Source organism: Neopelma chrysocephalum, unplaced genomic scaffold, assembly GCF_003984885.1.
Source record: "Neopelma chrysocephalum unplaced genomic scaffold, ASM398488v2 Primary Assembly neopelma1_97390, whole genome shotgun sequence".
NCBI classification, from domain to species: Eukaryota; Metazoa; Chordata; class Aves; order Passeriformes; family Pipridae; genus Neopelma; species Neopelma chrysocephalum.
The window spans coordinates 2,926,257-2,998,345 of record NW_020926031.1 but is presented as its reverse complement, the minus strand read 5'-3'; the positions used below and the strand labels follow the sequence as shown (position 1 = coordinate 2,998,345).

Below are 72,089 nucleotides of genomic sequence, written 5' to 3'. Positions count from 1 at the left end.
AGACTGAGCCTGATGGGAAAAATTCTGATGGAAGATTTCCGTCAGACAGTATTAGTTTGTCAGGAAAAACTGGAAATGTGGTAATTGTGTTCACTTTTTTAAATGAAACCAGACAAGTTCCTCATAAAATCCTGGTTAGTTTCCCAACAGCTCACTTGACCTCACTGTCTGCTTAGTAGCCCATGGGCAATTGTAGACCCAGAGACTGTGGGGGAGCCAGGGACTGTGGGTTATCTAGATTCCCAGATAGCAGACTAGTTTGTTTTCCAATCATAAAAGCACAGCCCCCCACTTTTTTGTAAGTCCCCAGTAGTTTTAAGGGGGAGTACTTTTTGCATCCATTTTATCAATGCTCTAGGATAAGAGATTTTGAGGTATAATCTAAAGGCCATTGTAAATACTGAGTAACCATGGAATTGTGCAACAGAATTCACATTTAAATCTTTTAAAGTGGATATATTCCAGCATCTGGAATATGAAATCTGCTTACCTACAGAGGCAAATGTGGGAGGTTTTTCTGCAGTGTTCTGCATCGCTTCTCCCCACACACCCCCAAAATTCTTTAAGGTAGAGAAAAGGTGTTGGTTTTTTTCCCCTCTAATAGACAGGTTTTCATTTTTGACAGTGCAATGTGCTAGCTCAGTTAACATAACAAAATTTTGTAACTACCTCCTTCATGCTGTCCCTGATAATTACAATCATTACCATCAGTTTTGTGAGCTTGTAAATGTGGAGGGATTTGTGCTGTATCTCCTCCCACCAATTGTGTCTAATACTATCTTTAAGAAGGTATTGAACAAAGGATGTGGTAGCAGTCTCACTCTACAGAAATTTGTATTTTATTAAATTACGCTTTAACTAAAATTGAAAAGAGCATTAAGTCTTTCTCTCTTGCTTGCTTCTGTAATGTAGCCTTTTACTAAGCTAATGCTTAGGAAAAAAAATGACATGGGCAACAACTGCTCTCACTTTATAGCTGCAATATTAGTAATAAGAAAAAGAAATTCCTGCACTTTTTAGGTAGTGTCTGTTCGTGACAAATGCATCACCTATTGGTATTGAAGGTTCCATTTCAATAGTAGAATCTGCTGATAAACTACAGAAACTTTTTTTAAGTATGAATATAATTATAAGCAACTATAAGTGGTAGAAAACTGGGGTGGGGCTTTTCAGAATCTAACCTCACAAATCATCAAGTCATAGTTGTAACAAATTTTAAAATGGTGGAAGTCAGTGTATGTAATGTAAACTACCTCCATGTGAAAACAGTGAGCTTGATTTTTTTATTTCCTCTTTTTTTCATCAAAACCATTGTGCCAATGCAGAATATAACACATTATTGATTTAAGTTTCTCTGCTACCCAATCAGCAACAAGCTGTCACTCAGTTTTGCTCCTCAAATACCGAGAGTTTAAACTATTCCAGGTCCAGCATAATAGGTTTGGATTCCTAATACCTTGCACTCCAAAATCTACCCATTTATTGCAATGACCAATTGACCCTTATTACATAAAGGTTTCAGTATCTTGGCTTGACAACGTTTTTCAAACTAACAAACCTATGATCCATACACATATTTGTCTCTATATGTGCATAATTTTTTTTTATGTTTTGCATAATTGCACAGTAATTAATGCCTTCTAAACAAGCTATGGCAGCTGTATTCATTGCAGCAGGGATGACAGAGTTGTGTTGCTGCACTTGGCTTTTTAGCCTAAAGCCATTTAAAAATAGTTAATGGAATTTCATATTTAACCCTGGTATTTAAATATGATAAATTTTTCCATTAAAGATCCCTGACATTCTTGTATGACAGTAGATGAAGCTGAGTGACATAAGCCTCTGCCCTCTTGTGGCAGATCAGGTTGATGAAGTAAGCTAACGATTAGAGATATTTTCTTTACTTCAGCGGTGTCTGTGTAAAACGATAAAAAGTTTTAAGGATTCAGTTCTGCAGCCATGGAAATCTTCACCTAGTCTCATAGTTTCCTAATGGAGTCAGGCCCTTAGGGAGAAAATGACTGGCATTTCTGATTCAGGTCTGCCATTCAGGTCTTCAAAGCAGTTTGATGCTTTGAAGACTGGTATTTTCAAATTAAAAATAAAAAGGAGCCCCTATGCCATGGTGATGGGTAAAGTTCTGCTTGCAAAAGATTGCTCAGATTTTCTGCAGCTTTCCTACTGAGCCTAACCAAACTAGATTGTCGCTGTCAATATCCTGGCATACCTTGTTTGCAGCAGAAAAATCAAATAGGAATAAGCTGTAACAGTTCAATCCTATCTTCTAAAGATACCAGAGAGAGTTAATTGAAGGGATATTTAATCAAAATGTACTTCAATACCGGTGTTAAACAGAGAAAATTAGTGTGTGAATGTCCTCATACTGAAAGAGCCAACAGAGCGTAATTTGAATTTGGGCAAGGAAGAAACTTTTTCCTCCTTTGTTGCCCTAGCAGCAAAGTATTTTTCAATATTTTTCAAGGCACTGATTCAGCAAATCCTCTCTCTTATTTTGAGCTTCTGACATAGTTTGTGAGTGGTTTGCCACGAGAAGAAAAGGTATAATAATAGAAAAAAAGGCAGTGGTACAGTGATGAACAGAAGCAGAGAGTCATGGGAAATTTGTGAAGACAAGCTAAAAAGCTCTGGGTATATCAAAAGCTATAGGATGTTATAATAAATGAGTAATAGTGGTTAAAATTCAGAAATACAGAAAAACGTAGCTAAGGGAGACTGGATGTCAGGTTTTGCTTGTCTGTGCAGAGCTGCTCATCTAATTCACTCTTGGAACCAGATCAAAAGGGTCATCTTAGCTCCAATTCAATATAATAAAAGGCTAAGAGACCTTCTGAAGGAAGATGGATAAGAAATAATCTGTAAAAAAACCCAAATCAAAACAACCCCCCCAACAAACAACAACAAAATCCACAAACACAAACAAACAACAAATCATTCCAGGTTCAGTAAGTAGAAAAATAAGCTCAGGCTAAGTATAATGCTATAGTAACGTATTTACTGTCTTTGAACTTTGTGACATAAATTAACAATAGATCTGAAGAACAGCAATTAATTCTGTTTCAATCTTGTGTTCAGCACTTTAGGATCAGAAATCCCCTCTATTTAATGAGTAAAATGTGAGACTCATCTAGCAGTTGATTGTTTTGATTACAATTGTAATATGTACAGGTGTAAGGGTCTGACTGTTACCTACTTTTGAGCTTCGTAGTGCAGAGATTTCTCCCCCAAGTGCTTTAGTGACCACAAAGTACTATAATGTGCTACATATTTCAATACTAGCAAATGTATCCACCATAAATAAAACCATATGGTATTCAGATATGAGATTGCCAAAAAAAACTGGCTGTAAACAAGGTAGCACAAGAAAACAATTGAAAACCATGCAAATAAAAAGTAAAAGTAGGAAAGTAAGAAATACCAGTTCTTAAAGTTTGTAAAGACAGTTTAACAATGTAATAACATCTGTCTATTTTTTGTAATGCAGTATCTGCTGAATGTCCTAGCCAGTCAATACCAGGGAATATTCCACGAATCAGTCAACAGAATGCTATTGATTTGGGGACATAGGAGGAAAAACAACAACAAAAAGTGAAAGAGGACAATGGAGCTTTTGCCATGTGTTTGGCAGAATCTCAGCTTTAGTATTTCTGCAGTTTGTAACGGATGGCACCCTTAATGCCGTCCTGTCCAACCTTACTGTTCTGTGTTGTAGGAGTTTAAAATGTCGAGGCCAAAATTATTATCAAAGAAAAAAAGAAAGAGAGAAAAAGGGTGTGTGCATAAAGACTGAAAATAGGGAGAGCACTAGCTGATGGAAGAAAACAAGGGCTATGAGTGGATGTCAGGACTGGGAGGGCCCCCCACAGATTTGAGAGGGTGGGTAAGAAAGCTGCAGAGAGAGGTTAATGGGAAAACAGAGAAAAGCTAGGAATTACTGGTGTCTGCAGTGAACTTCCTTACACAAACTATTTGGGTTATTGCTGCCTTACACATTTAATTGAAAATTAAAAAGAAAAAGCACTATGGATTAGCATCCATGTAGCTGTGAGCATATTTATTATTAAATCCCACTTCTTCATGTCGTTTGTGTACTGCTACCATGAGCAGACAGCCTACCATTTTTCAAACATCTGCTTTGAAAGGCTTGTGAATATTTGCTTACAGTAGCATATATTTAACATTTAAGCACTTTCAGCAACTCTTTGAAACAATTAGCTCATAATGAGCAGCTTCCATACTAGCAAACTGTGCTAAAATGCTTATTAAAAACTTTAAAATGTTAAGACTCTGACTTTAACAAGAAAAGGCCACACAATCATCAGCTCACTCTTGGGAGTCTTTCTGAGGTGTTGTTTCTACAAAGCAGAAAATAATTGCTGCAAGGAAGTTCTATTTTACTGTAAGCTTTTGTGCCAGGACACTATCTGAAGGTACATCAAAACCTGCTGAGGTTGAGTGCTTTGTGACAGATTCCTGAAATGTCATATGAACAGAGTTTTCATATGATATATAATCAAAGGTATTTGGGATTTTCTTGGCCTTCTTCATGAACCTTTATCTCACTTCATCATCGTCAGGTCCGAGGTGTCTACCTTGCCAACCTACCTGTAAAAACTAGAGTTTGACAAGATATTCAAGCCAGATAAAAAAAAGGAAGGCAGGGAAAGTGTTTCCTGACACCACCTGTTCCAGAGAAGGGGTTGACAATGAGGTCTTGCCACAAGGTTAGATCATCAAAAAGAGGAACCTGGCTCCTAAGCAGGGCTTTTTTCTGTGTTTCTTGACTACAGAATAGTGTGGCCAGTATTTGAAAACTCTGACGTCTTAAAACTGTCCTTGAAAAATCAGCAATATCTTTGTGGAGATCCCTCCAAGATCTCATGAGTCTTAAGAAACAAGCAAGCAAACAAACAATACAAAACAAAACAAAAAACCCAAACCAAAACAACAATAACAACAACAACAACAAAAAAACCAATCAACAGATAAAACTTCAGCCTTGGAACTTGAATTCTTTATTTAGCTGAACCACAAAAATAGAAATAAATAAATTAAAAAACTCTCCTTCTTTCCCCTGAACTTCAGGACTGTTTATTTTTGCCTTGAGATGTAAACCCTTCTCATCTAAATGCACCTAATCTGTAGACTGCAACTTCTAGACACTTTGCAAAATGAAAAAATACCCAAAAGGGTATTTCAGCTATTCTAGTAGAGCTACTATTTCACATCAAATATGCATAAGAGGGAGTTATTTTAAGTTTCTGACAAATTCAGAAAGCAACAGTACTATGAAAAATATATGGAATGCATATGCATGTGGAAACTCAAGACCATTAATTTATTATTGATAGGCCACTTGGTCCAGAAGTAGCCACGATGCTTCCACGTGTAAGGAACAATTTTCGTCATGACTTCAGTGGCATTTAGCTTAGATGCTTCCAGCATCCTGCATCTTGGTTCCTTTTTCATGTGTATCCTTTGTTCATTGTATGTGAATTGCAGTTCCATGTATCATACACTATGCTATTGAAATATATTGCACTTATGAAGAAGCAATGAAAACTTAGAGATATTCATTTAAAAGAAAGATCTGGGGTCCTTCATGTTCAAACACATTTGAATACTGTTCTAAAATATACTTTGAAAATCACAGTAATAAGATATTCCATCGCATTCTTTAAATAAACAAAGGAGTTCTTCTAAATTATGCAGATTTTAAATACATAAATTAAATAACCAATGTATCTTTAGTATACCTTGTTTTCTGTGATTAGCTACATAATTACCATAATTGCCCCTTGTATTCAATGCATTTTAGTAATAGTCTAATTCCTATTATATTCCTGAACATGTCATGTTTCTAGTCATTGTCAACAGGTGGCACATGTGTTTGGCATCATAAATTATATATCATCTCAAGGAGAAATAATCAGTTTATCTTTTGCTAACTTGGCTAATTTTGGGGTAGAGGGGGAGTCTACTTTTAAAAATTTTCTCTTTTAAATATCTAGTTATTGCTTTAGATCATGATTTTGCATGCATCGTGAAATAAACTTCTGTGAATAAATTGAGCAAAATTACCCAAATTAGAACTTGACCAAAACACCAGCTTCTCCAGCAGTCAGAAAAATGAGATTAACAATAACAATAATAATAATACAACACAATAAGAAAAATAGGCTTTGGTCGTATTCTGCAAAAATTCTGAGGTTAGTTCTTCTTCCACTGTTAGGTATATTAGTATGAGGTTTTAAAGGCAAATGTGATTTTTGCCTGCCCTTTCTCTGAAGCAACATGAGCCAGTTCTCACTAAATATGACCCATCTAAGAGGTATAGAGCTTCAGTAGTACAGCACTAAGCATAGCTTAGTGCCCCATATCACAGCAGTCCATGGCTCCTCTTTTGAAGATGCTTTCCTCTAATCAGCTCAAAACATAGGCAGACTGACATTGCATCTGCTTGTAAAATATGGTGTCGATATATACTCTGGTAACATCATCTGATTTAGTGTGTCATTCAGTAGGCTTGGACTCAATCTTCAGTTAGTTCTAACCAGAAGATTTCTACTTCCCTTGCCAGAGATTTTTCATATAAATTCCTCTGGAGACACAGAACAACATTGCATATCCAAAACTCTCCAAGCATCCAGAGAAAAAAAAGAAAAATAAACAAACAAACAAAAAAGCAACATAAAATTAAAACATTAATACTTACATTTATGGGTTTTAAATCTGTTTAATATAGTTCAAACATCTATATTAACAAATAGTTAGGAAATTACGTACTTGAAAAGCAAACATTGCCATTAGTGGCAGATCTGATGAATAAATGCTACAGTATAGAACACTTCCAGGTTTTTGTTGGTTAACGTTGAAATTATTTCAGAACAGTTACTAAGAATGACATAAACTTTCACTAAAGTTTCAGAGAATGCACCACCAAACTAGGTTTGATACTCAGTGACAAACTTGGATCTCCAATGACAAACTGATTGCACATACATTTTGTAATCTCCAGAATGCTTTCTATGGAAGATTGATCTGACTAAGAGTGTAGGAACTGTTTCTTATAAGCAAACTCAAAAAAAGTTACAAGAACATTCTTAGAAGGTTTTTTTTGTGCTTGTTATATCTTGCTTTTATAATGGCACCAGAAGACCCAGATTAAACTGAATTTATATACTTATATTTATCATATATTTATATTTAGTATAAGAATATTATTTTAAGGAATGAGTACCTACAGTTACCACATCAATATCAGCTGGGTTTTGAAACACAAACCACTCTGAAAAATCAGGTCCCAGTTTTGCACAGGTTGGACATGTCAAAATTGAAGGTATATGTTTAAATCTTGTAATTATCCCTACTAGAGTTAACAAGCAATTAAGTCTGTCTACAAAAAAATCTGAGGCAAACAGACCCATTATTTTCTGTGTTAACCTGCATGGTAGCCTTTGCCTATGGAGCATTATGTCTTAATAGAGGATGGTTTATTTGTTCCTATGCCTTTTGTTTTGTTTTCAGAACATTATGTGGTACCTAAAAACACAGGAATGCAATTATTCTTCTTGGATTTTGGAGGGAGGTCTAATTAAGCAGGTCTCCACTGTCACAGGCACAGCTATGAAAGAATTGACTGTGACATGGGTTATGTATCCCAAACTGAAGGTAAGACTGCTCTATAGAAGATCAGGTTTATTATTCGAGGGTAGAATCAACAACAAAAGATATAATTAACAACAGAAGAATACAGATACCATTATTTTCTTGTGTTAGGTGATCTCTTTTTTTGACAAGTATTGTAAGTTGTTCTTTTAATGTTAACTTGTTCTTTTAAAGAATAAAATCATCATTGAGTAAAATTCTTTGATGGTTTAGAGTCCAAGAAAAGTGGATTATATTTAGTTCAAATATTCCATAGTGCTCTGATGCGTTAAAATGACCCCATTACTGCATATACTTAGCAAGAAAAAAATCTAACTGAAATATCAAAAACTATATAAAAAACTAATGCAAAGAGACCAAATATCAAAACCTAAATGAAATCAAGGGCTATACTTCCTTGTTTTAATTACGGTTATTTCCTCAGTTCCCCCAAGTGTGTATTTCTTTGTTCACCTCCAATGGCCAATGGTTTCAGTTTCCTCTGCTGTGGGTCAATGGCAAAGTCTCAGTTGAATTCTACAAATGTAGGCACAGATGTGAGAGGTCCATTTCATGATACACATGTGAACAACTGAACATTTCCTTAATGAGAAAGCAGGACTTCTAGAGTTGAGAACTCTTAACTTTGAAATCTGCAGTGTATTGAAGGAGCAGATTCAGTCTCTAGGCTACAATAAAATTCAGTTAGCTTATAAAGTAATTTGGGAGCTGAACAAAATAGCTGAACAAACACTCAGAAGTATTAAAATTATTATTTATTCATAATTTTATGTTTAGAACCTTCCACATTTCTTCAGATGCATTTAGCCCCCAATGATTATAGTAACATATGTGAAAATGAAGGCCAAAGGATTTTATACATTATATAATCACCATTTTAGATACATTTCTTTATTTTAACTGTGCGAGTTTCCTTTTAAATGTTCTCTCCCTGGGACTTATTTGCTACCAAACCTTTTTTTTCAGCCAAGGAGTTCAACATTTGAGGCCATGAAGCAAAACCACTGATTTTTTAGAATGTAATAAATAACTGTCAACCCAACCATACCGATAAAGGAACTTTAAGTGACCTGAACTTTACAGACATAGAGAAATAAGCAGGAATAAACACATCAAAGACACAGTGAATAAGACAAAGGTATGATTCTATGATTATTCTTAATGTAATCATCTCTCAGTCTCTGTTTCATATGGCTGATTGGTAAGACTTCACACTGTTCTTGAAAACTGTGGATTTACCCTGTTCTTTGCATTAGTCTCTTCTGTATCTTCTACTGTTATCTTTTAACCATAGTGAGCTTTTTATCCTGATAACAAGATAATTATAAGATATAAATAATAAGATAATATTCCATAATGTTTGGATAAATAAAATCCCCATCTAACATATTCTGTGCACCTACAGGAACGAAGCTAAGTTTAAATTCAACTTTCAGAAAAGCAATCGAACAAAGTCAGTAAGGTATTTCTTATTTCTTAACAGACTACTTTGTTCTCATTTTTCTGTCTGTTTTAAAGAGAAAAAAATCATTTGCCAAGAAAGCCTAATCTGGAATTGTGCCTTTCATCTTTTTACAGTCCTTATAAAACACAAAGTACAGTCCTTCAGCTATGAAGGACTTATCCCATAAGTTCATGGTTTTCCTTTGCTATTTTTTGTGTTCCAAGCCTCTCCACAAGGTACGTACATCTGGAGCTATGACCTTGTTTCCACATCCAGCATGCCATCAGAAAACTTTGCATTGATTCATGGAATTTGACTCCCCGTGGTACCTAGTTGTTTTAGGAGCAGTGAGAAGAATATATCTCCTTTCTTTCAAAGCTTCATGTGAAATGTTGTCACTCAGTGCTTACAAAATGGACTGCTGATATCAAGGCAAAGGTTGTTTAGACTATTTTGATGTGGGTATATTTCTTCATATTTGCTGTAATGCACTTTGTCTGAACAATCTTCTGGAACAACAGTGACAAGGATAGTAACTTTTTAAGCATGCTATCTGAATTCTGTTCAGAACAGATCTAAGAGTAAATTACAGAGTTGTAATAGTCTAATGACTTATCTGTGTAATTATGACTACTATTGGCAAAGAACTGAAACAGAAAAAATTCTATCATAGATGGATTTAATGAGCCAGCTCAGGTTATTCAGTGTTACCACAGCAATCAGACTGACTGTATATAAAATACTTTTCCATTAATACTTTTTCAGCCTGAAGAATAATCAGTTATGCATTGATGTAGATGCATGACTAACCATTCCATATATCTTGCATTATAGACTCAACAGATGGTTTTAAATCCCACCCTTTGAAATCATTATTGCCTCTGGAGTTCAGCAGTGTAGTAGATGATAACAAATCCCAGGAACGAGGGGGATGAAACTCTGTACCAGTTGCTTCAAAATACAGGAGTTTAATATATGATGAATGGCTATCTGTGGTTTGTATAATACCATCTGTGTGAATAGAAATTTGTGCCATAAAAATCAACAGGTTTCTATCCTGATTTTCCAATCTAGTACTGAAAATGGTAGTGAGGGTTAGTTTACTTCTTGACTTCACAATATTTGTAGAATTACTGTAGAATAAATTGTTAGCAACCATGAACTAAAAGGAAATAAATACATAGAGGAATTTGTTGACACATTGTAGTAAATGAGTATAAAACTATTGATACAGAGTGAAAGATAGATTTCCCTGAAGTCGGTTGGAATTTTGCTACCGAGTTCTACTTTGCCAACATTTCACTTCCAGTACACAGACAGTTTGGCTATTTTTACCTTTAATTAATGTACAGTTCATCTGTTTTCCTATCCCTCTTCACTTATTTTCTCCTCTTCCTACTCACACTCCCTCCTTACCTCTCTTTGGTTCCTGTTCTATATCTGCTGCATCTGCCAGGCAGTTAAATTTTAAAATAGCTTTTCCCTTTGAAGTGCTAATGCCAGCACTGCTATTTCTATAGCAAGTAACTTCACTGACTGTTGTGGTTTGCTTTTACTCTTTATGTGTTTGTACGTGCATATGTAGGGTGATATGTGATTTTAATGGTGAAGAGGTGGAAAAATGGAAAGAAAGAAAAAAGTCTCCTAATTAAGTTTTATAAATAAAAGTTAAATCCCAGCTGCTCCACTTCAGGTTGTGATCTTGTCAGATCTCACAAGCTAAGCAGGTTGAACTTGGTGAGTAATTAGATAGGAGACCTCTGAGAAAACCCAGTGTGCTGTATGTGGTGGCGAGATTCAGTAGCTGCCACTGTTCCTCTTCAGGAAGTGCTTATGTTGTTCTTTCTTCATTGAATCCATCAGTGGGTATGAAACATGACAGGTCTGTACAGAAACTCTGTTTTGGAAAACCTTAATAATGCCTGAAGGTAGGAGGATGTTCTTCTGAAAGGACCACTTTGTACACAAACTCATTTAGAGTCTTTTTCCATCTGCTGCTGGCCAGGGATAGGAAAGTAGATGAATTATACACTGGAGGCAGAGTACCGGACCTTTGATTAGTTCCAGCATGTGAAGCATTCCATTTCTGTGTATTGAGCACTTGAGCAATCACTGTTTTCTTCTGCAAGATGGTTCTTTCTGCTATTGAATATGATATGTGTGTGTGTTTATTTTAAACTGTCCTTTTGTGACAATTTTACAGTATGGTGTACATTCATGTAGCAAAGTGAAGCATTCCATGCTTGGATATTAACTTTAAGGAGTTTGGGAGTCCTTACTGATAATGTGAGATATAGAAAGCTCAGAGGTTTCCATTTTAAATATTTATGTTTCATTCTTTCACACTGGGGATGTTTCATTCATGATTGTGTTGCATCTTCCGCATGAGTAGTTTCATTTATTTACACATATAGAAGAAACCCCTCTGATTAATAATGAAGTCACCAGTTATGTGTGCACTAAGAAAACTAATAATTTGCACTATCTGGATTATTCTTAAGGTTTCCTTTGGGGAAGGTAATTTGAGATATCTGTTTCCTGGTCTATATAACTCAGGAATGTACTCATACTATGATGAGTTTAACAGTGGGTCAAAGCTTGATGGCTTTTGTACAGCTGGGTCCATTTGTGTTTCTTTGAGCTGATCCTGTTAGTTTAGAAGAAAATACAAAATCCTGTTTCCCTGAACAAGGCAATGGAGTATTGCTTCACTGCTTGCTCCAAGTCACTCTCGGCCCACTACCCCAAAGGCTCTGTCCTTTTCTAAGCTTTTTTCAAGGTTTCAGAGTGCAAAGTCAAAAGATACCTACCTATATTCTCTCTTATTTTTTTCTAGACTTGCTGGAGAGGGAATGTAGGTATGTTGGGGAAATTACAGAGGGAGGTTACAGACACCTAAATCTTCACATAAAAGTTGAGAATTAAAAACCTTTTTCTCTTGTATAGGAATGTCTTTTTGATTTAGCAGGTCCTTGGGGTATTTGAATGATAGCTACATGTACCAGTTTTAGTGTAAATGATTCTTATGAACACCTTAAAGGAAGAAGTACCTCTGAAAATGTGAGGTGGGAATTCTGTAAATCAATTAATAATGATATGTATATTTATATCTGAGATTTATCACTTTAATAACAGCATGTATATTTACATCTGAGATTTATCACTCTGTCACACAGCTTTGTTATTGTGCCCAATGGCTGGTCAAAATCTGGGGGTTTGTAGATTATTTCCACTAGAAGGGGAAACTGTTAATAGAGACTGATCTTTTTCTAGTGCAATCCTGTTTCTAAAAAGCAACATTAAAAAAGTCTTGTTTACTTGAGCATAGTAGAAATTATACATATTGAAAAAGCTTTTTTTTTTTTTTTCAGAGGTTCAACCCATGTTAGTCTGTGCCAGCAGCCCAAAACCTGTCTAGGTTTGCTCCTCAGTACCTATTGTTTGGCAGTAATCTGACATGAGCTCCTTCTGCATATTGTCTCTTTCTCCATGTTTACACGTCCTACATACATAGCCACTATTTGATTCATTTCTATTTGTTTCCTTCTTAAAAAAACCAACAAAACCACTCCACCCACTTAATTCACATTCTGACTTGGCTTTTTCAAGCTTTTGTTTTGTACAGGGACATGTAATTCTGTTTGGAGTTTAGGGACTACAGTCATTTCAGCTACTTGTTTTTTACATCTATCTTAAATGAAGAGGGACAGCTATACCCAAGAGCTGCAATGAGGTTTACCTGACCTATAATTTTACAGCATTATAAACCACATTTCAGCTGAAACTTCGGGCCTAGCAAAACAGTAATGGTCTTGCTTCAGCATTTTGGTGTAGTAAGTTTTTTTCTTCCAGTGATCTCATATATGTTCCTCCTAAAACAGGAAATGTATCAAGGCTCTGAAGGGCAAGTCTGCAACACACTTTACTCTTCGGTTATTTGCACAGCTTCAAGAGGATGTTCAGAGACTGTGTATTGTAGGCACCAGCCCTGTCTGCAACTTGCCCTAGCTTTGTATAGATCATTTTGGACTGTTTTCAGGGTGAGAGAAGTGAAAAAACAATTGCACTTTTAGTTAGTCTGCTCTGATTCTGCAGAATGTAAAACTCAGCTGGACAACAATTTGGAGTAATGTCTTTTTTTGGATCATCTTATTCCTTGCTGAGATTGTTCATCCATGCTTCCTATTTTCTCTCTTTCTTCAGTTCACCGCCTTTGGTGACATAATTTAGAGTAACACAATGGACATATGAATGAGGGTATTTAAAATTGAGGGCAATTTTTAAAATCAGAAATAATGTATATAGCAAAGTGTTGTAGCTTCAACAATTATTTACACTTGTTTGGAATGCCGTCAGTAGCCCTTCAGGAATGACAGAATTGCCCCATTTTTGGAAAACAGATATGTCACCTTTCAACACCACTGATGTCCTATCAATACTTTGTGTCTATTGCTTTGCGGTTAATAAGGATTTCTAACAGTCTTTCTGACTTCAGTAAGAAAAAGTCATTTAATGAAATTAAGATGTCAGGAATCACAATAGTCAATTACCAAATAAACATGAGAGAAAATGCACCTCAAGTATTTCAAAGGTTGGTACTGTATTGAATAACAGATGTTGCTTATGTCAAGCCCTCAGGTTTTATATGATAAAGTTCCTCTAAGTTTTATACAGATTGAAATCCACATTTGTCTAGGTAATCTCACTTAGTTATAAAGCTCCAAAGAAAACATCTTTGGAGAATGAGGAAAAGTTGAGTCAAACTCACTCTTAATGAACCCTAGTGATCTGAGCACCGAAAGCTAGATCTGCTAGATATTTAATTCACTTAAAATTATTTGAAAATAAAGGCAAAAGACACCCTTTATACCTTGAGTTTTAGTCTGTGCTTCAGACTGAAACAAATAATCATAATTCGACTGAAACCACAGTTTCCGTGTAGTAGCCAGAATTAATCATAAATCAAAGCAACTTCATGAACCTTAGCAGATTAATAACTGTGATCAAGCTTTGAATATTAAGCCTTGAATCAAGCAAATGTCGCATGGCCTTCAGGCCAGAGATATTTCACGTAGATGTACTATTATAATTTCCTTTTAGTTTTACTAAATCAGGATTAATTTCATCATAAAAATATTCTTCCTTCAATATAATTTATTTTCTAGAAATAAACTTAGAAAATGTCTACATTTATATCTCATATAAGCTACTGTAGTTAGGAATTTCATGTCAAATACAGTAAACCCTCAGAGAAAATTCGGTGAATGAAATCCTAGCTCTGATGAAGGAACTAGCAGCATTTCTTTGATTTTTCTGTGATTGAGATTTCATCCAAAGTCTTTGATAGAGACGCATCTAGACCAAATGTATTGATGTGACAGTACTGAAACTTGATCCACAGTATGAACAAACATATTACTTGAAATATTTCCAATTAATCTATGTCCATATAAATTCAGATGTTGCAGCAGTGGAACTATGCACCCATATGTAATAAATCTATCCATCGTTGCATACCAATAAGGTATCAGCAAGGATGTTAACAATTTTGTAGAAACATAAAGTTATACTTCAATAAATAAAAACAATATAAGAAATCTAGGCTTCGAAATTTTGAACACTTGCATATTTACATAACTCTGAGATGACACATGAATAAAATTGCCCGTGCAATTGAGTTCTGTGATAGGAATGTAGAGAATTTCCAAAAATAGGAGAAACAAGTGAAAAGCATTGGAAATAGGTCTTTTCAACCTCCTCTCTAACCATGGTGATTTTAAATTGAGTTATAGTACTAGGCCATTTGTGAGTAGAAAACTTAGCACAGCAGATAGACTGAACTTTCACCAGGCTAGCCATACCTGTTTTTCTCCTCTATCCTTTCAGTTATACATCTTTTTCCCTCTATCACAATTAACACCTCATATACCATCTCATTTAACACCTTTGCTTTTTCCAGAGTTTAATACTGGTAACCTGGAAGCAGGCATCTGTATGAACATCTATTGAAACGGAAGAGAAGAAAACCTGTATAAAAATTGTAAAGCACATAAAAACCTGCAAAAAGAAGAGAGCTTATTCTGAAAAGAGATCAGTGCATAACATGGAATTTGCTAGATTTGTTAAGAATCAGTCTTATTATTTCCATATCCTTTAATAAATTCACTAATAATCTTAGAAAAAAGAAAATGTGTGATTTGCTGTTGATTCCCAACTTGTCAACGGCACACACAAAATACTAGAGCCAAGAAATTGTGTTATAGGATACCAAAATTCAATATTATACACTAAAGTAGAAGAAAAACTTCTGGTATAATCTGGTATTTTGAGAGTCAAAAGTTGTATGGCACGAGAAAGACCTGTTGTTGGTACTGAACATGGGACAAACTAAAAGCTATCAACACAGAAAAGTCATGAAAGATAGGCAAATCCCTTTTTTATCAGTGCTTAAATGGAAATGGAGAGACAATGCTATTGTGCACCTTGCTAGTAAGGATTTACTGGAATGCCATATATAAAAATCTTTCCATTAATGTTTAAGACTAACTAATTCAAACTGTAATAGGTCATAGACATCGTCAAGGAAATCCAGAACTTGTTTCATGAAAAGAGATTCAAAGAGGATCTTGTTCAATTAAAAAAAAAAAAAGTGAGTGTTGTATATAAATACATCAATAGGCGAACAGAAGCGAATAACAGTTTAGAATGTTATTTGGAGAGAAACAAATGAGACAATTTCTAATCAGAGGAGTGAAGTTCAGGCATTGCCCTCACTAGGAAGAGTGAAATGAACTGATTTTAAGATGAAGCCCTGGATTACAAAAGATGTTAGACAATGTCTGCTGAAAAGCAGAGTTTTGGATTAGTGATTCAGAGGTTTTAATCAAGTCCCACCTTTTTTTACTTCTTCCTACCAAAACTGATGTACTCATCTGAAACTTTTGATTCTAACAAGCTGCTTTTTTTTTCTCCAACACAAGCTATGTAGAACAATTCTATCTGATATTATGTAATTATGTTGGAAACACTAGTACTAAGTGCAATGAAGTAATATGGTGGATATAGCCAGAAGCAGTCAGAAAACAACGAAGAAAATTAAATCTACCTGAAAAACAGATACCAGAATAAAAACTATTTTTCATCAGAATATTAATTCAGTGCACACACTTTTAAAAACAAAATCAGAAATGGTTTTCTCTGACAAATCTCTGTCAAATTTAATTGGGCTGTGTCAAATAATGGGATGACTTCCTAAGGTTAATTGTAAAAGTTCCATATTGGCTTTAGTTGTGTTCTTTTCCTGCAGTAAGAATGGCTTGCAATATACATAGGAGCCTTCAGAATTCATAGATGTGACAAAATGTGAAAATTTAGAAAGAGAGGACAATTAAGATTTTTCCCTGTAGAAGGCAAGTAAATATTATTTTTAAAAGGAGAATTGAACTGTAATTCTTAAGTGCTATTGTGGTAAATGTGTAGTCTAAATGCAAACATTCAAGTATTGAACAGAGAGATTTTTAGTCTCGCTATACGTGCAAACCACAATGCAGCCTTAGCTGTGGAGTTAATTACTCTTTTGTATAAGAATAACACAAAACCTACAGCATAATACAAAAAAAAATAACATGTGTCACGTAAATTAAATTTTCCCACAAAACTGCTCTACTTTTTCACTTATTTTCTTCTACCTCATTGTCTATGATTACCTATCTTAGGGCTGGTGATAATTTGTGGGATCTCTCTATGTAAAGCTTAGGAATTCTGTTTGATACTTGGAAATCTCTCTATATAGCTGTATCAGGTTGAAAATTCTTTGCTAATCTAAAATCCACAAGAGGTGATTTTTGCTCCTGGCACATGATCAATAAAGAATTGTTAAACCTTGATAACATCCTACTCAAGTACAGTCCCTTGGAGCATGACAATGTTACCAGATAGGCAAACCTGGTTTTATAGATGAGGTGAGGCAGGAATAAGTAGGTGATAAATCATCTGTTCTACACAAATTTAATCACCTGTCAAGGGAGCTACCTGACTAACGAAGGTAAGGTGGCTTCTTGATTGGTGCTGTAAAGTACGTCTTGTACTGAGCATTGGAGGGGGATGGTGGACGTGTGGGACTTCTACCTATATTTGGAGTGGAAAAGGAAGGAAGAGAAATGCAAAGTGGTTCCTGCCTTTAACAGCTGTTCTGAAACCCTTGAAATCGAAGTGGGTTTTTTATCCCTTCTGTGAAGAAACTCCAAGACTGGCGTACCGCCAGTTTAAATAAATGAAGAAATCGGCACTGCCCTCAGAAGAGAGGGCAGCAAAGCTCTGCACCGGAGGACTGGGAAAGGAGCCGCTGTTGCTGCTTTAGCAGACCAAAGCAAGCTCACATGGACACTAGTGGTGTGTTGCATGGAAAAACCTGGCTCCAGCAACTGGCGAGTGGCCGAGCGTTGCTTTTACCAAGGCTGAGGGAGGGGTGTTGGACACCCTTGCGCAAATGAGCCTAGTCCTGCTAATGTGATCACGGCCCCATGGATACCCGGGGCCTTTCTTCCGCCCGGGATGCTTGCACTGCCCGGCTCACCCCTCCGTGCCCGGCAGCTCGGGGCTCCGGGGCCCCATTCCGCGGCCAAGGCACCTGGCGGGCCGCTGCCAGCCACAAGACAAGCGAGGGCTGCACCTCCCGTTTCCCGCGGAGCTGGGGAATGTTCCCGCATCGAGCTGAGCGGGGACTGCAACCTGCTCCGTGGCGCGGAGCCTTCGCAACTTCCCGCGGTCACTTCGCTCTTCCCCGCCCGGCTCCCGGGAGGTCCCGCCGGCCGGGAGCGGCGGTGCTCCCCGGTCACCTGCCCAGGGCAGTCCCCTCGCCCTCCCTCAGACCGGGCAGCGCTCGGGTACCCGCGGCGAGCCGGGCGCTCGGCGTAGGGTGCCTCCCCCTTCGTCCCTCCGCGCTGGCGGAGCCCTGCGCCAGGGGCTGAACTCCGGAGAGGGGACAGTCCCGTGCGCCCTGACTCTCCCCAGCCCCCGCGCCCCTCCGCCCGCCCCCTCCCCTGGTCACTGGGGCTGATGAATTAATCATGAGGCGGCTGCTGTTAATGCATTTATGTGGAGCGGGCTGTGCCAGCGGCTCGAGGCGCGGCGGGCTGAGGGAGCGCGGGCAGCGCCGGCAGCGCCGGCCCCTCCGCTCCGCCCGGCGCGGAGCCGAGGCCGCGCCCGCACCGCTCTCCATGGCTCCGGAGGAGGTAATGGGAACCGGGACTCGCTCCCCGTTTCCCCGGCCGTCAGGAAAGGGGCAGGGCTGGCGGGGTGCGGAGAGGGCACGACGGTACTGGCAGGGCAGCTCCAACTTGCCGGTAGGGGGAAGAGAAATGCTCGTGTTGCCGGGGAGGGGTGTGGGGGGTGTGTTCGCTTCGCGTCCCCGCGGTTCCCCTCAAATCCTACCCTCAGTTTAAAAATCGCTCTCTTGGCATAAGCGCTCGGGAGCCAGGCTCACTCTATCGCCGCTGACGCTGTCAAAATCGCTGTGGCTCCAGCAGTAACAACAGCGAGCCCCCTCCCTCTCTCTCTCCCTCCGCCGGGTCACCCGCTCCTCGTGAGTAACCAACGCTGATATTCCTTTGGCTTCATCTTCCCGGCTTACGCGAGAGTGCGGAAGACTTGCTAATTAATTTACATAGGAGGGAATGATGTCTGAAGGAAGGAAAAAATACCCCGTTGCACCTGCTCCGCCGAGACTTGTCATCTGAATCTGGAGGAGAGCTATAAATCATGTAAAGTGTTCGCGGTGGAGTCGGCTTCTTCTGAGAGCTATAGGATTATGTATCCAAATGCTGAATTTGTATTTCCCACTAGGAAAAGACTGAAACTCAGGTCAGATATAAACTACATCATTTCATTTAAAACAAATCTGTAGTTGTTTAATGTAATTCTAGAGGGCATTTTTCTTCTCTCCTGATTAAATAAAAAGTACTATTAGAGCATGTAGTAATGATTTACACAGTATAGCCTGAAATCTCTTGCATAGTTGAAAGTGGTTGAGTGTAAGGATGGTGCTTAAGAATCACGTATGTCCTTTTATTTTTGCTTCACGTGGAAAGACTGAGAATAACCAGGCTGTTAAATTTTACCTTCAGTTTTTAATGTGTAAGACCATATTTTGAGATACAGAATGGAGAAAACTTGGATGAGGGATACCACAACTTCCATTGAAAAGGTTGACTTTCTCAACTACAGCAACTAAAATCTGTGTTGTGTCTGCTTTGATGATTTTCATCCTTTGAAAAATAGCTTTAAAACTGTGATAAGCTACTTCCAAGAATTTCAGTTACCGCCTCTAAGGCAATACTGTAATAGTTCTTGACACTTGCCTGCTAAATGAGCTGAACTGGGGAGATCTACTGTTCAGTCAGATGTTTATGTTATTCCTGTGCCAGGTATTTCCTCATAAAATACAAAATGAGGGTTTTAGTCTGATAAGATTATGATTTTATATTGTAGAAATTATTCATACTTTAGTTTTGTGACATCAGTGAATCTTCATATATTTGACTAGTTTTGTTGCTGGCTAAACTAGATAGATTTTGTAATTTCAGATGGACTTAATTTAGATTGGGGTTAATTGCTTTAGTAGCCTAAAATATTTTCAGTCATATTGTAAATGGCAAATATTATTAAGTTCTTTTGTTCCAATTATGTAAAAACATGGCTTTTTGATTAAAAAGGTGTTGTGTATAGATGGATCCTGTACATTGCATCAGCATGAGGGAATTAAGGAGTTTGTGTTCTTGGACAGCACATGTCATTTGCAAGTTTCATAAGTTGTGAGCTTATTGTAAAAGTGTGTGTGGCAAAAGACTGCTATGCTTGTATAAGAAACTAATAATAACACAGAAATCTGTGAGGTAAGCAAGAACTAGAGCTAGGCTAACCACTCAATATGCTTACTTTGAAAACAAGTCTGTATGCAGTAGTTTTCGTATCACTGTTCTACAGCAACAAAATAACAGTGCCAAAAATAAGCATAGGCCAGAAATAAAAGCACAAAAATTTACAAGAAGACTAGTCACAAGGAAAAAAAACCCATTTTGAAATGGAGTCTTTCTGTCAAATCCAAGACTGCATGTTGTTAAACTACTCATATATACAGCAGTTTATGACATTTAAGGTGGGAGCCTTGGTCTGGTCTATAACCAAGTAATTAAAAGAGATTCTGTTGCTGAGGATTTGGTTTGTCACAGAATAAAAGATGGTTAGAGGTCAAATGACAGTCAATAAAAGTAGAGTTCATTTTTGAACTTGGAACAGGAGAACAATTTGTTTTCTTCTCTGATTCTTCTGTCTAACTGGAAATGCTGTCATGAACACCAGCCCACAAAGTGGCCAAAATTTACTATGTGATGAACGTTTATTGTTCTGAGATGACACTGTAATAAAAAATACTTTTTTGGTGTAACTGACATTGTTCTGACCAGTGCTTTGGCTGTAAGGTCGTAAGTGAATAACATGGAGGTTCTGATTTGGGATTTGAACAACATATGTCACTGCATAAGTTTCAGTCCAGTGGACATTTTTATGTTTGGTCACCAAAGTGTTGCATCAAGTTATATTGGAAAAGCATTTGCTTCTTTTGTAATCTAAAATGAAAAAATGATTTGTCAGCCAGAAGGAGGCAGGGAGATGTGTTCACACTTACTAGACTTTATTGTGTGTACAGTAATGACTTCTGTTTGATACAAGGGATTGTGGGCTTGGTGACTTCAGTGAATGACAAACCCACCCACATTTTCAACATTTGCAACATATTGAGCATGCTTTTTGTGTAACCATAGTGCTGCTTGTTTATTGATGAACAGATCTTTGAAAGGAGATGAATGAAGAAGAGTCAGATGTCTGCACGATGTTCACTTATTGTACAAATAACTACATGACAACTGACCAGTATTCGTAGGCATGTGAATATGCCCTCTCTATTTTGTGCAGTTGTTTTTGATTTACCCATTGCCATATGAAACTTGTGAATGGGTTGTTCAATGGTTAACATAGAGTACTAAGTTATGTTGGATGTAGACAGCTGTATGTCCTAACAGACAGGTTAAGTTACAAGATTTCACATAGTGACAGCATTTGAGGTGTATATGCATGGAGTACAATCAAATGCCTTCTTTGACTGCTCATATAGAAAGCAAGAATCCATTAAACTTCCAAGGAGGACAAATATTTAATGAAGACCTGAAGAGGCAATATCATTTCAGTATGTTTGCAATGCACTGCTCTGTTTAGCTGGTGATTAAATCTTTTGATCTCAAGGAGAGCTTCTAGTCATCTGCTTTGATGCAATATTCTATGAAACCATTTAAGCTAGAGGGGTAGGGGTTTAAGTCTTAAAACTGTTTTCTAGAGATAAAAAATTGCATGTAGCCCTAGTTGAACTTCCCTAGTGGGAATAGTGGCAACAAAAAGACTGGTAAAGAAGGGAGCAAACCAGGGAACAGTTAATCACCACTGTAACTCAGGACTGAAGTAAAGACCTCTCTGAGTTAGACAACAATCTTATCTAATTCAAGTCATAAAGTCATCACAGTCTACCTTCAAGCTAGTTAAGCACATTGCCCTGTTGTTCTTTCTGGAAAGATGATTCAAAACCTCTTTCCTAATGCTTAGAGCTTTCTTTGAACTTTCAGCCTAAATACATTTTTTGATTTCTAATTTTTAATCTCTCAATATTGTGATTTAAAACCAACTCCTTCCTTGGTGTGTAGCACTCAATAAATTATAACCATCGATCATGTGTCTTCCTCAGCTTTTATGTGCTAGGATCAAACAAGCAGAGCAAGCACCTTATAGTCTCTCTAGCGAAACAGAATAAATAGGAAGATACAAAGCCTAGTAATTTAATTCTCCTGAATTCTGAACTTTGTACCTGAAGTGTTTTCTTAAAGTCTTGAATAAGAACGCTAATGCTCCACTTCGTCTTCTCAAAATATTGAGTCAGATATTAGCGAAGATCAAATTTGTTTTACAGGTATGCCAGGTTGACTTAATCTTATTGTCATAAACTAGACATGGGTGTGTGATTTATCTTTTTGTGTTGCTCTGAAATGATCAGAGACCATCACAGAAATAATAACAGAAATTCTGCTATTTGTAATCATGTGCTTTCAAGAGTTGCTAAAGGTTTTGCCATTTCTAATACTACAAATGGTCATCCAATTTCTTCTCCAAGTTAGAGAGAATATCCCCTGCATCAAGAGGACTTCCTGTAACCAGTTTTAATCAAAACACCTCTGCTTTTTGCCACATTCACAGACGAAATAAAATGAGTCTGAAGAAGGATTTTAAATAAATCCACTTAATATGTTACCATTAGTCACTTTTACATTGACTTTATTTTTGTATTACGCCTGCCTATCTTTTCCAACTCAGTGAATAATTGCTGAGTGATACCATATCAAATTCTTTACTGGAATATGGAGAGATTGGATTCTGGATTTCCTTTCCTATAATATTTGCTTTTAAAAGTTAGTTTATTTGTTCCAGACTATGTCTTTTAAAAGTTTCTTCTTTTTGCTGTTGTCTAAAATTTTCTGTTAACACTGTACATCTGTTTAAGTTGGAAAGGCAGAGCAAATCCTTTTCAACTTATCCTATAAAAGATGCAGATATAGTTATTAAGTGAAATGTTACACATTACCTGCAGAACAACAGAGGAGATTATTTAATATCTTTTTCCTACTATGATTCTTCAGAGTGCTAACCAACCACTTTGTGTCACTCAAGTCTGCAAGTGAAGTCTTGCATTTTGTCATCCTAAAAGCTGTTTAAAGGGGGGGAAAAAAGGGTCAAATTAAAATTTTTATAACCTGCAAACGGTAGACCTTTTTTTGTTTCAGGAATTGACAACAGAAAAATGTGTTCTAAGATTGTCTTTGTTTACAAGAGGATCTTAGTGGATATCTGAAAAAAAAATTGAAGCAAGATAATAGGGAGTTAGATTGTGTAGAAAAACAACAAAATATCAGTTAGTAGAGATACTGGGTTTTAGATGTGAATGAGTAATGTAATCCAAATTCAAGTGTAAAATTTTAGTTTCTGGATGGAGATAAACTGGGCTATTTCTGCCCTTGTCATAATTTAGCATTTATATAGTATTTACTAGGTAAAAACCTCTTCATAGGTATCAATAATCTTCATTATACCCTCTGAAGTACATAGGTGTTCTTCTGCCAATTGATGGTATGGGGCCAACATATTTTAGATGTGTAAATCTGCAAAAAGTTTAAATTTTGGTATGAATTTGTTTTTTGAAATGTATGAAGGGCAGATTGTATCCCCAGTATTCAGAATCTGATCTTATTAGGCATGCTTTCATTTTTAAGGAACAAAGATACAGAGTTTCATTTTGAACACTTGAATAACATCATGTCTCTTTGATAATGGAGTCTAGTCAGATGTAGTTTTTCCTGGATAAAAGTGTTGGATAGTATAAAGGACAGTTTTTAAAAGGTTTACACAGAAGAGATCTTTAATTTACAAAGATTTTGTCAGATTTAGCTTCCACTATTTGTGGAAAGGTAGTTACACATGGAAAGAGTGAGCTTTTCTTTTCTGTCTCCACCCTCCTTGGTTGACAGACTTTCCCTCCAGCAATCAGTTGACAGCAATCAGTTTGAGGATTATTTCTGGAAGGAAAAAGTTTACAGCTTTACTTCAACAGTAAGATTAAAAATAAAGTAGCTGTCATCTATTTCCTTGGCTTAACTAGTTAAAATCATAGCCACAAAAATGCCATATTACTCAGCTAAGCTCTTCTGTGCACTTTGTACAGTAAGCAGACCTTATTAAAGGAAAGGCGCTAAAGACTTACAAACAATATCTTGTAAAACAAAATTTACAAAAATTAAATTTTGACTGGAACTTCATTATTTGTTATTTATTATTTCTAGATAAACTAATTTTTTTACAGTAAGCTTTACAAAGATATTGTACTTAAATACTTTATTTTGTGACCTTGTCATATATGAAGGACATGTAGGTAATTCTCAGGATAAAAGAAGTTCATATCTTAGCCAGATTCTTGACCATCTTCCAGACTTGCCTCATATTAATTCCCACATCACCACGTTTTCCATTGTATCGTTTAGAAAGGAAAATACTGTCAGGTTTAAGATGGAAAATAATTTGCAACTTCCAACTTTGTGCTTTCTAATGATAGATTCCTGGGATGCAATATGCAAATAAACATTTAAGATTTTTTTCCCCAGGGTGAACCAGCCTGACATCTTTTAGACCAAATCCCTAAACATTAGTTCTTTTCCATCTCAGAAAGATATGACTTTGGTTCTTTTGTACCACATGCTACCTATTGTTTATTCTGTAAATAAATAGTACAGTTTAGTTAGATGGTGTTTTGTTGGTTTTTTAAATCCATATATTTAATTTACATAATTTCATTTTATGGCTTTGATTTTGTTCTATCCTATCAAATGTGGAGTTTTCTAGTAGTTTTAGTGACTGTGCAACACTGATTTTCTGACTGTGATATTTTTCCCTCCCTTCCTATAGCAGAGTAATGAAATTATCTATAGACTTCTTTGTGCTTTTGGGGTTTTCTAAATTCAAAATCTGACATGTGCACTGGAGAATGAAGAAGAACAAAAGGCTTGTTATTTTCATACTCTACTGCATTCTTATGTTAACTCCAAGTTTCTGGATCCTAAAGTGAGATCCATGCCTGTACACTGCACACAGTCCTGAGAGGTTAGGCCTCTAGCAAGTTAAGAGAGCTGAATGTTTTTGTTGTTTTCATTCTTTTTTTAATCTCCCTTCTGCAAACTTTGGGAAGTTTAAGACAGTTATTTAAATGATGCCAGTTCAGCTGGTGCTACGAAAAAAATTCAGGAGCCGTAAGCTGGGGTGAGATAAGAAAGGGTTTAATTATGCCAAGGCAATAGATGTTACATGACCCACGTGCCGGGCTGTGCCCGAGATGTTACATTTATAGTAATATTTGGCCAATCCCAGGTGTGTCCATCCTCTAACTTTTGGCCTGGTCCACCCCCTGGCCCGCCTCTTGGAATTGGGTCTGGGGTGCTTTTTGGGACCCTCTCTTCATCATTCTTCTTCTTCTTCAGGGTACAAAGAGCAGGGTGACCCAGTTCTTTGACTCTGTCCTGCGGTTTAGGCCAAGATATAAGCGTTCTCCAAACAAGACAGGTTTGCCTTGACTAAGAGACTAAACATCATCTGCTGAATATGGGAATAGGGTTGATATAGGGAGTATGGAATGGGGTGAAAGGATTAAAGAATGTATAAACTAAGGGATACTACGGGGAGGAGGGAGAAAGGGTTTCTAAAATCTACTTCTATTACTTATAAAACTTATAGGGCTTACAAAATTAGAAAAATAAAAAAAGATTAGGGGCTTAAGGCATCAAAATGTTTGATGATTGGCTTCTTATGCTTGTACTTTATCTCCTGTATCCTGAGAACATAAATGGGGCTGGTGATAGAAAAGCAAAGTTTCAAAACTAAATTTATCTTGAAAAGAGAACTGTTATGATAATTATGCATAGAGTTTTAAAAAATAAAAATACTATAAATGTTCACTAAGTAGTCATAACTCAAAGTTAGATAGTCTGGCATTCTGAAAATGGCACTGTATCTCTCTCTTCATTTGAATATTTGTGTAGTCACAGGCACAGAACATTGTGCTTTAATAGTTCAAGGAATTGTTCTACTTTGCTTCTATAGTGAAGCAGTTTCTTTCAATCAAATGGAAGCCAATAGAAATACACAAGCATCGAACACAGCTCTATATTGCCCACTGGGACATATTTAAATTTGTGCCAACTTGCACTAGAAGGAAATGCTGTTAAAGCATTTTGTTTTGTTTCTGTAAAAACTCTAATATTCAGTGTATAAAATTTCCATTAAAAAAAAGTCAAATAATATTGTATGCACTGATTAAGGAAATTAACTGTTCAGCCAATTGTGAAATAGTACTATACTCATTTTGACATGTTTATTCCTGTACAAGCTAATTATATTACTTTACACCATGAATAAAGAAACACAGGCAACTCTGCTGTTTCTAGTCTACTTTTTGTGATCCCAGATTATTCTCATTTATTAAATAAAAACAATCATTTATATACATATATGTGAGGAAGGAAATAATAATCTAGGTTTTAAGTTGCAAGTATTTGTTTTGATGAAGATGATTTTGCTTTTAGCTATAAATGATTCCTTCCTAAAAAGGTTCAGAACAGGAAGAATGCTAAGATTACAGAATAATTTTTTAAAATTATGAAACAAAAAATATCAGTTTTCTCTGCATGTGGTTTATTATATGTGCATTAGTATTTTGACACAGTCTCTGCCTGTGCAGTCATGTGCTGTTGATCCTGGTCCCACAAAATGTGTTAATTGTGCACAGTTATTAATAGCAACAGATACTTTATAATTTTTCATTTGTAGATTTTAATGAGGATAATAAGATTATAATTACATTTATTTTTACAGTCTTATTATAATCTTTTTTTTTTAAACAGATGAAGCAACCAAAGCGTACATTGTGAGTTGTAGTACAAGAAGCTTTGGGTAAGATTCAGAATTAGGTTTTGGGTTTGTAGCTATTGAATGAGAGATGTTCAATACGAACAATATGTCCCATGTACAGTGGTTTAAATTTGTTGCAGTGTGTAATTGAGGTGAGCTTGTTCTTACCACTTTAAAATGTACTTATATAAGACTTGAAGAAATTTTAGGTCTCAGCATAGGGTTGGTAAAAAACTTTTGGAGAGAATGCACCTGTTTACCCACTACTTCAGCTTGATACTACGTGAGAAAATGTCGATTATGTATAATAGAATTACTGTTCTTCCTACTCCTAACTGACTTTAGGGAACTACAGGTTCCAGGAATCCCAGTTGTAAGGCAGAGCTTACCATGCTGATAGCAGGAAATCTGTATAACTAGGTGAGTTTGTTTCAGCTAACTTAATGGAAAATCTGTTGGGTTTTTTTAACAAAGAGCTTGGGGAAAACTTCTTTCCCCTTCTACAAATTATCTAAGAAATTTTACTTCCTAAATGGACGAATATATTGTAATACTGGAGCCTCAGATCTCCTCAGTATTCTTAGTATCCAAGTATGGTATAATTTCGTCCTGACCTTTTAATGTCTAATTTACTCAAATTTTGTTGCTGAGTAAATACCTACTTATTTTGAATAAAAAATTCCAGTTTAATGTGGGTTGGCTCTGAAAAGTGAATATTACCAATAGATGGTATTTGGGTTCTGATATTGAAATATAAGCTTCCAAGTTCGCAAATTATGCTAAATTTGGAGAAACAGTAGAGTCACATTTTGTACAGAAGAACCTAGATTAGTTAAGTATTCAGGCTAATAACTGTCAGATGTAGTTAAATGCAGGTATGTAATATTACTCTGAGGCAAGGGAATCTATGTATGAAAGTGTGTTAATTGCAGAGGGATAGAAGGACCTGTTAGAAGAATACCTTGTGTATAAAGCAGTTTCAGTACAGCAGTACTGCAGCTGGGGAAAAAGAAAAGGGAGAGTTATATATACAAATATGCTGAAGTCATAGAAGTTTGTTAACTCATATGTACATGGGAGCATTCAAAGTTAAACTGAACTTAACATTTTTATTTAAATCATATTAATTCAATACATGTATAATATTTCTCTCTTGTCTCCATTCAGTATGTTTCACTGAATAGCCATTTTATTTCTTAAGAAATATGTGTACACATGGATCAATGTGTTAGATTTCATTTGGCTTAATATTCTAGAGTTCTCTTATATTGACGTGACCTCAGATCCTTTCTGGCAAAGTAAAGTGTGCTGTGTGTGTTTGTCTCAGAGTAGTTACTTTGTGTGCTCAAGCCATAGATTCATGTTATCTCCTAGTGAAAATGCAGTCGAGTTAAAAATACTGGTGTACATTCTTGCCAAATAGCAGATTAAATCTGCTGCATGTGAAACTGTTGTTTTAGAGAGGATAGTAGAGAGTAAATAGAATATAATAAAAAAATTCTTATACTGTTCTTTCTGGGCAGAACAAAGATATGAAACACATCAAACACTAGGGTGGAAACATAGATGTTCCTGTTTTAATGCAGTCCAGGTAAGAGGAATGTCTGAGATTAATCTAGTGGTAAATTAGGTTCTATCCTACTCTCATAATCTGTGCTCATTGGACTTGTTATTGTGTGGTAATCCAATTTCTCCGTATGACACCAGTGTAAAAGAAGACTGTCTTTGCCTGCAAAGCGCATTTGCCATCCTTTTTCCTTCCTGCCTCCTTTACAGACCAGAAAGTGATTGTACATGGCACTGCATTTCTAAGTGTGGCCTTCTTTGCCCTTCATTGGATTCTGCATTTGGCACTGAAAACTCAAGAACTGAGAGTCTGTTTTGATCTACTGGGCTTGACTTTATTGGTGGATCAACAGATGGGGCTCAGATCTGATGTCAGTGAAAAAACTGAGCTTTCTGCTGTGAATAATCAACAGTTGACCAGTAGCTGTGTGTGGAAGGGCTCAACTGTAGAGCCTTGTTGGGAAAAGCTAGTGTTTTATCATCCGTATAATTGGTGTCTGAAATCCATCTGCAGCCATGTGTCAACAGATAGCTCTGGTTAGAAATTAACAGTCTCTAGCAGTGATAGCCAATTCCTGGAGAAAACTGGATGCTGTAAAAATGTGATAATGCTATAGTGTTGATGTTGAACCAGCATTAGAAGTCTGGGGGAAGGACAGAGCTTTAAGGCAAGGTTTTCATCCCAGAACCTTGGCCACATTCTGGTTTGAATAGATGGTGCCTATCTACCCTGACTGTCTTATTTTGAGAATTATGTAGAATGAAGAAAAGAAACTATAAAATGTCCATAGTGCAAAGGAGAAGTTCTATCTCTGGCATTATAAAATACAAGACACCCAAAATTAACCTTATGAAGTTAATCTTGCATACTCTCCATACTCAGTTATTTAGCATTAGAAACTAGGGGGTCTTCACTGTGGCAAATGCTCATCTTTTTCCCTGCTCTTCATTTGTGGTCATCTTAAATGAATTCTGTGTTCAGTCATTTCTAAGGCTACTGCAAAGAAATAGCATTTGTTCAGTCTGAAATTCTGACTATTTGCTTTTAAAGTCACCAGTTCACTTTTATCCCTTTCTCTCTTTTTTATTCTTCCCCCCCCCCAAGCATTGTGAATGTTTTTTCATGGAAAACTGTCTGCCTGCCCTAAATGTCACTCTGCTGTTCTAATTCTTAAATTGAAACCTTTGGTTTTATGTTTTTATGTATAATCTTGGTGTATATGCCGTCTTTCCCCTCTATTTGTCAGAAAGATTAATGTGAGAGTAGAGTATTAGCATAGCACAGCACAGGATTGTATTAGCTAGTTCTTGTCTCTCTAGAAAAAACCTCTATTCCTTTATTGTATGTTGCATTTGAATTTGTTGACAGTGAGAGTAGGATCCCACTGAAGGATAAATTTATCTCTTTGGAAAACCAACAAAGGAACAATTTCCTGCAACAGAATTGTCACAGAAGAGTGGTCATAGTTTTCATTGCTTGCACCTTCAGAGTAAAAGGTTGAAATGGATCCAGTCATTTAGTGCAATTCTTGGATACTGCAATCACAGTAGTTGAGAGTAGTTGCATAAGTGGAAAGCCAGGAAAATAGTCAAAGCACTTTAGTATTTAAAGGTATATAGTGTTTGAATTATTCACTGAAGAAGCATGGGGTCACTATTTTTCACACTTTAGTAGGATGACAGAATAATTTAAACTCTTATTTGTAACAATGATAACTGAAGCTGATGAGCCACTACCTTTTATTTAAGAAGCACCAGAACAAAGGTATGTCACTCAGTAAAATGACAATACATGTAGCTGAAGGGAGGGATTTTGCTGAATAATTCTTAGAAGAAATGAGAAAATGACACAAAATTGAAAAATGAACCAAATGCTCATGACCTTGTGTAAATGACTACTTGAAGTGCGAATTTAGACACCGCTTTGTGAGAGCTTTTAGATGGAATGGTAGATGAAGGTGAGTAGTAAGGAACAGAAAACAGTTGCTTGCTCGTGATTTGTTGTGCTAAGCAGAGCGGAACTTTAACTCTGTAAATAAGCAGGATTGCATCAGACACCAAGTTCCATCACTTGTTTCTTTTCTTAATTAGAAGAAGCCTTGAGAACACTATACCTTTATGTAGCTGTCTAGGTCAGCTGTACTTGAGCTGCTTCCACCTTTAGCAAGCACCAACTCTTCTCATGCTAAAATAATCAAGATAAGAATGGAAAAAACAAGCTCATCATGCTTTGAATCATTCCATCTCTGATCTGAATAATTGTCTCAAGGGATCTCTACAGAACTTCAATTTTCTGACTTATTTTTTTAGAGCACCAGGAGCACTCTAGTCTCTTATGGAAGCAGTTATTAGGGAAGCATGGTGCACTCTAACTCACTTTTGCACCTGCTTCCACTGAAATGCCTAAGAAGCCAGTCGAGGCATTGGATGAGGAGAGGGCTGAGCAAGCTTCTTGCATCTGACTTGTTACACAACTGTTGAGTAACAAGAACTATAACTGTCAAAAACAAACTTAGTCATGTTGAAACTGGGAAAAGACTAATTCTTCCAGAATGGAGTGTTGATTTTTATGTTGCGGGTAATACAGTTTTTTATCTAGCCTTGTTTAAAAGTATGAAGATCTGTAGTCTGCAGCATATGTAATGTACAAGATAATATGCATCTACTAGAAGTGTTGTTTCCAGCACCATTTTGATTCTTACTGTATGGGTAAGTACTTAAAACTTATTACAGAATTAGCATTTAACATCTATTTCTCTTACCTGCCTTTACTTTAAGACCCTTTTTCCTGTACCTATACAGGAGTGTGTTATTTGTGGTCATATTGTGTATATTTCCAGAACACAGATATTGGATGTTTTGGTTGGATTTTTTTTGGTTTAACAGTGGTAGAGCTAGCTCAGACCTTAATCTGTTCCTTTAAGATGAATTGTGAATACTTCTGTCATAGGTTATAGGCTCATACAATAATTCAGGTTGGAAGATATCTCAGGAGGTATCTTGGTCCAGCCCTCTGCTCAAAAGACGGTCAGCATTGAAGTCAGGCCAGGTTACTCACAGTTTTCCTAGACTGTCTTGAAAATGTCTGAGGACAGAGACAGAGGCAGACTGGGGCAACCTGTTCCAGTTCCTGACTGTCCTCATAGTAAAAAGGCTTTTATTTATAGGCAATCAGGCTAGAAAATGTTTCAGCTTACATCTTTTGTGTTGTGTCCTCCCACCATACGATGCTCTGAAGATCCTGACTCTGCTGTTGTGGTGCTCTCCTTTGTTGTTAATAGTAGTATTATAGATGTTAAAGTACTCTGTCTCACTTAGAAGATTGGCTTCCTTTTTTGTGGCTCTGATACCAAAAAGGTATTGGAGGAAATTCATCCGATGTGTCTGATCTTCTCTGTCATAGATGTGAGTGCTTAAACAGAAGGCCCAGGAAGACCTTATCAGTGGTTATAAATATCTAATTGGAGAGTGCAAAGAAGATGAACCTCTACCCTTCTCAGTGGTGCCCAGTGGCAGAATAAGAGATAATGAGCATAAACTGAAATACATGAATTCCACCTGAACATAAGGAAAAGTTTTTTACTGTAAGAAAGGTCTGGGGTGAAAGTGTTTAGATTTGGGGTTGGGTTTTTTATTATTATTTGGGAATAATAAAAATAATCTCATGTAGATAAGTAAGTTTTACATGATGATCAAGAGATGAGATGAGATGCAAGTTAAAGGAAGCCAAATGAACAATAGCCAAAATACTGTTGGAAGAAACAAATTGTTTTAATGGTATATTCTTAATTAATTGCCTTTAATCAAAAGCATATATCTGCTGACATGAGAATAAAATATCTAGAAGTTCTTGTTTCCATCTGTAAAGGCATTGGGTCTAATTACTTCTGTAACATTAAGCATTTCAATGAAAGTTGTGAGTTATGTCTCCAATCAGTTCCTATTGTTCCAATAGGAAAAAAAGGCAAAGGATTCTGAGTCATTGTAGAACAAAAAATTATTCTTTTTTTATTATCTCAGATTTTATAAAGCAAGTAAGGTTAGTAGAAATTTATTCTGCTAGGTGCCCAAACCAAAGCAGATTTTTTTTATTTAAGATATTTTTCAATTTCAACCTGAACTAAATTTTCCACAGAATAAACTCAAAACTTGTAGAAGCATTTTAAGATTTATAGCTTGTAATTGAAGAATTACAGATTATTAACTAAATTGAAAAATAGTGTATATTGAGGGATTGCTAGACATTTCTAAGACGGTATTTAAGTCCTTTATTTGCAGGTAAGTGTGTGTCTTGAAATATTCTCTGCTTATTTGGGAAAGTAAACTTGGGAAGTTGTATCTCAGGCTAGGATGATTTGGAGCGGATGGTGCCAAGGACCGTATTTAGGTAATGCTGATCCTTTGGAATTCAGAATGTTGAAGCTAGCTAGTCAGACATAACTGTTTCCATCATGTGATTACACAAACATCCCTCTTTGTGCCCTATAATTTAGGCACCTAATAAAGTTAAAATTAGGATTCTAGACTCTCCAAAGTGGTGGATTAGGTATTTAGGGAAAAGGGAACATTCATTCTAGCCCCATCTTTACCTGTCTTCTCCCTCACGTAACTTGAGAAGGAAAATAGTTTTCCGTAGATTGTGATTCAGGTTTCGGAGCTTGGTTGGGGTTTTTTAAACATTTTTTTTTAACATTTTTTTCCTCACGGGTCAGCTGTTCTTGCCTCTTGTCCTAGAAGATAGAACTTTGGAGTATAAGAGTGAAAACTGTTTCATTGAAAATTGATCCCTGTGCTACCCAAAGAAGTGATCTTACCTATTGTAACCTAAGAAATCTAAAAGGAGAGAATCTCTGTGATTACTTATTTTCTTTTCTTTTTTTCTTTTTTTTTTTTCTTTTTGAACCTGCATCTGTTCCATGGTATTGTCTGGTTAATTGAAATACATAGGAAATATGTTGCATGTCACTAGCGATTTTGTCCTAAGGCAAAACTCTGTTTAAGAAATACTCCTTGAGACCAGTTTTCCTCTACGTGGACATCACTTCCCCACCTGTGAAGCAATCCTAAGGAAACCAAGTAACTCGATATAAGTACATGGGCAGTAGAGAGAAAACCATCCACTGTGATATCCTATCACAGCTTGTCTGCCATGTCAGTCTTCGTGCAGAGATTGTCAGGCTTCTATTTTTAGATTAGGAAATATATCTCCAGTAGATGGGATGGCAGGGTTTTATGAGGACTTTATTTTGAGAATAGTGAAAATGAGAAGCAAATATTTTCCTTCAAAAGCTAAACCTCTAGTCCTTGATTACTTGGCTACCAAAGTGACAGTTAATCCACCAGTACCATGAAGAATTGTATCTCTCTTCTGGTTTTCTCCTTGAGTAATAAAACCCTAAGGATTTAGTATGCTTGACATGTATGCTTTCTTTGCCAAAGTAGTGATAATAAAATGGGTTGGGTTGGATGGGACCTTATCCCTGCTGTGGGCAGACTCCTTCCACTAGACCAGGTTGCTCATCCAGCCTGACCTGGAATGGGGCCACTTCTAGGAATGGGGCATTCACAGCTTCTCTGGGCACGCTGTTCTAGTGCCTCACCACCCCCATAGTGAAGAATTTCTTCCAAATATCTAATGTAAATCTACCCACTGTCAGTTAAAAGCTGTTCTCCCTTGTGCTATCACTACATACCCTTGTAAAAAGTCCCTCTTCACCTCTCTCATGTTTGGGTACTATAAGACCACTATAAGGTCTCCCCAGAGTCTTCTTTCTCAACCTCTTTTCACAGGACAGGTGCTCCAGACCTCTGAGTGTCATCGAGGCACTCTGGACCCTCTCCAGCAGGTCCACATCCTTCTTATGCTGGGGGCCCCAGAGCTGGCTGCAGCACTCCAGGTGGGGTCCCACAGGAGCAGAGTAGAAGGGGAGGAACCCCTTCCTCAACCTTTTTGGCCACGATTCTTTTGATGCAGCCCAGAATACGGTTGGCTTTCTGGGCTATGGGCCCACATTATCAGGTTGAGCTTCTTGTTAATGTTAAGACAGAGCAATGGGAAATCTTGCCAAATCTTTTACATAGATTCAAGACCCCCCAGCAGTCATAGCATATGTATGGTTTTTTGGTGTAGGGTACATGTTTTGTTCAACACTCAGTGATATGTGGAGGGACTTCACATGGTCTTGACTGAGAGTGACATGTTTTTAAATGAATTTGTCTTGCAATTGTGTACTGAATTAAGCCAATTGCTTAGATAAATTTTCACTGTAACAATACTCTTTACTTTTAGTGGAACTTCTGAAAATGAGGTATTACATGTTTTAATAGCCTAGATTATATTTCAGGTATGAAACTCATGGTTAGAAGGGTCTGACTTCAGGAATTTAGACACTTAAAGAGGTATCAGAATCTGTATCTGTAGTGAAATGATTTGATAAAAGTGATTTTTCAAAAAACCAAAAGTATAAAGAATCCTTGAATAAGAACAAATCCTGCTCAGAGGCATTTCTGGTACTATCAGGTTTCCTCTTTCAGCCATGCAAGTGATAACCATGCTCTGACATAGAAGGTTACCTTCAGATTTTGGATACATTTTTAATTGAAAGTGAATTTTCATTTTTGTTCTTCTATTATTGATCTATGGTGGCTCTGTGTTAGGTGAGGTTTTTTTCCTGTATTGATAAGCTTTGCTAGGAAATCCCTTGCTGATCATTTTACTTATTAAGTTTTAAAGCTTTGCTATCCTGGGCATTAAATGTAAATCTAATTAAATCTAAATGAAGTTTTATTCAGGCTTCCTGGTTTTGATGCATTTACCAGAAAATTAACTGCAAATGCAAATGAGGTTTTGGAGATAGGTTTACATAGAGGTAGGTATACATAGAGGTAGATGTTGTAGAGGAAACATTTTTAACCCAAACTTGGATTTCTGCATTTCTAAAATATTTTTTATATGTGATTATTACAGTTGTTTCTTCAAGAAGAGAAGAAAAAGATACTGTCTCCACCCCAGAGTCACTGTTGTAGAAGCACCATTCACATCTTTCTTTTGATTTTGTTTTGTAAAAATATTTTTAGAAACTGCCAAAGAAAGAAAAAAAAGAATCATGAGTAGAAAAAATCATTAAATCAGTTTTCCCTGTCTCTTACCATCTGGATTAATTACTACTACATCTACAACTAGGTTTAAAGAATGCTTTAATTCTATCTCATCTGTCACTTTAAAAATAGTATATTTAAACTCTATCTAGAAGTCATAATTTCTTTTTTTAAGTTTTTTTTTATAGTTTGCCTTCTGTTTCAAATAGATTATAAAAGAAAATATTTTTTAATGTTTTATACTGACTTGGGTTTAGTTTGCTCCTCCTTTTCCTCAGATTATCTTTTTGGGACACTGGACATAGCTTCAGACAACACCCTTTTGCCATTTGCATATTGGTACCAGAGCAACGAAATTGAAAATGCATTTCTGAAAATGAAGATCAGGGAGGACAGTGTAGGGCACAGATATTAAGTACTACAGTACTACAGAGCACCTGCTACTTGCTGATGTTTATGTGCTTGAGCAGTTGATGGCATTTAAAACTGACACAGCATGTTTAGATTTATCGGATTGATAACCAAGAGTCCCACAGACCATGCTGGGGGCTAACAGATACAGGGAGAAATCTTGTCGGGAATGAAGTGTTGTGGCTGTAATTGTGACAGACAGGGATCCCTGCCAGTTCTACAAGCAAATAAATATAGAAACTTCCTGTGATGGACCTTTTTAACACCCTAAATGTAATGTATTTAGGCTCTTTTTTCTTGTCTGATGAATCTAATTTGAAAAATATGTGATGTTTATGAAATTTTGCTTTTTGTTCTTTAACCTATTCAGAAAAATGAGCTACATTAAAGGTTTTGCAAGCACATCCGGTATCCTCAGGTGCTTCACTAAGTAGTCTGTTTTGAAATATAACACATACAGAAAGGTAAAAATTTATAACTTCAGGCAAGTAACTAATTTTGAATAGAAACTTTGCTGCTAACCTGATTCAGTATATCAGCGGTGGTAAAGAACAGTGCTTACTGTTTCAATAAACAAGGTAACCCTTACTACACAGTAATCTTTTATTTATATGTATTTATATTTCACTTACCAACTTTCAAATTATAATATAGTTGATGAAGCTTGAAGAATATATCACTTTCACTACAGACTGAAGTATTTTGAAATGGCTTAATTCAGGGCTAGCTAGAAGGTTACATGTGCTTTAATGACACATTCTTTGATCCCAATTTCCAAGTTTTCTTTTTCTTAGCTTCCTCCCATCTGTAGTGACCTTTACAGACACTACTGTAGCACAAGAATACCCTTAAAGTAGTTATTATAGACTCTATTAAGGAGTCAATATCTTTAATTATTAGCATCCTAACTCACACCTTGTTTGTTATATTTGTTATATGTAATTCTTGTTTGTTATTTTGAACCCCTGAAGATGTGCCACAGAATAGATGATATGCTATAGTTATTATTATTACTGGAATTATCCATATTGCACATTGCTAGAGTTGTAGAGTATTGTATTTTTAATTAGTCAGATATAAAGGTTTTTCAGCTGTTGAGAGAAACTTCTGATGGTTTTACCACTTCTCATAACTTTGATCTCTGATTAAATTAAAATAATACTAACAGTGTTTTTTTGAAATTTTTGTTGCTTTGTAATTGTCTGTAAAAGCATCAAAGACTAGAATGAAATTGATATTCTTATAACTTCATTAAAATGTTGTTTTACTGAAGAACACTAAGCATAACCTTCATGATCAGAGTGTGCATATGAAACAACTCATTAATAAACTGCAGGAAAGAATCTACACACTCAAAAATTCACATGTAGGATACACTGAGGATAATGCTGGTGGATTTTGCAGCTTGATGTGGGAATATATGGCAACTTCATGTATATTTGCTTAAGTTGCTTTAATTGTAGCTCTTACATTAACTCTTAGAGGGCTGTATTGCGTATCATGTCTGTAATGCTGTCCGAGAGCTGTAATGCTGCTCTTGTATGACTAAAATTGAGGACTTTTTTTTTTTTTAAATGCATTTGTTTTTGTGCTCATTATATGCTCAACAATACTTCTTGTCTTTTACCTAGCAGTTGGGTTTGGTTTTTGGTTAGGAGATTTTTGGTTTGGGTTTTTTCGTTTTGGGTTTGGCGTTTTTTTTAGTGCTCTGGGAAAGTTCCATATGTCATCAAATACAAGAAATGCCATGTCTGTAGGGCAGATAGAGAACATGAGAAGACTTACGACCAACCTGTATTTCATTAATTCTATGATAATGAATGATAATATGATAATAAGTTCCAATAAAGACTTTTTCTGTTTAATTATATTCAATTCCTAAGAATGCCTACAGTGACCATTTAGCAGTGCCCAAGTAAGTCCATGTTGGGCATCTGGCTCTTCTTTATAATTCCAGTGTTTGACATATTAATTGTAGGATTCAATCTTTTGGGAAATGGATGATGTAAGCTTCTTGAAACTTCCTGTTCTACTTCTTTCAAGGAAAATTCAGGGATAGAGAAGGTGATGCTTCGATAACTGTTTCTTCTTCCTTTTTTCCTTCTTTTTTTTTTTTTAAATTATTTCCTGCAACCATCTGTTCTTTTTATTTTAGTTTTATGCCAGAAAGTTCTTACTCAGGACAAAACTAGCTTCACAGACAACACTGTGTGCTCCTTGCATCATCATAAAAAGGTATTGGATTTTTGCACAACAGTCTTCAACAGAAAAAGAAAAATTACTGGTGGCTTTCTTGCGACCTTTTTTTTTACTGAAGTATTTTTTAAAAGCATAGTTATTAATATCCTGGTATTTAATAAGTAGCAGTTGAGGTTGAAAGAAGCTCAAAGTTTTTTTGTTATTTGTTCTCTGATGCAGGATTTCATGTGTGAAGCCATTTATGAATTGATAGCACTGCTTCCTGTAGCATTTTCTGAGTATTAGTGATTACTGGAAGCATGTTGCAATTTTTATTTCATTATAGGTGCAGCCAAAACCTCTGTCAAGAAATGCATTTCAGAGAATAGTTAGCAATGAAGCAACAAGGTATTAAAAAAAAAGGCAACCCAACACTGGAAAAGGTGAAGTAAAATTAGCAGAAGCAGAAGGAGCCTTTTCAGTACAACATCATGAAATTGAAATGTAAAGGTTTTCCAAGTCTTTGGACTACTTTAATTGAAAAATTTTGGTAGGTTTTTTTCGAATGCATTTTTCACTGTGCCTGGATTCTGATTCTTTATTTAAGTCTATTGTGTATTCTCTCCAGAGAGGTTAGTGGCTTAACCTTATTTGTTATTAAGAAACTAAAAAAAAAACAAGTGCCCAAAGGTCAGGGAAAGAATACTAGTCTTTAAAATTAAGAAGTCTTCCTGAAGTCTTTTTATTCTATTATCTATCTGGGGGATCTTTAGTTTGTCGCTAATAATGAAAAAAAAAAGGCTTCAAAATAAAGTCTGTGTAGTTTTCAAAGTATTATTTTCTTCAAAAGCAGGTTTACAGTAACACTATCTGATCTTTTTCCTAGCAGAAGTTTATTATAGAACTTACACTTAGCAGAGTAGACATTAATAGCACTGTACAGTGTCTGGGCATTGACTTGTCACCCAGTACCACTCTCCTTTTGGGACACGACCTGTTGTTGCCAATGGCAGCTGTGAATACTATATTGCCTTACTAAGGCAGATAAGGCCATTCCATAGCTAGTAGCAGCTTACTTTTTCAGGCCTACTCTCTATTACAGGAAGTGTGAGAAAGGCCTCCACCTTTCAGATTTTAAAGTGCTAGACTTTCTAAACTTTTCCATGCCAGTTGCCTTTACAAGCAGCATAGCAGCACCTTCTATTGCAATTTTGTCCTTAGGATATTTTAAAAGCAAAATTTTATTGCTATATTTCTTGTCCAAAATTGCAAAGGACATGTTTTTTTACAATTATGTCAAATGCCCATTTTTACAGAAGGTGAATATAAAGCAAGAACTGAAAAGTTGCAATGACAAACTGGCTATAAATAAACATTTATTATGTTATATTTAATTTAAAGAATTTAGGCGTGGCTTGGAAAAGATCAAAAATATGCTTGGATGTGATAGTGTTCCTTATGGGGTGAGTTTTTCACTCTGCAGGAAGAGGCCTTTCAGTTACCTCTGGTGGTTACACTAATGCCTTTGCCATCTTAAGATTTCTCTCAGAAAAATATTCACTTTCAAATTAAATATTCTATTTCATTACCTATACAGCTTGTTCTTAATTATTAGTAAGATTTGGTTAACAGCCACTCCAGGTTTGTCCTCCTTGCGCACAAGGGACATAAAAAAATAGAGAAATGTCAAGTCTTTCAAGAAAACTGATGTTTTTGGGGTATTTATTTACTGTGATGAAATGTGTCTTGGAATTCAAGCCTGGAACCACTGGATGGGGCTGTAAAAACGCCAAAGACTTCTGCCTATGAGTTTGTAATATAAGCATGAACTAAGACAACACATGGATACAAACGAAGAAGGAGTAGTAATATGAGGCAACGAAGAGATGTTGGATGATAATCCAGAGCAACTAGCTTTTGAAGGCCAAGGGAGCAAAAAATTTAAAACAGAGCAATGAAGGAGCTTTGTTGATACTTTTCGGGATGTTTTGTGTGAGGAAGAGCACCATAGGAGAAAACTTTGCAATCCCCCTGAAAGTAAAGGAATACAGTACAGTTGGATAATGAAAGATGCCAACAGAAAAGGATAGATTATGAACCACTGAAGAAAATGACAAGCAGAAGACCATACAGATTTTTGGCCTATACTGGGATAGCTTCAAATCCTTTTAACTTTTCTTCTGTTAAAGAATTTTATTGTGGAACATCAGGCTTAAAACATCCATCCTACATACAGAATATGATACTTTATCAGAAAAGTTGCATGTTAATCTGACTTAGTAATTTCTGTTATCTTTCAGTTGCAGTAACTACAGAATCCAAATGATTTAAAGATCGAAGTCTTCTGAGAATACATCTGATTCTTTCCTTTTGTCTGTCAGGTTGTTGAAAATTTCACTCTGAATGTCTGTTGCCATGCTTAATTAGCAAGCAGATCATAAGTGAAACTGCTTCTTCACCAACTGTGACCAGCAGGTATTGACAAGAAAGCCATGTAAACTCTACAAATGACTGCTGGTGTGCTTAAAACAGCAGAAAAATATGTTCACTTCGATGTCCCTGGGGCATTTAGCTTTGTATTAGACAGCAGCTTTTACTGGAAATCTGAGCACAGGGCTTGTGAACCTGCAAAAATCTATAAATAATGTTCCAGCTGTTTGAAAAAGTCCCCACACACTTGTTGGTAGAATGTTGTCAATATTTAACTCAGCAAGTTCAAAACTTTTCTTCTAGGGGATATAAAATCAAAAAAAGAGATTGTTCAATTTTTTGCTTTTCAAAATAGTTTTTGATCTATTTTTGGTACTTTTTTGCTTCCAGGTATAAGGACTAAAGCCTTAAAGCAGTCCTTTTCATATAAATGCAAGATCTTTCACTCTCTACCACCATGAAAATTTTAATTTATCTAGTAAAATTATTCTCATAAAGGATAAAAAAATAAACCAAACCAAACAAAACCAAAGTTGGGGAAAAAAAAGTTAGAAGCCCTAGTTAATCTGTATTAAATTCTGGAAAGAGTTGTTGCCTTTGCAAGTAAAATCCTGCTGGTTTTTATGCTGTTAGGAGAGAATTAATTCTTTATCCTAATTGCAACCAACTGGGATTCCCAAATCATGCTTGTGAATAAACTGTTATATTGACCTTTCAGTGAAGTCAGGATGCAGACAAGTGTCAAGAGCCATCTGGCTTGGCTTGGCCATAGAATCCTCATTTGTGAAGGTGTTAATTTCTTTATCATTAGATCCTTGGTCTTCAACAAACCTAGACTCGCTGGGAATACTTTGCATTATAAATTTGTAATAAACCACAGTCCACCTATGGGGGATGTGTGTGTATATTTATATATATGTGTATGAAAACGTATGTCCTGTATCAAAAATAAGTGAAAATAAGATAAATTTATTTAGCATACACTGCACTGTATTGGAAAATTCAGTGCATTTGTACTGTGATTAATTGTGAAGTCCTTCGCAACTTACTAATTTAAAAGCACTGATGATCAGTTATGCAGAATTATTCTTTTTGTAAAATCGAAAACCAACATACATATTGTATGCCTAATCACAGAGATATGTGTGCATTGTTATCATCTGCATGAATTCAAGAGGACCATATTGTGGATTAAAACTGGGAAAGAATTAATCTTGCAGACCAGTATCAGTAAGGACTTTTTGACATATTGAATTGTAACTGCAATTTGTAACAATATTTTTGTAGGTTACCTAAGGAAGCTATGGAATTTCCATCACTGGAAATTTTATAAGATCGGGTTATACAAACATCTGTCAAGAATGGTTTCAATATAGTTGATCGTGCCTTGGGGCAGAGAGGCAGACTTAGTGACTTCTTGAGGTCCCTTGACCTCAGTGTTCTGTGATTCTGTGGCATTATGATGCCACATATTGTAGATATGTACATAAAAGTTACCCAGTATAAAAGTTTATTTGTACTATTTTATCCCACTCCCTTTTCTTAAAGTTGGGGGATTGATGTGCATAAGTACGAAAGAAAGGAGAAGGATTCCTCATTAATTATGGAAATTTTTACCATTTAATTGGATTATGCATTTTAAGATCTACCTTGAGACTGAGTGAAAGGAAGACATAAAAGTAAAGCAGCAAGACTTGCAAGTTTGTTTAATCAACCTTTCTTATTTAAATGTGTTTTAAATTAAATGCCTCTCCAAAGACAGGGCTAAGTATTCTTATGTCGAGTTTATGGGGAGTAAAGACTGACATTGCCTGAAAGGAGACTTGAATGTAAGAAATGACAGTGGAGAGTTGAGTGGAGAGTTGGAGTGTGAAGTCCCAGTCATGCAGAGTGCTGTGGATTCACGATTCCTATTAAATTCAGCATGGTCCTAGGGAATGTAGAAGAGTTGCAATGACAATTACTGCTTTACACAGTAGACTGTCTTGTGCCACAGCTTTCCCATTTGTGCATTTATGACTGTGGATTAAAGAGCTAGAATAACATGCTAATTCAGACTGTTCTTCTGTGAAGTTCAAAATGTACATCTGTAGCCTCTCACTGTTGTGCTGCAGTCTTACCCTGTTCGTGGAGTGAGTGGTACAGTCACCTTCAGGACTCTTCAAAACTATAGATGGCAACAGATGGCAGCAACGATGTTTATGCCTATGCAGCTAAGCCTGCAATTTATTATCAACTTCCTAAGCTCAAAAACTGAAAACCCAAGGGAGGTGTTAATTAAACTGAAGTTGAAAAAGTATACTGTTATGTAGGATGGGAAAGCCGGCAGATAAGGAGGAGAAAACACAAAGCATTACTCCTGAGGTTGTCTGGTCTAATAATGGAAAATTAGATCTCCATCAGACAAAACAAGTACTTGACTGTTCTCCCAGAGCCCAGATAAGTGTCCTAACAGGGGCCCTTCAAATACCTCTTAATGACATACCACTTTCATTAAACATTTAAATGCTTCAGGTTTGGATTTCTGCACAAGAACATCAGTTAGAAAATTTTGGAATGAATATGGCTTTGCAATAGTGATCTCCAGTACCTATGTATGTACAATTAATATAAGTTAATTGGTATGAGAAACACAACATGGCTTCTTTATTGCAAGCTGTTCTAAGCTTGCTAGAATTAACTGAAATTAAACCTCTTATGAAAGTGAAGTAGTAGTTTCACTGCTAGAACAGAATTGAAGTATCTTGAGTCTTGAACTATGCCTTATGGTTAAGTCATCTTTCAAGCATAATAACAATTTTCATCTGTGCATATTCATGTTTGTTGTTGAATTGAAGACATATATTATCATGGGTTTAATATTACTAAGTTCTGATTTTTTTAAGTCAGTATTATTTGATATTATTATTTAATATATATGTTATTAAAATACATGTCTGCCATTAAACATTAGCTCTTGAGAATGTTCTTTAAATACTATACAATAATAGACTGAAAGTATTTAGGTTTTTGCAACTGACCCATTTTTAGAAATTTTTGCAGCATTTGCAGATTCAGAATACAAACAGCTACCCTGTTTATAGAGCACTCATTAAAAATGAAGTAGCAATGTAGTATAGAATAGTTAAGAGGTCAATGAAAGTCCCTGTAGCCTGGGACTAAAGTATTGTCTTTAATTGACTTACTATATACAATTTCCCCTCAGCAGGATCAAAACCTGGTAATATGTAGGCAACATAAGCTGTTTGTTACCTCAAATCTACATGCATGGTTAACTTTCTTATTCTGAGTAGACATATTAAAATAATAAGTGCTGACAATGTAAGCACATAAGCAAATATCCACGTTCAAAGAAACTAATATGAGAAAATATTTTCTGTTACCTTGAAAAATATTTAACAGGCATTTTTTAAAATACTTATTAATTTTTTGTGCCTTTGTTCTTAGCTGTTTGGTGTAGTTATTATCAGGTGATGTGTACCTTGCTGCTCTTTTTAATATTGGCTGTATTTGTAGAAGTCTTGCATTTGTGAAATCTTGTATATTAAAGGTTTTCTATTTAGAAGAGATGAATTAAAATATACTGGAATTTTCTGAAAATGTTGTCGTAAGGGTCCATTAGGAAACTTTAAGACTCCATATCTATGGAGTCTTGAAAAGTTGTTCTGTGTCTGAATCTAATTTTTACAGAAAATTACTGGTTTGAGCCTTTTTGTTCTAGTTTGTTCTTTTTGTTCTGGTTGCTCATTTGTTACGGTTAATCAAGTATTTAAGAATGTGTGAGCAATTCCAATTAATTTTGAAAGGGAGCTATTAACATGAGCCTTAAGTTTTATGCTTGCTGAAGTGAAGTTCAGGTACAATGATCTAGTTAAAATATCCCAGGACTTGATGTGAAGATGCATCAATTGAAGGAGTTGTTGCTGAAATCACAGCACGATATGGAAATAAATAGATATATATTGCCGTGTTGTCTTTCTTAGGTACTAAACCCTTTGATAACAAAATAATATAAGCAAACACTTCTAGACTGAAGTATGGCTTTTTTACCTCCAGCAATTCTAATGTGTGCCTAAATTCAAGAACATGACTAAGAGCTTTGTTGGATATCTCTTTTCAGTCGTGTCTTGAATACAGAGAAGAAGCGAAAAAATAGTACTAAAAGTTAGCTGAGATATTGACAACTGATCTTCAAGAAATAATTGCTCGGTTTCAGAGAGGTTGCATAGTCTTAATCAAATGATAAAATGTCAAGTGTAAAGACGTTATGGGTTTATTAGTATTATTTAATCCAGCCTTATGAATTGTTCCTAAGTTATCAAATTCAGTGCAAGTAATTTCCAGTGGCAGGTGGAGTTTTTGTTGTATACTTATTGTAGAGGATGTTTACTGCAGAAACCTCAGCAAATCTTAGCAAGTGAATTGATGCTTTCATCTAGACCACTTCCAAAGCGGTGTATTGGCATCTTGAACTGTCTGGTTGTTTTTGGTTTTGGACTTCAGTACCAAATTAAGATCCTCTAGAATGCAAAAAGGTTCCATTAAGTTATTCTAATTCATTTGAATCTATCTTACAAAACAATTTGTTAAAGACATAAGACTAGCATTGTTTCAAATGCATTAGGAACACAAAGCCTGTCTTTACACAGCAAAATTTGCAGCTGATAGTAAATTATTCAAACTAAGAGAAATGAAAGCCAACTGCAAGGAAGCACCTCAGTGATACTGAGTGATAAAGTGACGAGTTAAATTCACTGTAAATAAATGTAAAATAGTTCTCAAAGGGTAAAAAAAAAAAGTCCTTTCATGCACAAGAATGGACTTCAAACTGACTATCTGTTCAAGAACTTCACTGTGAGATTATGTATTTGCAGAGTATTCAGTGAGCTATGAAAATAGTAACAGTAAAAAAGGGAGAAAATTTAATATTAGACATTTTTAGGAAGAAATAGAATCAATTAGAGAACATCATGCTTACAAGCAGTCACAGTGCTGCACCCATATCTTGAACAGGTAAAGAGAAGAATGAGTAGGATGAGTAAAGGATAATTAAATAAATCTTTCAAACACTGGACAAGTAGGACTAGAAGTTTTCAGTCTGGGAAGAATAAAGTTGAAGGAGGCTATGACAAGTTTTATTAACTCATGAGTGGTGAGTAAATATATTATGAGTGATTTTTCACTGACTCTTCTGCTGCAAGGACTTTGGGCATTAGATGAAACTAGTAGGTGATATGTTTAAAAAAATGAAATATTTTTTCGTATTTCATATAATTATGCCATGGAACTCCTTACCACAAGCTGAGTTTACACTTATTCAAAAAGTAAGACTGGTTACTGGTCCAGTAAGGACTATAAAGCTAATAATTCAGAGAATCACTGAAGCTCAGATTCACTGGATGCTAAGAAAGTATGCTTGGAAAAATCACTGTGTGTTTATCTTGGTTTTTTACACTCCCTTATGTGTCCATGATGGGCCACTGCTAGAGAAGGGGTACAGGGCAAGTAAATGCTTGGTTCAACCAACCTTTTTTAGATGAAGCTTAGCAAATGTTTCTGTTAAAAATTCTGCCAAGACGCAAGAATGCTTCAATTTGCATGTAGCTTCAGAGATGGAGGGCTGTCTTTGTTTCTTTTTTGTTTTTATTTTACTTAATCTGAAATTAACATCTCCATTGAGATGAATAGCATAGGATTTCTAGATGCTTGTTGTTATTGTTACATGAAAGTATGTTCCTTTCTTGGCTAATTATATTTCAATTTACTCGCTGCATATATATCCATATATTTTTCTGCATTTAATCGTATATCAACTATTGTCATGTATGTGCTTTCTGTACTTTCTTTTTAATACATCTTGAATGAGAGTAGGGCTGAAGAGTTCAGTGTTTATTGGCAGAAAGCTACATTGGACTAAACGATTTTTAAGCATGAGAAAAACAATAGGTGGTATCTTTTATTAATTACCTGGATTATGGAAGAGACAAGGGTGACTCTAAGTGAGGAGGCTGCAAGCATACTGGAGAACAGCACTGGGTGTCAAGATGTTGTTGCTATATTCGAGAAATTTTAATAAAATAGACTGCAGCTAAATAGGAACAAGTATAAGTAGAAAAAAAAAGAAATGTTTAACTGTGCAAATCCCAGGTGTGTAGTTGTTGAGTAGCTAAGAGAGCTGCACAGAAGAATGTGATTTGCTGGACTAGAAACTGCCCCAGAATTAATGCCATCCAAGCAAAAAAGCAGGAAGAATATAAGGATTATTTACATGGACCATAGTTTGGAAGTCAATTCAGTTGCTTGTTGTTCTCTATGTTAGTGAGGTCTGATCTGAGGAAAGAGGCCTAGAATTCAGTCTTGTGATGCGGATATGAAGAAACAGAAAGAGTCTAAAGATCAGTGAGAATGGTCAGAATCTAGATGTCTTGCAAGCTGAAATTAAAAGAAATGTGACTGTTATCACATACCCCCTTAATTTTAATCACTCAATCGTTATTTTGTGCCCTGGCATCTACAATTTGTAGAAGCATCTGAGTTCCTAACTTTGTTAGCTTGCTCAAATTTTTATATTTGCAGCCTTTTCTCCTTTGAGATGTGACTCTGGTCTGGCATGCTGCTGTCCTTTTACTTGTCTTCTGTAAATCATTTAACCTTACTTATACTTTCAGTATCAATGTCAAACTGTATGGTCTAATTGAATAATTCCTGGTCTTTAGTAAATCAGTGAAAGACAGAAGTTGTGCTTTGAGCAATGACAGTGTAAACTATGGTCATTTAGTCAGAAATGGAGATTTTTCTCTGCCCCTCTTTCCACCGAACTCAATAAGCAAACCCATCCAAACTTATTAAAAATTATTTAGACTTTATATGAAATTTCTTTGGTAAAATTCTCTTGTAAGTTGCTACATTTTTTATATGATCCAGCCCCTAGTTATTATGATCCTAGAAATGTAGATTTTTCAAAGTGAATTGTTTCCCCTTGAGATCTTGTAAAATCTATTCTTTTAATAGATTGTTTATATAATAGATTGTTTATATAACAAAGTAAATACTCTATTTTGAAATACAACTGAAAACTTCCTTTTTCTTTGCTGGCTGTTCTTGCTTTCTTTTTGTTTGTGTTACATAGATCTGCAGTCACATTTAGTGGCAATGACACTCCTAGATTAATTGTGCATTGTTCAGAGCATATAACTTTGTCAGTTTTAATTTTGTTGCCTTTTTGTTTCACTGAAGCATACTTTGTGAACTTGTGAGGAGATGAGCAAGGGTTATCCTAGTTCATTTATCTAATGTAGCAGCCAAAGTACAGACTCTGCATCTTTTGACTATCGCCTCATATTAACAAATTATTTATGCTTGCAGTCTTCTGTTGACAGCCACCTCTGAACTCCCTCTTTCTTTTGAGAGAGATTGACCAGAATGAAACACACTGTTCCTAGCACTCTGAACCATTAGTTTACCAAAATATGTTAAAATTGTACTGTCATTTTCTCTTGATGCTTTTGCATACTAATAGTGTGCTTGCCTCTGTTTGCTGCTGTGCATCAAACTGAGGTTTTCAGTGAGATTTTTGAGTGCTTCACGAAGAATCCTTAGGATAGGGCTTTCCAGGAAGTCTGAGGGATCTAGGTGTCCATCTCTAATTTGAAATTCAAATTTCAAATGAATCAGTAACTGAAGGTCCTTAGACTTCTTTGAAACTCTCACCCCATATCTTCTTCTGAAGAGATGCATGGTGCATCATGGTCCTGAATTAACTGGATGCTGAGGATTTCCTGTGCATTTCTACACTTTGTTTTCTGAGCTGGTTTTTTAATCCCCATTGAATCTTTGCTTTTTACCCAGACACTAATAGTGCAGCACTTTGTCTGACAGTCAAGTAAACAATGTAAACCTGTTTTTCATTCTATGCTATTTAGCTTGCATGGTCTATGGAATTTAAAAGCCATGTAAAAATTTTGCTCAGCAAAATAGGATATGTGTTTGTTTTTATGGGAGAGGGGGTGTAATCTAAACAAATTTAATTTTATTTAATTCATTTACTTCTAGCATATCATGGCTAACTTCCATTTTCTTATTTTTTTTCAATGTAATGTCTCTAAATTTGTATCAGTGACCGTGACTTTTTTTTTTAGTATTGTTCATAGCTTTAAAATTGTTATCTTTCAACATGAGGACTGATTTTGCATGATAGTTTGTCATCTCTGTGATTTAAAATCCCTCCAGAACACCTGGATATATTTCTAAAAGTGCATAATAATTCAACATTTCCTTCATTGTTGAGATTTAGCAATGCAACTCAGCATTTCAATCCATTTCACGGTTTCCTTCTCTTTTCTATCAACTGGATGTTCAAGGTGTTTGTAATATCACTCCAAGGTGAGAAACACAATTCTGAAGAGCACAAGGTGAGGAAGAGAGGGGAATGTTTCAAGACTTTCATAACTTTGCTACTAAGTCTATGAATGATTTCTGTGGGACTAAAATTAGATCAGCATAAATGCTTCTGAAAAATTTCACCCTCAAGCCTTGTCTTCAAGGGGAAATTACTGTGAGAAAGCTGAGGTATAAATTTTAGAACACATTAACTGCTGAGCATTAACTCCACATATGAGGAGGTTGCTCTACTTGGAGACCATGAAATCAACTGCAAATTCAAACTCCATCTCAGTTTGTTATGATATCACTGTCCAAGGTATGTTTGATCCAGCCCCCACAAAAAAATGTGGAACTTGAACTCCAATTCTTTCAATTTCCACTTCAATCCGCTACAGTACCATCCTTATCACTTCTGTCTCTCTTTGTACCTGTACTATAGTAGAATCTACGTTTTCTTAAGGTTTGACATGTTGTAACAATTCCAAGTTCTTCTGCACTCGAACATTTGATCCTGAACATGTTTCCAGTGTATACATTTATCTATTTGCAACAAACTTTTATAATCTGCATTTGTCAGCATCAGCTGCATTGCTCATGAACCCAACCAATTTAAATTCTTAAATTGGACTGCATTATTCTCTATTACTATCTGTTCTTTATTTCTCTGTGTGCTATATGTGTGTGTGTGTATTTGCACAAGTATTGTACCTAACTCTGGTCACTAAAATTATTAATAACATGGTTTTACCTGCAGATGCTAATTTTTTGCTTTTCATAACTTCTATTGCTTTTTGCACTCCTTGCCTCTTTAACTACTAGCTTTATGGTGCTTTTAGTGGAAGTCAGTTACATGTTATAATTTTAAGTACTTCACATTCAATTTCTCTTGCATACTCATTCACAGCAGATCCACGATGTTTTATGAAACAGGTTGGACTTGATTTATTTCTCCTAGTACTTTTATACTTGACTGAAATTTTGTGTCTGAAACATTCCCAGACTGTGAATGACAGTTATATCGCTTATCTTTTTTTAAATGTCAGGGGAAATAGCTTCATTTTATTTTTTTTTTGACATGCTATGCTCTAATTTCTCATACAATTTTGGCAAGCTCCATAGTATAGGAACCGAGACTCTTTCACATTCAATAATTTAACTCCTTATTTCTCACACACTGGTACTTCAATATTGTTTGATGGTAACATCTTTATTCTGATCTCAAAAATTTGCTCTTAACTGTTTATTATCTATAAACTGAAAGTGACTTTTTCTTTTGATTATAATTCTTTTTTTTTTTTTTTTTTTTGAGACCCCTGGTGGCCTAGTGGTTAGCATGCAGGACTATCACTGCTGCAACCCGGGTTCGATTCCTCGGTCTCCCGGGCAGATGGTAGCCCATTAGCCCTGTGAGGCCATCCATCTATGAGAAGGTCACTCTAAACAAACCTACGTCCTGAGGACCTCACTGCCATTGTCCAAGCTTGCTTGGCCCCGGCAGATGAACCTTAGGATTAAAGGGTGGGCTCAGTTCAGCGCAGGCTGTGTCTCACCTAAAAAATCCATTGCGCAGGCTGGAAAGGTAAAAAGACCTTTCCCCAGATCTTCGTTCGCGAAGACTGGCCATTATTATTATTATTATTATTATTATTATTATTATAATTCTTTTTAAGGTATTAGTAGGTGTGATAACTTTTGAAGTACACCCATGTCAGACTTTTCTCCCTGGACAAAAAGGGTTCTAGAAGAAATTTAACCTACTCTTAATGTTCTTTTTGCATATTTAAATTGACAGATGCCATAAAGAAGAAGTGAGAGATGAGTATGAAAACATTTTAGCTAAGAAACGTCAAACTACAAATCTAAGATGAAAATTCAGCATTAAAATGTAAAATAATATATATAACTTATAGTTTCTAGAAGAAATACTTTCTGCCTTTGAGAGGAAAAGCTATTACCATTGCTTTAAAACAGAGCTGGCATCAATAACCAGCAGCTTACACCGCTTACTTGCACTACCTTTTTTAGTATGCTATAAACAGAAATAACTATTCCATATTTTATAGTTAAAAATTAAATTTAAAATCCAGATTTATTTTCCCCTGTGAGAACATATTTAAGCTAAGAGGAGTAAGAGGACTGAACACTCATAATCAGAATGCAAAAAAATATTTTATTGCCACAAAATAAAACATGATGTTGCTTTAAATAGAAGTATACATTTTTCACAAGCTGTACTCAGGGGAAATAGGATTATGACGATGCTTTGCAAAGCACTATAGCTATCAATGGCCAAACAGTAAGGTATTAAAAACTGAGAGCAGGAGGATGGATAGGTTGTATAAGTAATTTGGAGATTCCAGCAGAGATCCTCTTTCCCTAGCTAAATTTCACGTTAATCTTTCCAAACTACTTTGTATTTGTGAGGTTTTTTGAAATATTGAAGTTTTCAGTAAATGGTACAAGGTTTGGACACATTATCAGCTGCAAAGAAGGAGGATGCAAATGCCTGCCGGAGAATTGTTACACATACTGGCATATGTTTCTTCCATCTTGCTGAGTTGGAAAATTGTTATATCAGTGCCTGAAAAAAGGCAACCTTCAGTGGAGATCTCAGCCACCCTAAAATACAAAAAAAGCCTCAGATGCTCAACATCTTTAAAGATTACTTCACCATTTATGTAGGGAATTAAGATTCTCTAGTCTTACATTCAGTGCTATCCAACTCCATCTCCCTTTTACTAAAGGAGTAAACTCCTGTTCACTGGGAATAATAGCAGCAGAATATCCTTCTGATTTCATATGCTTTTAGGCAGTCTGATTTGAAAGTGCTCGTTTGGTGCTTCGCTTTCTGTTTTTTTCTATGAATCACACTGGACTTGCAAATTAACTCATCTTCAGATGCTGACATTTGTTCTTCAGAAGGTTTAGAGTAAATACTAAGACACTGATGAAGGACGCTGCAGAAAACCTGCTGAAAATACTTCTGTTAACACTCTGGAAAAACTCAGAATGCATTGAAAACAGGAAAAAAATGTAATCAGAAGTAAAATCTACAGTGAGATAATTACTTTCTTTAAAATTACACCATCCATAGGGACTGCTAAGTGTGTTTATGAGGCAAGAGAAACAAGGATCAGGATGCACAAAATGTGTATTTTATGTTTAAAACCATCACGTACAGACACCTACATCTTTGCTTTATATAACAGTGCTTTTCTGATAATGGAGAAAGAAATGAGGACTGATCATAAACTTTTCCTTTTTAAATTCCCTGAGAAAAAATAGAATGGGCTAGAACAGCATGGAATGCTGTGGGTCATAAGCTAGATAGTAAGAAAAAAGTTATCTTTGGCTAGAAAATGGCAGTGAGAGATCACAAAATTTATTACCTCCTCCTATAGAAAAAGTAAACTTCTTTTGGCAGTCTGAACCTGAAATTACAATATTTTGAGCTTTGGGGGATTTTTTCTCTTTTATTTGGGAAGGAAGGAGACTGAGAGGGAGAATGCAAGGTAGTGGAGGCACCTTTCTCCTCTATGCTATGTTTAAAGTATTGATCCTTGGGGAAATGTCCCGTTGCTGTGACACTGTAAGACCAGTCTGCTGTCATACTATATCTGTTTGAGTAGCTGAAATCAGGGGATTTGGAATCAATTAAAATGCTTGTCCTGTGCAGCCTACCCACTCTTAGGAGAATGACTTTGAACATTCTAACACTTTATTGCTCTAATAATATGCGGTTAATTAGGAGAATATATCAGAGTCCTTCTTTACCTCTGCCTCTTTCTCCTTCGCTGTAGGAGTTTCTAGCACCTTATCAAATACCTGAATGCTGGTAAGACCATTCAGATCTAAGGAGAAAAATATGAAAAGGTCATTATAAGATATCTAAGTGCAATACATGTTTTCCAAATTGATACTACAATTTAAAATATTGTATAATATTGTAAAATAAGTATAAATATTATTTACTTTTATTTATAGACAGCAAACACAATATTTGAATCTGGGAGGTAATCTTACCATGCTCTTATTTAGTCTCTGACCACATCTATTGTGGCTTTTTCTAGTCAGTTTCTAATGTGACAAATTCTCACCATTTGTCACAAATTCCACATATTTGAAGTCTTAAAGTCCTGATCCTGAATGTAGGTGATGGTTCCTAAATCTGATTTTACCTTAAAGACTTAGGTGAATATTGACAGAGCTTAAAGGTGCCAAAGAATTGCTGTAGGCGCTCTCAGCCATCAAAGAGTCTTTCTGAGAAGTTGTAACTGATTTGAAGTGAAGCAGCATTAAAGGAAAAGTGTGGAAGGCTTGTTTGGGTGCAACATAGCACTGAACTATGGGGTAGAAGTGATGCTCTATGGCAGGTACCATGTTCTGCTTGAATTAACCATGCTGTTTGATGCAGTGGTTTAACAACAGAAAGGGTTTTTGTGGGCAGAGCTTAAACTCGTAGACGCAGAGGTTGTTTTTTGCATAGGGAAGTTGTCATGATAACTGCCTGGACTGGGGGAAATAGGACAGGGAGTAGCTTTGTTTTCCACTGAAGTGTAAGGTTTTGACCTACGTATGTATATCCTTGGTTGGACTGCTGACATGCCTACGGGTTCAGGTTGTATATCAAAGTTTGAAAAACTGGGGCTGCACGGAAGTTTTCTAACTAAGTAGGGCAAAGAACAGTCAGTTAGGACCCTACTAAAACTCAGAAGTCCTAGAGAAAAGTATAAGGTATGTTTGGTATTAGCTAACTGTTCTCAGACTCTTTGGAATGGTGAGTATTCTTTTACTGCATTTTAACATGCTACTTTGGCAATGGGAACAGTTTTGGTAAGGAGCAAAGATCTGATTTTTGCTTTTCCATAATAGCCAGAAAATAATCTGCCTTTTACTTACTCCATATTTTCAGACTGTCATCTTTGACTCTCTGTTTTGACCTGAGAAGGAGGGCAAAAGACACATCGGTTTTGCACACCAGGCTGTTTTGTGTTTTACACTCCAGTTATTAGACATTTTCAAATGTTTCCTCATTTGCTTTCATTCCTGTGTCTTTACAGTGATCTGCTGGGTTGAACATGCTTGTAGTTTGACAATAGATATGTGTTGAAGATATTGAGTTTCTATTCAAGAAGAACATTATCTATTTGTTTCTTTTCTAATATGTTTGTCTGTTCTATATTACAGCATATTTACCTTCTTTGTTAGCAAGGATTTGTTTACCAGTGTAAGACAGAGTTTTGCTTTTTTTACTACTATCTTTATTAATCAGTGTTAAGAATTGTTAGGCAGTTGCTTTCTGGGGGCTCTGACTTGAAGTTGTGTGTATTTGTTTACTTTGAGGAAAGATAGAGAAAGATGAGGCCCTTTTTGTATAATTTTTGATTCTTTGATGCCCAAAGTCTCTCAGCATATCTAAACTCCGAGTGTATTGAGTGGATTGAGTACATTTCTTAGTTTTGCAAATCCTATTATTTTATCAAACATTCATACTTACACCTTTTTTCTCTGATCTGTATCTTGATCTTCCTCTTATCAGGGCCTATGCCAGTACCCAAAATGTCAAAATTGAATTTTCAGTGTTAAGTCAATTGTCTAGATGACACATGATTTATTTCAGCTTCTTTATATTCCCTCACATCCTCTGTTCTCTATTCACTCATTGAAAAAAAATTGCTCCTGAGCTGTTATTTTTTTCTTAAATTTTGTTCAGTCAATCCTTTACAAGGCCAAAACCTTTCAACTCTGATGGGCCTTTCAGCTGCTTTGTTTTATTTCAGGTGAATTCTCAGCTCACTTTACACCTGTGCTTTACAGTATATTCCTGAGCCAAGAAGTTGGCTCCTTCTCTTAGTGTTTGAATTTGACATTAGAAGGTCTCCAATCTGCTGATTGTTGTATAGCAGGACCTATAACCACGGGTAGGATCAGTTTATTTCGTGCCTTGTACGATGGGGATATACAGCAGTTATATAGGACCCAATGCAGCAATTCTTATCAGTCAGCATGATATAACTACTTCCCAGAGACTAACGGCAGAGCCTCAGAAAAGTTATTCAAAAAGATATAAACAGAGGGTAAGATACTGACCTTGGCTCATGAGACTTGTCTGAAGCGCCTGGCTGTTGGACAGCTTTCCAAGTGGGGACAAAGGAACCTCCTTGCCCGCAAGACTTTGGCTGCATCTCTCCCTGGCCATTTCCTCACATGTCACTCCTGGCTGTTTTAGGCAGCTCCCCGTGCAGCTGCCACTGTCTGATGAGCTCTGCCTGGAGTGCTCTCACCCTGCATTGGGGCAGTGTTGAAAACTTAAGGTATAATATTGACAAGTTCTGCCCGGAAAAATTCTCCTGTGAGACAATGTTATCCCTTCTTGGAGTCCTCAAAGTTGTAATGCTTTAGAATGCCCACCAGTTCAGATTAGCAGGGCTTTATGGGGTTTGTGGGTTTTTTTGGTTGGTTAGTTGGTTTTGGTAAGGTTGGTAGGATTGTGGTTTTGGTTAGTTGTTCTTTTTTTAATGTCAGGAACCTGTGCTCTTTACAAGAGCATAGCAGGTGCTGGGGTCACTTACTTGACATGGATTTCCTGTAGGAATTTGCTGTTCTGTACCACAGAGAGTTAACCTGTTTTCATCCCTATCAAATGCTTCTTTTGTCATCTCTGACCCTCTGAGGAATCTTTTCCTTTGAAAGACGTCTCTCACAAATCCTCTGCATCAAATTCTAATTTTAATTCCTAAACATCAGTGAGTATCAAGGTGTTCTATGTGACAATGAATGTGGGAAAATTAATAGTGTTCAATGAATTATACCAGAGGTAGAGAGGCTGAAGTTTAACCTTATTACTGTACTGTAGAAATATTAAAAAAAGCTGGTTACCAGCCACACATTGTTATATCTTGCACTTTTACAACTACTGCTTATTTGGCTGAAGATCTGGCATGGCATCTTTGTTACTTCAATTTATATTAATCCAGATGTGTAATTAACAATTAGAGGTGTAAGTTTAATTCAACAAAATGGTAGTGCCGTTCCATTTGAAATATGCCAGTGTGATAGAGTGATTAGACAAATATAATTGGCCTTCTCATCTGTGCTAATATGACCACTATCTATGCTTTATGTCTTAATAGGAACTGAATTTTTTTTATGTCTATTTAGAGGTATGCTCAGAATGTACCTGCCTTTATGGACTAAACATATTAAAGACCTTTATGAAATTGTAATTCAGTAACTTTTATGTGGATGGTTTGAATATGATACTTTTCAATGATATCATAAAATATAAGTGTGTAGTCTACACTGGACAAGGTTTGTTTACCTCAGATATTTATTTGTGTGTTTATACAATATATATTATCGTATATAAGGTAATATGACTGCTGTATATTTGCAGTCATACTATCATCAGGCAATTTTCTATCTTGAGTTATCAGAAAAGAGAATTAGGAAATGTAATGTTAGCCTTAGGGAAAAAAACTTTTTTCAAAACTCCTATCTGCTACTATCACCTGCCAATGATTCAATGTGTTTATAGTTTATACTAACCTTCTTTAGCATTCCTTTTTATCCATTATAGTCTGTGTCGCTGGTAGAAGCCTGCAGCAAATTGCTGTTACTTTGCAGCTCCTATCTTTGTTCACCAAATAGCTATTATCCTTTTTATTCCTTTTTTTATTCCTGTAAGGTGGTAACTGTAGGCTGTTATAAAACTGCAATGTCATTAGAAAAGGTTCACGCAAATAAATTCACTGCTGATATTAGGACTTTAAAATGTTAATGTCTTTGTCTTTCTTTGGGATAACATATAGTTTTGTATTGATGCTTAAAGAAACACCTTTAAACTCTTTCATTACCTGAAGAGGAGTTATGACAGCAAGACAGCATTTCAGGACAATCTGTGGGATCATGGGTTTCATTGAGGAATTCTTAGTACATGTCCCTGTTAAAAATATGTCCATAATTTGAGTAAAATGAAAGTGAACAAAATTCTTAAGTGCACACAAGACTCTTACAGTTCTTTATCAGCAATATGAACTGCTACAATATTGGTTTGACTCTGGATCTGTGGTCCTTTTTGTACTTCGTCCTCTACTCCTTGTATAACCAAAGTCCAGTGAAGCTCAGGTTGTAGCTCTGTTACAAAACACCAACGTCATATTTTGCTGCCTCTAAACCTTTCTTGCTTTCTCCAATTTGCAGCAGACATTTTCCATGACTACAGGTGGGAAGTTCTTCATGTCCAACCCATGTATATTGATGGGAACTGACTTACCTCTCCTAACTGATTTTGATAAAGCCCACTAGTAACATATTGAGAATGTTATTTAGTTATTACTCTTAATGGCAATGGAGTATAGAGTAAATGTAGCAGAAAAGTTTCATACCCTATCTAAAGATAAAGGGTTATCATTTGCTGGGATAGCTGTCCTTTCACACACAGTCTTTAGTTTCATGGAATAGTTAATTTGGGATTCTCCTGAATCAGACTGCACTTCTAGGACACAGCTCTAAACCTATTCAATTGCACCTATTTCTGATTTATCTCACCCTAACATAAACCTAAAGTAATTGCACTGCTTGTAATAAAATTAAGGCTTACCCACAATTATTTCTTCATAGGAAGCCTTTCCAAAATTTTGAATATTTTTCACACTCAGAAATGTTCTCTTATTTTCTCCTTGATTCTAAGCATATCTGAGCTGTGTGGATATAAGTAGCTGAACTGCTTCCTCTCACTTAATATTAAAGAGGATACTTTTTTGTTCATCCATTGGACATGTGCCAAGTATTTTTAAATGTCCATTATTTCACAAATGATACTGTAAATCAGAATTAAGGTATTACGAAGAGGCCATTCGATGATAGTATTACTTCAAATATTTAATGCTTAGAATTAATAGAATTAGTCATTGCTTTATTGGATTTGAATAAATTGATACTGGATTGTATTAAGCAATGTGTCCTACATACCCTGGATATTTCATTTGCCTGTTTTTAAAAAATGGATAAGCTGTACTGAGTGCAGATTTGCATTTATTATGCCATGTAACTAGCTCTAGTTTTACCAAAGGAAAATCATCAGCCCAATTTCAGGTATTTGAAAACTTTTAGAATTTTATTAATGTTGTTGTTCTTTAGAATTACTTATTACATAAATCCAGTCTGTATATGGATACTTCACACTGGTCTAACTGTCATCACAGTATGATTGTCTTTCAAAAAGATTTCTGAAACAGTTCACCTTATATAATCTTTGGTTGTGAATAGTTAGATTGCTATAGCTTTTCTATATTGTCAGCATTAGAGATGTTCTTAATTATAGAGATATAATTGAGCTGTTACAAATTTGTGTGCAAGTAAACTTTAACGTGTTTGAATTGTATTCTTCTCAGTGACTGATGTCTGTGTTGGTATGAGTTGATATCCAATAGGAATTAATAGGATAAGCAGTACATTTTTTTCAATCCAAATATATTTTTAAAAATCTAGGCAAAAATTGGTCCTTCGTTATACTTCCTCTGACCACCTCCCCTTGTTGTAGTTTTCAGTCACCAACAGTAGTATTTCTGCACAAATACCTTGAAACAACAAAATTCTGTTTGCATTTGGTTCCAATTTTTTGGAGGGAGCAAATGGTAAGAAATTGCTGTATTCCACAAAATACTTGAATGTTATGCTGAAACATTGAGGAATCTCTTTGCTTTTCAGTTCAGCATGTAATCCAGGTATCAGAAGAGGTGTGAGAGGATGCCATGTAATGGCACAAAGTCGGAATTGGAAGGAGAATTGGAAGCCCTGGGGTTTTTATTCTTGGCTGGACTATAAACCTGTTATATGACCTTGAGCAGAGCACATTAACCCCGACTTTCCAAAGCATTTGCACTCCTGAACTGGATCTATATGTTGGTCAGTTGCAATTTCCTGTGAGGTGAGAATGGTGCCTTAATAGGGTGCAGACAGATCATTAACACAGAGTGCTGCAAAGTTCTCCACTGAAAAGCGTTACAGGCAGTGGGAAGTATTATTAGGAACTAATAATATTATAAATTAGTCATTATAATATAGTGAGGTTTACCCTATGATGCTGTACTTTACCCTGAAGAAAGATAGGTCATAAGCTGCTTAGAAGTTTTTTAGAGTAGACTGCAGCATTTAAGGGTCTTTAGAACATTTCCGCAATATTAAAATGATTTTTCAGCCTGCATAGTAGCTTCTTCAGTCTAGTCTAAGGTTTTAAAAAAGTAAAACAAACAGAAGCCCAAGGTATTATTTACCTAATTAGTCCTTTCTGCAGCATGAATTTATTTCTGAACTTCATTTCTGCTTAATAAGTATCATATCTGTTGATGATCCTCATGTTACTAAGCAACACCAACACCGACAAATAATAGGGGAAAAACACGTAATAAGGCACTGTAATTCTGATCATGTGTCATGGGGTTAATTTCCTAAGAAATGTCTTCTCAGATTCAAAGAGTGTGCAGTGCAGCACTGTAAAATATATTGTTTTCATTACAAAAAGCAGTTCATATCTCCTAAAAATGTGCATTTAATTGCATAAAGGCATAAAAGCAACACAAAAATTATTCAAATAACATTCCAATTATATATGATAAATAATCTTTAAAACCTTTACAGTTATGTAGAAATTATAACTTAACCACAGGATCTAACATCTTAGAGTTTCGTTGAAATCAATCAAATGTCTTAGACTGAAGCTAGAATGTTGTTCTGATAGAATTGCTCCCAAAGGCAATTTTTATCTGTTTAGGCACCAATTTTACAGCACATTCTGAATTTGATTATTTCTGGTAGAATTTCCTGGGTAAGGTCTTGTTCTAGCAATGACTCTAAGAAATTTTTAAAACAACTAATTAATTACAAACTGGTTGAACTACCATAACTGTTTTAAAAAATGCGACTACTACTTTGATCCATAGAAAATGCACAATCTCTTCTGCTACTTGCTTTCTGAGTGTGTTTTATAGAGAAACGTTGATTTCAGATGCTATATTAAACAGACTCTCACTCACATCACATGTGAGCCTGATAATATTTTGGAAGACCAATCTTTCCTCAGTAATAAGTATGAATTTCTCACCAATCTCTTTGAGTTTCAGTATTTGCACCTGATTCCCAGGTGCATGAAACCAGAAAACACTCAGGTAATTAGGGATAAAATAATATTAGTGTGTAGAGGTTTTATAAATAAAATTAAAAAGTGAATTTGAGCATTTTTTCATCCATCACCACACCTCTGTCTATACCACTGCAGAGTCCCCAGTTTCAAAGACTTCTTTTTCTTTTTTAATCTGGTTTTAGTTTATTTCAGAGAAAATCCTGCTTTTTTCTCTTGCATTCTGTTTTTTTTATTTAAACTATTAACCTTTAGTTAATAGGTAGTCTTAAGAATACTTATTACAAAAACTCTAAAAAAAGTTTTCTTTCTGTTTAAATAAAGTTGCCTAAAATACCTGTCAAGAATCAGTTCATGAAATTGTTTCAAGATAGAATAGTTCTGGAAATTAAATCAGATAATGAACTGTATGTCTCCACCTTGGTATTTGCAAGTCATTCCTTGCTTGGCAGACTTTCAGGCTAACATTGCCTTAGTTCAAAACATTATATACAGGTGTACATGCATTTGTAATGTATAATGCGCTGTATTAGCACAAATGAGGTAAATTGAAAAAAATGGTAATGTGATTACAAAAACATTTCCTCAATCTTCCTGAAATAATTTTAATTTAAAACCGACAATGAGTGGAATATAAATTGACGCTGGGATTTCAGAACAGGTTAAAAGACAGATTAACTGCTCCCTTGCCCCTCACTCCAAAATCCCAGTCTAGTGGCATCACAGTTCTGGAAAGCAGCTGTGCTGCCATATGTTGCTACTTCAGAGACCATCTTATGCATTGCTCTACCATTACTCAGACTGAACTGTTCAAAAATTTGGCTTGAAACTATTAAAGCAGAGTCACTTGTTTGAAGGCTGGCATTTCAGGAGTCATCCAGGGTGTGATGTGTCATATTTCATGCTGTACATTCTATGGAGCTTTTCAAAACCAACCCTAGCTCCCATTATAGCAGAATGTTTTTTAATTCCTGACAGCACCAAATAGCATGTTTGCAATTTCCCAAATTTGTCATCCAAAAGAATAGTAAGTACAAATGGTTTTGGTATAACCATACCTGTTCTTCCCTCCTCTAATTGCTAGAAATGCTTACATTCTCTGCTCTTGAGAACTTCAAATACAACTTCCATGTGCAGTTCTTAGTAAAAAACTTGTGATCTTTAAAATGAAACTTCCATTCCAGTTGGTAAAGGAGAGCAGTATTTTCTACAGTCTGGCATTACAAAGCCAATTTGTACTTGGACTTTTGCAATATTTAGTAATTGTATGTTTACACACTTTTGCTAGTTGAAACTGTGCTCTTTTTGAAGAAGCAGTTGCCCTTTAGGTCTTGCTTGGACATAACAGGGAATCCTCTCCACAGATTTCCTCACTAAAGGTAATAGTTTATTTTTTAAATTGCAGTTTTAGGGTTAATATTTGCTATCTATCTGTGAGTTTAGCACTCATTGAGGCTAACAAGAGTCATTCCCTAGATAGCCAAGAAGCTGGAGTAGGTTTTAATAAGATTTAGAAAATAGATTTAATGAATCTGCTGCATTGCCTAGAATATTATCAAAAATTTAAAATCTTTAAATCTGTAAAGTAAGCCTCAAAGTACACAATTTTTAAATAGAAATATCGAATGTTTCTGAGGGCCATGACCAATGGGAATTGGCTGTGTTTTCTAAGGCTGTTTCTAAGAGGCAGAGTACTGTGACCAATATATTCAGAAAAAGAAAGACTAACTGACAGTGAAACTGAAGAAGGAGCTGAAGTTGTAGCATTTCTGAGACTACTTTAAAATATGAACCATAACTCAAATAGATTTCAAAAATAGTTATTGTTTTTTAAATGACTGCTGCTTCACTGTATGAAAAAGCTTGTTTCCACACTCTACATTGATAAACAAAACAAGCTAAGAATGTAATCTAACCTACAAGTCTTAAAATCCTGTAATTGCTCAGAAATGGAATGAAGCTGAAGAATCCTTTCAATGAGCATTTGTCCTGTAAGATTTTCAGACATAGAAACTGGCAATCCAAGAACAGTGGTTCCAGTGCAAGTGTTGCATTGATCTGAATTTTTTATTCTCATTGTGATGGTAGATCTGTAAGCAATCTGTTTCAAATAATGTATACAGGCTACCCAAAAGATTTCAAATGTCAGCAAATCAAGTTACAGAGACATTTTCTTTCACTTATATTCGCATGGGCACATACCTGCAAGCCTAAAGTTTTTACAAATTTTGAAGATCTTTAACATTCACCACTTCTTAAAATGATCATATGTTAGGTGGATTAAGTAAAAGAAGTTACTCCACTTCAAACAGACTTGATTCCCTTCAGACGTTTTTAAGTGCCCAGAAATCATCCATTTGACTCTTATATGGATGGAGTTTTGGAGTAACTGCAGAATATTACTTGATTTTTGCCAAGATTTCCCCAACACTTAACATAACTATGTATCACAACACTTGGATAGTTGAAAAGAATCCACCGTCTCATTTATTTTTTTCCCAGGTTGATGCAACTCAGTCACTTTATTCTTGCTTTGACACACAATTTTCTACTCTAAAGGGCTCAGATTTCAAAATTTTGCCTATACCTGGGTTTTGTTTTCTGTGTCTAAGTAAACAGAATTTTTTCATATGATTTGTATCTCACTAGAACCCAAATGGTTGCACAACCATCCAGGTCTGTTAGTTACATTAGGATATACTAATCTAGCAGGCAATTTGAGGACAGGCGTTGACATTCAAGCATACTTTGGAATTATTTTTAATATCATAGTGGGTATGGTATTTATAAAAAGAGAAGTATATGTATATATGGAAGGTAATTAGGAAAATCAAAGCAAGCAACTAATGGTCAAGAATTTAAAATCAGATAAACAATTCTAATCTTCTGCTTAGAGGTAATCAAAGCTGTTGAATGGTTAGTATCCATCATTGGTCACCCATGGGTAAGGGGAAAAAAGAACGCTTGGGGTTCTTCTTGTCCTCCTGAAATGAAATCAGGGAAAGCAAATAACTTCACTGTAAATTTTCAGTTAGGATCACAAATCAGATTCACTAATTTAATTGTGAGTTGAATTTTCAGCTGATGATGGGTTTGGAAATACTGACTTGTCTTATTTTATTTTCTAGATGCTTCAGAAACTTGCTGTGTGCTTACCACGGGTTCTGCCAACCATCTCAAGAGGGGACTTACATGTTCTTTCATTAGTAAGCATAACGTTATCTTGAAATAATTATTCCTCTCCACATGGCCTTCCTACTAGTGTCAGCTTATCTTCTGCTGACTCATGCTCGGGGTGCTCCTGTTGAGAATGGGGCACTGTTGGAAACACTGAAGTCACAAGTAGGATTATTCAGCAATAAAAGTGAACACTATTCAACACAGGTGAGACCTCCTGGCACGAGCCGACAAATACCTCAGACAATCATCATAGGAGTTCGTAAAGGAGGGACAAGGGCTTTGCTGGAAATGTTGGATATTCATCCTAATATTGTGGTAGCAGCTACAGAAGTCCACTTCTTTGACTGGGATGAAAATTATGTGAAAGGAATAGACTGGTATAGAAATCTGATGCCATTTTCTTATGGAAATCAAATAACAATTGAGAAAACACCAGGCTATTTTACATCACCACAGGCTCCAGGAAGAATTCATGACATGAATAGCTCCATTAAACTGCTGCTCATTCTAAGAGATCCCACTGAGAGAGTTATATCTGACTATACCCAAGTATATTACAACAGAGTAGAAAGCCACAAGCCTGTTCAGCTTTTTGAAGATATTGTTATTAAGAATGGAGTGCTTAATACCAAATACAAAGCTATTCAGAGAAGTCTATATGATGTTCATATGGAAAAGTGGCTTAAGCATTTCAGTTTGGATCAGATTCATATAGTGGATGGCAATACTTTAATCAAGGACCCTCTTCCTGAATTACAAAAAGTTGAAAGATTTCTAAATCTTCCTTCTCGAATTATGTCTTCTAATTTTTATTTTAATCAAACCAAGGGATTCTACTGCATTAGAAGTGATGGGAGGGAGAGATGTTTACATGAATCCAAAGGACGTCCCCATCCTCTTGTTAACAGCACTGTTTTAGAGCAGTTGTATTCTTACTTCAGAGAGCACAATGCAAAATTTTACAGAATGGTTAATCATTCCTTTGACTGGCATTAATACATCTGGAGTCAATATTCCTTAAAAAGGGACTGAAGCAAACTCTTTCAAATATATCTTTATAAACTGTAAAGACCCGTATTATGAAAATTAACATACTGGTTATATGCTTCATTGGAATAACACATCTGTTAATTCATTGAAATGGTACTCTTTATGTTGGGAAAAATAAGTTTTATGTATTTGTATGATTACTGTGAGTCATATTCTGATCTTTCATCATGCAAATACATTGACTTCAGCAAACTTAGGACAGATGTGTATCTCTACAAGATTTGTGCTGTTTTGGAAAAATGCTTCTAACTGTAAAAGATGTAAATATTTGAAATGGTATTATTCTAATTGTTCTGTATTTTTTGTTGTTATAATTTTTTTATATTCCCACACAACGATAGTGGTGTTGATTTCTAGAATTTTCATAAAATAAGCTAAAATTGTATGTTAAAACTGGGGCATAAATAGTGGCTCCAATAAATCATTCATCCTCTTTAATATGCTGAAGTACTTAATCAATAAATAATAAAAGGAATCTCCTTCACCTGTAATTTTGAATAGGTGAACTAGAAGCTACCTGTCTGTATATCATTAGTATTAAACTATTAAACCACACTCTTACTATCCTGGGTTTGCAAAAACATCTCCAAAGTCTCCACAGTAAGAACATGAACAGTTCAAAGAAGATTAAAGTGAGAGTTCTGAATGTAAAGAAATTAAAATATTCCAGGCAGCCTCAATTTACAGTGATACTTTATACACTAAAAAAAAAAAAAATGCATAAAAATTATTAGTATCAACAGCTGCACAAATATTTGATTATATCAATTTTGTCACTTTGCTCTTGAATGGAAAGTTAGTACTACCATATTAATTATGTTTGCATTCTGTGACTAGTTATTCTATTGCTCTCCTGGTGTTAGTTTATATATCTCCATTGACACATTGATTCTTGTTAAAAAAAAAATTATTATTTGTTTGCCCCCTGAAGCATGGAGTAGTTTTTATTTTGCCATTTCTAATGCAGATCATGGAATACTCTCAAAATAACACCTTGTTAAGTTATATATCTCAGGCAGTGTTCAATATGCTCAGTATGACATACTCAGATTATATATAAGAAGCACATCTGTCTAGAGCCCTGCATTAGGATTCTATTTTCAATTTTTTTTTTTACAGTATTGTGCTAGTCTTTTCTACTTTTTCTTGTAAACATTTTACTATCAATACCAAAGAAAAAAATCGACTTGAAATGTTAAATTTGCTGCCAGATAGACCTACAGATGCAGATGGGCTTGTTTGCCATTGCACCTTGCAATCCAGACACCCTGGTGCAGCCCCTGCTATAAGCAGCACTCATCAGGTGCCAGCCCCTCAAGCCCTGAGAGCCCTGGTGAGCTGCAGTGGTGTGGGCCCACCCAGCATTGCAGCATCAAACTCCACCCAGCCCTGGGGAGGGTCTCGCCGCTGTGTCCCGTCTGTCACTGCTCAGCCTGCAGGAGTGGATGTTCCTAGCATGGGGTTCAGTCTTCTACTTCCAGGCTAAAAGGTATGTATTGCAGTGCTAATTTTTGGGCTTCTAATACTTTATGACTGGGCTATTTAGATATTAGGCAGGTAGTACTATTCCACTGAAGCTGGACAGAACCAGAATCGACTCAGAGTATGTGGAAACAGCCTTCATCAATATTTCCTCAATAAATGTAAAATGTTAAAAATAATATAATAAATCTTGTTATTTATCTGTTCCACTACTTGTATATGTATATATGAGAGAAAATTATTTTCATTAGCATATAATTAATCTCTGAAATTACCTGTCTGGAGTATAATTGTTTACTACATCTTTGATTTCTACAGAGGCCCAAATTGTTTTTTACTTCTGCCACTTTTTCTGAGATTGTGGCTTCTTAATCATTAATATTGATCAGATGTGGGCACTAAGAAGTACAATGTCAATGGTACTCTGTGGAAATATGAATATATTTGTTTCAAATTAGCCAAACAATGCATTGTTTGTGCTGGTCTTCTACCATCTCTACAATGACATTGGATAGGTAAACTGTAATAATTACAGTTGTACAGATTAACGTCTCCTTTGTCATTTGTCAAGTAAAAAGTTACACTACAAAAATTCAGAACTCTGAATTAACAGTATGATTCTATATCAGAACAACTCTGTATTTTGTGGGCACAGCACTTTTATCTGATAACAGAAGTCCCAAATTCAGATTCGCAGTATTTTTTAACATAGCCTGTTTTTTCTGACCAATGTAATCTCAGTGATAAACAAAACCCCTTTCAGTCCACTGATTTCAGATTTATATTATTGAAGATAGCAACATAAGTGCAATTTGTATCAGATACAAATATATTACTTTGTTTCTCATACATTCCAAAACTCTCTTCCTTTTCTCTCTCTCTCTCTCTCTCTTTTTTTTTTTTTCTTGCAAGAAGCAAATTTGAAAGCAATGTATACTTTAGCAAAGGTTTCAGGTAGATGCTAGTAATTGAAGAATTCACATATCTATATGCCACATTCAATTTTATAAGCTTCCAAGAAAAAGGAAGGGAAAAAATTCTAATGTCTTTCTATATTTATGCCTGCAGGCATCAAGTCTTTCTCTTTCTTCTCTGAGTTTACAGCTAATCTTTAAATGAGCTGAATGCAGGAACATCAGTTGGCAGGAGCTTTATGCATCTTTGAAAATGCAGGTCCCTTTCTGGAATTTACATTTAAAGGAGAGCTGAGCTGTATGGATTAGTGATGCATATATCTACTTGATTTGTTATCACCCTTCATTCCTGCTCAGCATTTTTGGGAAGGACAGAGTTGATGGAATGAATTCAATGATCATTTTAAGTTTGCTAATACCTTGAGAAGTATATTATGTATAGTATAATCTGGGTGAACGGTTAGTTGGTTTGGTTTGGTTTTGCATAAATCAAGATTCTCATCATAAGTTTATCTTTAGTAAATGGTCTACAATAACCTCTGCATAACAGAATTCAATAAATATAATAGACTGTAATTTTATAGTGCAGACTGTTTCAATCAATTTCTCATTTTGTGGTCTGAAAAATATGCTCTCACGCAGTCCTGGCCTTCTCCATTCTTACTGTCTTCAAGAAAACCCTCCTTGCCTCATGCTCAGGACGGGGATTAGATCAACTTAATAGACAATCCACTGAGCCATACTTAAATAATACTGAAATAAAAGTACTCAGTACTCAGTGGAATTCAGAACTAGTCAAATTTTGGAAAGACCTGTAGGCTTACAATCAGTTTAAAGCTGTTATTAACAAGTAAATTCTCAATTTAAGAAATTACAAATATGTCATTAATTTCCACAATTGATAGTAAACCATAAACTATTCTTCTCCACATGAGTCATCAAAGGACTTATTATTATCTGATACTCAAGAGGTGTTTGCAAGAGTAAATTTCGTGTGCACAGGTCATGCAGTTGTTTCAATGGTTTTTGGAAACATCTGAAACAGATGATATAGTCATGTGTAATACTACTGCAGAACTTGTGATGATTTAATTTTGTTTTACATTCCACAAATACTAAGCTTTCACTTTAAATATTGTTCCTTTCCTTTTTTTTTGTAAAAATGCCGTAGTTATAGTTGCTTTGATCTAATATCACTGAGAATTAACAGTATCAAGCAACTGCAGCTGTAACTGGATCAGTTTAGCCTTTGCCACAATATGCAGCACACACTCTTAATATCTACATGAGTCTAATATTATTATTTTTTTATATAGACTATATATATATTACCAATAGTACATAAAGAAAAATTACTGGGAAACTTAAAAGCCAGGATTTTGCCCAAAAAAACTCCTAATATGTAACTAATGGGAAATAAACAAAGAACTTCTTCTATTGCACTCACATCCATTATTTTAACAGGAATAGGGTTGGATTTTTTTGTTGTATCCTCTGTATCTAGCCTGGCTTTTGATCTTTTCTTTCATAGCTTAGGCTTGATAGAGCATTTACAGTTCCTCTTAAAGAATAACTGTTAAAACAGAGACATTTTTTCAATATTGTGAAAAACTTTATAGAGGGCATGCACATCATTGCAAGCTGCTACACATCAGCTCCTTCAGTATCCACTTGATACAAAGACAATAATCCAATAAAGATTATCTATTGATGACCAATCAGATTGACTACTGTATGGAAGCACATCCACATGAGGAGTTTTCAGTCTTCATACACAGCAAAAAGAAATTTAAAAAAATAAGTTGTTTCTATCAAATTTGACTGCTCATTGCCTTTGCCTATTTGGATGCTTTCATAAATTAGACAAAATTTTTAATATTTACATAATACCTATAATTTCTTGTTTAATCTATGTGGTCAAACACAAAAATATTACTTATCAGTTTGCTTACACAGTTTAACTGAAAAAAAAAGAAAAAGACTTACTCCCCAATACCTTGATTCATAGTAAGAATTGCACAATAACCTTTCCTTGCAGAGAAAGGAATATTTAAATTATTAAAATAAGTAATATAAAATTGTAAATTATTATTTTCTATATTTGTGGATTTGCTCCTTCATTTCCTTCAAAAGCTTGAATTTTGTCATAGAAATACACAGAGGCATTGGAAATAAAATCACTAATAATTTGCCTAGCACATTAATCATTACCAGCAGTTAATGAACAATATTTAGCTACTGGCCAAATAGTTTCCACTTCAATTATTTCAAGTTTCAATGTGACTTACTGAATCATGTTGCTATTTTCTAAAACTAATTTAAAAGTTAAAGCCGACGGTGGCTAAAATGACTCTGTAGTATCATTCTGTGATTACAGAGGAATTGTATTGTCTTGTCTTTAAGGTTAATTAACAGTGACATGTGCTTACTACAATTCCTGAAAATATTTTGGAAGCCAAGATTCTAACAGAATGCAATGTATAAATTAGTCCTTGAACTGCAACTTAGAGAAAATACAACAGATGAAAACAGACTTCTATAAATCATAGTTTTCTCTTAAAATCTATGTGATGCAAAATTTACAGCCTCTCTTGTATTAGCCCATCTACACAAGTACTATGAAGTCTATTTTCTGATGCAAAATAACTTTACACTTTTACGTTTTATGTTTTTTCAGTTCCATCACAAAAACCTCTTGGTAAGTGTGTAAAGAAAAACATCTTCATGTAAACTCTTTATTGGTGATACAATTTTTCTCTCAAAGGCATTTCTCTAGTTTTGTATTGTTTCCTCTGAGATAAAAAGGGGGTTTGAGTCACCCTGCAATAAAAGTAGAGAGTTATCATGTCAGAACTAAGAATATTACTTCTGTTTATTACAGTTCTCAGTGAAAAACATTTTCATATAGGGACAGATAATAGTTTAACAATCTCTTTGTATTTTCTCTGTCTTCATTATTTAATACAACTCTTACAATTTTTCTTATTCTGAAAATAACATTCTTAAGAATGTTACTTGAAACGCTTACATTGTCACTCTAGAGCTCTGACTTACAGATTTAAATCAGATGGCAGTAATAAAAAGGAAGCACAGGTAATTAAGAATCCATTCCCTTTGTCTCTTGGATTGGCTAAGGTTTTCTTATTTTTAAACTCTTTTAATGCGAACATAAATTTTCTGCTACGAATGTATCAGCCAAACTTGCAATATGAAAAAATAGGACAAGGGCAACTAGAAACGCAATAAAACCTGAGCTGAAGGCCCTCTTCTGCTAAATATTTGTTGATATAATATGACACAGTTACAAATGAAAATTATGATTGTCCTGGTAAGACAATGCACAGGACTAAACATGCTATTCCAGGGATTTATCTGGGTATTCTACATGCCTGAATGAATGTTATGATCATTAGGCTATTAGAGACACACACAAATATACATTTTCAAAACACTGTATTTCACCTTATTAGAGAGTACTACAGTGCTGTAGGACAGGTTGAGTATATTATGCCTATCCTTGGCTGAAACTCTGCAGTGATATAAAGGCAAGTTGGATGGGAAGTAACAATTGCCCCCACAAAATGTTGGGCATTTTAAAATGCCTTTTGGAAAATCAGCAGCACTAGAAGCAGCACGTTTGTTGATTTGACAGGGACTGTCAGTCTAGAAAAATGCTGTGCAGCTGTCATGAGAAGATTGAAGATACCTTTTCTATACTCTGCCGTGATACAAATCTACAACTCAAGACAAGTGACACAGATGGAACACTGTAAACTGCAGAGGGGGGCATTGCTGCCTTAAGTGAAGAAAGATTAAAGGCTCATAAACAACATATGCTATAGTTACACACACACATTATCCACAGCTTGCAAACTACACTGAGTCTAAAATAAAACCAAGTAGAATCTACAGCTCCCCATAAAAGTAACCGTGTTGAAGGCATGCTAAACCAGAGGCAACAATTACAATATGAGGTATCTATAATTTAGTATTTGTCATATTAATAAACTAAAGTTTGTTTACACCATGCACTAGGTATCTTCTGTGAGCTAGCACCATATACTGCTAATATACCAATACTGAATATTTTCACCTTACAGACAATGGGTTTCGTATCCTCAGATTCAAAATAAGCTTCATCCATTATGTGTTTGCCAGACAATGGTGTTTATGTGATTGAAGTCCTTTGTCAGGCATACATAAGATAAAATTAATAAAACAGATGTACAGATTCTCTGGCAAAAATGGCTAGTGGATCATATACTTAGGGCCTGCCTATGCACAGTGAGCACACCAGAACAGTGTTTAAGTTAACTGCCTTTCATACTTTCAAAAAATACTTTCTCATGTTTTAGTTTCCTTTAATTGGAGAGAGTGTGTGTGTGTGTGTGTAATCCTCCTCCACATTGTTTAATATTAAACTTGGAATTTTAAAATTCAAATTCATCCGAGAAGTTAAACATATGTTGGTTTCAGTGTCCTAAAAAAAATTTACCATTTAAAGGTTACTACATTTTTAGCAATATTAGAAAGCTGTTCACTTTCTATTTAGTTCTTTCATGCCTTACATTGCACCCTCCCACCTTTCCCTTGAAAATATATTTTCAGAGCAAATACCCTTTATGCCAGCTGATTTCAATGTTATATGGGTAGAGTTCACAATATTCATCACTTGCATTAAAAATACAAAGATTAGGTATGGGCATAGCCAAGTCTTACTCTTCCACATAAGTGGGAAAAATGGCACATGAAATAAAACTATGGTCACTTAAAATTGGTGCCTGCTGAATCATACTGAGCTGTGTGCTAGAGGATAAAGAGAGATCAGGGCTGCTTCAGCCATCCAAATGTCTTCTTGCAACATTTTATGAGAGCTTGGAAAGAGTGGTTTCCCCCTTCCATCAAACAGACATCCAGGCTTCAATCTGAGAAAAATCTTTTTTCCACTTCGTAGGGTACTTGTGTGAAAATGAGTGATTATGTGCCTTTTTACCCCTCAGATTACCCATGGGACAGGTTTTTGCCAGACTGCAGTAAGTATTCCCTTGGTAACAGCAAACTAACTTTGTAAGTCCCATTTAATTTCTTTTGCTAGTTTTCGGTCCTCCCTTACTTTTGTCCAAAGCACTGGTTGTCACAGATGGTAACTATTTTAGATAAATAAAGCTACTCAAATGACTATAAATAAAATCTACTAATCCAGCCTTCTGTACCTATTAGATTCAATGAACCAGAAAACAAATCAGGAGCTTGTTTTCTATCTTGTTAGAATCCTTTGTCCATGACTCCTTTTTATCAAATAACTATTGAGTACAGTTATATATGCTTTTATGACTCCCTATGCTGATCATCTATTCATTATGATCAAAGGGAACAGGATTATATTACCTTACTTTAATACTAAAACCCAGGATGTTTATTTCACATAAATGCAACTTTGCTGCCAGTCACCCACTATCTTTGACTTTCTCTAAAAATTCTTCTCTCTGTGTTTATTTTTCAGGCTTGGTTTATTTATTTATTTGTTTATGAATTCTGGCTTTTCTCTTTCATGGAATAAATAGTTTTGATCTTAAACTGA

The 72,089-nt window shown here is 35.6% G+C and overlaps 1 protein-coding gene across 1 annotated transcript; it reads left to right on the top strand.

The window, feature by feature from the left end:
- The first annotated feature begins 18,421 nt into the window (after window positions 1-18,421).
- On the top strand, window positions 18,422-64,828 carry LOC113961757 (heparan sulfate glucosamine 3-O-sulfotransferase 1-like). The gene is made up of 2 exons (XM_027672294.1): window positions 18,422-18,991; window positions 63,011-64,828. The coding sequence occupies exon 2, from the start codon at window positions 63,129-63,131 to the stop codon at window positions 64,056-64,058; it is 930 nt and encodes a 309-aa protein (XP_027528095.1). The 5' UTR covers window positions 18,422-18,991; window positions 63,011-63,128; the 3' UTR covers window positions 64,059-64,828.
- Window positions 64,829-72,089: the final 7,261 nt, after the last annotated feature.

Bases quoted from the DNA above. Each gene is read 5' to 3' on its own strand.
- LOC113961757 (XM_027672294.1), top strand. From the start codon at position 63,129: ATGGCCTTCCTACTAGTGTCAGCTTATCTTCTGCTGACTCATGCTCGG.